Below are 72,089 nucleotides of genomic sequence, written 5' to 3' on the forward strand. Positions count from 1 at the left end.
CATGACGTCTGGTGCCAATGGTTAAAAACTATCTTAGATCCTCCAGAGACTGTGGAGCTACCTGACGAAGAACCAGCCGGTGATGATGGCGATGGTGATGGTGATGGTGATGGTTATGAGTAGGTAGTATGGATAGTCTTTGTGCCTTGTAATTTTCTTTCTAGATGTTAGATGTAGCTTACCGCGCAGTTGCGCTTTTTTGGATCGAACTGTTGATGTTTTGCTACTTTATGTAATCATTGCGCTGCTGCACCTATTATAATGTTATCTTTATGCCTGTTTTCTTATGTCAAGTTACAATTATTGCATTGTTGTCAGAAACTTTGGTTAAGTTAACGCGAATAAATGTAAGTGTGGCTCGCATATGAGTGTTATTGCCCGGTCTCGCGCTATGAACGCGGAGGACCTTGGAGGCATAACTCAAGAGCTCATAATTTACTGAAGTGTTTTCGTGCTAATCAAAAGTTTAACATGCATTTGTAACGTAGAAGTCGTAATAAAAAAGACAAGGCATAAACTATGCTTTCATTAGCTGAGAAACAGGCGCTTAGGCCAACTTACATCATGGAAAGAAAATAAAGGGCGTATAGCCGACATAGGAAATTAAAAAAAAGGCGTGTGGCCAACATAAGCGGATAAAGGCGCAAGGCCGAGAGTAGTCACATATAACACTTGCGCAATTGTTGCGCGTTCCATGTGCGCGGGATGATGCCCCCTTTCCTAGCACTTCATGCACCAAGTATGGGTCTTCCCACTTGGGTGCTAGCTTCCCGGGGCGTTCAACATTGGAGGCTTCATGATCTCTGAAGACGTATTCTCCTGGAGTGAAGGTGTGACAACTCGAATTTCCAATATTTCTATTTCGCATTTATTGCACGTTCATGTATTGTTTAGCTGTTTATTTTGCACAATTGATTGCTATGAAATTGTATACGGTTTGATGCGATGAATCGTATTGTGTGTTTGTGCATGGTTGTTTGTTAATTGTGTAAGACTTGGTAAATATATGAACTTGGTGGTGAATCTATGAAATTGTCATGAGATGGTGTGCATGTGTAAAATATGATACTTAGGGAGGTAGAGGGTAATTAGTGAAATCTTAGAGATACTTAACCCTAATCTCTTTCCCTAATCATTCACTAATCATCACAAGAATCAAAACACGTACCCTCACATTCTCTAATCCTCTCTACAACCATCTTCTCATCACTCTTGGATTCACAAGTCTCTTGCAACAAGTTTAATCTTCCCATCCATTCAGAATCAATCAAGGTAATTGTTTAATCATTGTTTGATGTTAAATGTTGATTGATTGTTTGATTGTCCTTAATTCATGAAGTTTGTAATTCTTGAAAACCCTAGTTCATCATATGATAGTTCTGTGTTTTTCAATGGATGTTGATCATTGTGTAATCATTGCTTGATGGTTAGGATACTTGATTTGTAGAATGTTTGATACAGAAATTGGATTGTATGAAATTAGGGTTTTGAAACCAAGAACGTAACTGTTGAATATACGAAGCGTAACTGTTACGACCAAATTGAACGTATGTTTGATGTATTGTCTGAGTTTTGTTATGGTGATCATGTCCGACTTTTTAATGTTATTGTTTGTCTGAGTTTAAACATGTGAAGAAGGTCCGAGTTCTTATGTGAATTACTTGGTCCGACTTTAGATAAATGAAGCCTTTGGATCCGAGTTTCAAGCTTAAACCTATGTCCGACCTTTAACATCATGCAAAGGTCCGAGTTTTATCGACATATATGTAGGTCCGATCTTTATGAAACATACATAATGTCCGAGTTTGGTTTCATGGGTAACTTGTCCGATTTTTAAAAACAAAACATAGGGGGGGTCCGAGTTTAGTGAGGGTGGTCCGAGTTTTGGGCTTCAAGCCCATGGTCCGACTTTTAACTCCCCCTACCCCCTTGTCCGAAGTTTTAAACAATTGAAAGGGTCCGAGTTCTTTATTACTTGCCACTGTCCGAGTTTCATGCCTTAAAACCCCTCACACTTTGTCCGAGTTTTGTAATGAAAGCACTAAGGAGTCCGAGTTCTTTTGCATGCTTCATGATGTCCGACCTTTTATAGTTGTAAGGGGGAATGTGTTAGTCCGAACTATATATACAGATGACACAAGGACCGAGTTTGTAATGTAGTGTTTGTTGAGTTCTATGCTTTGAATACCTTGTCCAAGTTGCTTATAAGAGTTGATGGGGTTCAACTGTTATATCTGTTAAGCCAGATAACCCCGTGAATCATGTATGTCGACTGCGTTACGTATAAAAAGTATATGAATCCCTGTTAAGCCAAGCTGATTAACCCTGTTAACTGTTAAGTGTTAACTGTGTTCTGTTCTGCATGATATGATACCATATGTTGCTGTAATTGCTGTATATTACTGTATTTGCGTGCAAACCATGTCAGATCAGTATGTAACCAATTATCACACACAGTCGATTGAACACCAAGACTTGTAAACCCTAATTGATTTCAAACACTTACATCGAATCATGTGCAATATATCCTAGGTCGTGTGTAACGGACTTAGACGATTAACAAACCCTAGAAGCAATAACATACCGAGCAAACCAAGGTGAGTTCACACAGCCAAGGCATGGGGTTCCCAGGGTGGGAATGGGATTTGATTATTTACTGGTACTTATCTATAATGGAATGTAGTGATATGATCCTCGGGTGAGGAAGGTGATTGGTTAAGATACTGCTAGACTAGTGATACTAATTGAACTGATCTTCGCATACACGCCAGGGTTGGCCGCGATATTATGACTGATCTTCGCACACATGCCTAGAAAGGCTGCGAACTATACGCTAAACTTCGCACAGGTGCCGGGTGGCCGCGATACAAATATACCTAGTCTAGAATACTTGAGAACTTTCCTTAAACTTCGCATACATGCCTAGAGGGCCGCGATACGAACTGATATGATACAATACTTAATGAACGAACACAAGGCTTACTATACTGTTACAATTACTGAACTATAAACTGTGAACTCGCTCAACTAGTTGTTGATCCTCTGTTACATGCCTTGCAGGTCGTTAGATACATGGAGCTTGCACAGGGAGGAGCAGGTCGTTGTGGAGCATGGATCGTGAAATGCTTAATTAAACACTTATGACTTTTCATACATTATTATTTATGTTGGGTTTACTTACATGCTTCCGCTACTTAAACAATGTTTGGTTTTGAACATCAATCATGTCGTGATGAATTACATTATCTACTTTTATTATTAAATGCTGTGTTCGATATGATTGGTGGCTTGATCCTGGACAGTCACGCTCCCAAGCGGTGATACTCCGCGTGTGGATTTTGGGGGTGTGACAAATTGGTATCAGAGCCATTGGCTATAGAGAACTTGGTTTTAATATGGGGAAAAAACGTTTTTATTAAAACCAGACTATAACCAGAACAGTGCTCTCAACGATCCACAACGACGCTTCGCTCCACGTGCAAGACTCAACCCCCTAGGTAATAAGGTTTATGTTTATTGCCTACATGCTAGAATTGCATAGAACTTTGCTCGTAGTATGCTTACATTACTTTGCTCACTACTTGTTATTGCTTGAGAACACCTATGTGCTTACACTCTTCTGTCATCGCACTATTCGTGAACCTTTCTCACTTATGTTGCCTTTGATGTGAAGATCAATGGCCGGACGAATTAACATGACACAAGCTCAGTTGACGGCTTTCGTTAATGAGCAAGTTGCTGCGGCACTTGCAGCTGCTCAAGCAGGTCAACACGCTCAGCAGCCCGTCTGCACTTTCAAGAACTTCATGGACTGTCGTCCGAGCTCATTCAGTGGCACCGAGGGGGCAGTGGGACTCCTCCATTGGTTTGAGAAGCTAGAATCTGTGTTCGAAATGTGTGAATGCCCTGAGGCTCGCAGGGTCAAGTACGCCACTGGTACTTTGGATGGAATCGCGTTAACTTGGTGGAACGCGCAAGTACAGATCCTAGGGTTGGCAGCTGCTAACGCCACCCCTTGGAATGATTTCAAGGAGCTGATAAAAAGGGAATACTGCACTCGGGAAGACATCCACAAGCTGGAGGATGAGTTTTATCATTTGAAAATGGTTGGGTCAGAGATTGAAGCTTATACTAAGAGGTCGAACGAGCTGGCCGTTCTGTGTCCAACCATGGTGGACCCTCCAGTCAAGCGCATTGTGTTGTATCTCAAGGGGTTAGCGCCAGAGATCCAGAGCCATGTGACATCGGCTAATCTTGATAATATCCAGGCTATTCAGCGCCTTGCTCATCGTATTATAGATCAGGCAGTGGATCAGAACAGGCTGCCAAAACGTATCAATGCTACCACTACTGCTGTCACTACTTCTGCTACTCCCAGTGACAACAAACGAAAATGGGAGGGGGATTCCAGCAAGGGATCAGTTTCTGTTCAGTCTCAGCAGCGCAAGACAAATGACTACCAGAATCCGAGTCAGCAATCATCTGGCAGTCAGGGGCAGGGTGGATATCGGGGAATTCACCCACTGTGTAATAAGTGCAACAGACACCACAACGGGCGGTGTCGTAAGGAGCGTTGTCAGAGATGTCTCAAGTTAGGGCATGAAGCCAAAGACTGCAGGAGTTCGCGACCTGCAAATCAGAATCAGCAACACCCACCACCAGCTCCACAGAACCAGCATCACCAGCAGCAGCAGCGGGGCAACAGGGGATGTTTTCAGTGTGGGGCTGAAGGTCATTTCAAGCGTGATTGTCCCCAGTTAAACCAGAACCGCAACAATAACAACAATCAAGGAAATGGAAACAACAACAACAATGGTGGGAACAACAACGGCAATGAAGCAAGGGGTCGTGCGTTTGTGTTGGGGCAGGGTGATGCCAGAAATGATCCCAACGTCGTTATGGGTAAGTTTCTCCTCGACGATATTTATGTTACTGTTTTGTTTGATTCGGGTGCGGATACGAGTTATATGTCTTTGAAAATGAGTAAATTGTTAAAACGTACACCAACACCCCTAAACACCAAACATGCCGTAGAACTAGCAAATGGTAAGAGTGTAGAAGCCACACATGTAGTCAAGGGTTGTAACATCGTTCTAGCGGGTCAGGCCTTCTCGATTGATCTTATTCCGATAGTTCTGGGTAGTTTCGACATCGTCATCGGCATGGATTGGTTATCCAAGCAGCAAGCGGAGATCCTATGCAAGGAGAAGATCATTCGTATTCCTCGTACGGGAAAGGAACCTCTCGAAGTTCAAGGCGACAAGAGTGGTGCAGTGGTTGGCATCATCTCTTTCCTGAAGGCTCAGAAATGTTTACGAAAGGGTCATACGGCTATTTTGGCACTTGTTACAGATGCATCGGCGAAAGAGAAAAGGATTGAGGATATTCCAGTTGTACGCGAATTTCCTCAAGTGTTTCCTGAAGATTTACCTGGTCTACCACCTCATCGTCAAGTTGAATTCCAATTCGAGCTAGCCCCAGGAGCAGCACCTATAGCTCGCGCACCGTATCGATTAGCTCCAACTGAACTAGAGGAACTGTCAAAGCAACTACAACAGCTCTTGGATAAGGGCTTTATTCGTCCAAGCTCTTCGCCTTGGGGAGCTCCAGTACTATTCGTGAAAAAGAAGGATGGCACTTTCAGGATGTGCATTGATTACCGCGAACTGAACAAGGTCACAGTGAAGAACCGCTATCCTCTTCCTCGTATTGACGACTTATTCGACCAGTTGCAAGGGTCGAGTTACTATTCCAAGATTGATTTAAGGTCAGGGTATCATCAGCTGAGAGTCCGGGATGAGGACGTCTCCAAGACAGCATTCAGAACTCGCTACGGTCACTACGAGTTTCTAGTCATGCCATTTGGGCTTACGAACGCGCCTGCAGTATTCATGGATCTAATGAACAGGGTGTGCAAACCCTATCTTGACAAGTTCGTCATTGTCTTCATCGACGACATTCTGATCTACTCCAAGAGTCAGGAGGAGCACGAGCAGCACTTACGTCTTATCTTGGAACTTCTTCGAAAGGAACAACTGTACGCCAAGTTTTCAAAATGCGACTTCTGGCTTCGTGAAGTCCACTTCTTAGGCCATGTGGTGAAAAGGGATGGGATTCATGTCGATCTATCCAAGGTAGACTCGATCAGGAACTGGCCTGCACTGCGTACACCAACGGAAATACGCCAATTCTTGGGTTTGGCGGGTTATTACAGACGATTCATCAAAGACTTCTCCAAGATCGCACAGCCGCTTACTATGTTGACACAGAAAGGTGTCACCTACCGTTGGGGAGATTCCCAGGAAACCGCTTTCCAGTACCTAAAGGATAGGCTTTGCAGCGCACCTATTCTCTCATTGCCAGAAGGCACGGATGATTTTGTGGTCTATTGTGACGCATCGATACAGGGGCTTGGTTGTGTGTTGATGCAGCGGGATAAAGTTATTGCCTACGCCTCTCGTCAACTCAAGGTTCATGAACGGAACTACACGACGCACGATTTAGAGCTGGGAGCTGTTGTTTTCGTGCTTAAGATATGGCGACACTACCTGTACGGTACCAAGTGCACTATTTACACCGATCACAGGAGTCTCGAGCATATCTTCAAGCAGAAGGAATTGAACATGCGTCAACGACGATGGGTCGAACTGCTTAACGATTACGAATGCGCTATTAAGTATCATCCAGGCAAAGCCAATGTTGTGGCTGACGCTCTCAGTCGAAAGGACACGCTACCTAGACGCGTACGAGCCTTGCAGCTCACTATCCAGTCCAGTCTTCCTGCACAGATACGTGATGCTCAGGTGGAAGCATTAAAACCAGAAAACGTTAAGGCTGAAGCCTTGCGCGGCTCAAGGCAACGAATGGAACAAAAGGAAGACGGCGCATACTATGTAACGGGGCGTATTTGGGTCCCACTTTATGGCGGTTTACGAAAGCTGGTTATGGACGAAGCTCACAAGTCTCGCTACTCGGTACATCCAGGGTCGGATAAAATGTACCACGACATCAGAACTACATACTGGTGGCCTAGCATGAAAGCCCACATTGCAACCTACGTCGGCAAATGTTTGACATGTGCAAAAGTCAAAGTGGAGTATCAGAAACCAGCGGGCCTACTGCAGCAACCCAAGATACCGCAATGGAAATGGGAAGAAATTTCCATGGATTTTGTTACAGGCCTACCTAGATCCCAGCGTGGGAATGATACCATATGGGTGATCGTGGATCGACTCACCAAGTCTGCACACTTCCTGGCTATTAAGGAAACGGACAAGTTCTCCACCCTCGCAGACGTTTATCTTAAAGAAGTTGTTTCGAGGCACGGGGTGCCCACCTCCATCATTTCGGATCGGGATGCACGATTCACATCAGAGCTATGGCAAGCGATGCACAAATCTTTTGGCTCACGATTAGACATGAGCACATCATATCATCCTCAGACGGATGGGCAGTCTGAGCGAACGATCCAGACTCTTGAAGACATGCTTCGGGCGTGTGTTATTGATTTCGGCAACGGCTAGGAAAAGCATCTCCCTTTGGTGGAGTTTTCATATAATAACAGTTATCACACCAGCATACAAGCCGCTCCATTCGAGGCATTGTACGGACGTAAATGCCGGTCACCTCTCTGTTGGGCAGAGGTGGGGGATAGTCAGATCACGAGTCCAGAGATTGTAGTGGACGCCACGGAAAAGATTGCACAGATACGACAACGCATAGCGGCAGCACGCGACCGTCAGAAAGCCTACGCGGATAAGCGTAGAAAACCATTGGAATTTCAGGTCGGGGACCGGGTTTTACTAAAAGTCTCACCCTGGAAGGGAGTAGTTCGTTTTGGCAAACGGGGCAAACTAAATCCGCGGTATGTCGGACCATTCGAGATCATTGAGAAAATAGGCAAAGTGGCCTACAAGCTAAACCTACCAGCTGAACTCGGTGCAGTTCACAATGTATTTCACGTGTCGAATCTGAAGAAGTGCCTGTCAGATGAGACCCTCATAGTTCCTTTTAAGGAACTCACTATCGACGAGCGGTTGCAGTTCGTCGAGGAGCCAGTTGAAATCACGGACCGGGATGTTAAGGTCCTCAAAAACAAGAGAATCCCTCTTGTTCGAGTTCGTTGGAACTCCCGACGTGGCCCAGAGTACACCTGGGAACGCGAAGACCAAATGAAAGAAAAGTACCCCCAGTTATTCAGAACCAATGCATCCACTACTGAGACAGAAGCTACTACTGCGGAATTTCGGGACGAAATTCCAAATCAACGGGGGGATGATGTGACACCCTAGGAAAACCAGTAAACGATACAACTTACCTAGCTTCCTCAGTAACCGCATGCTAAATTTCGGGACGAAATTTCTTTCAAGTTGGGGATAATGTGACAACTCGAATTTCCAAGATTTCTATTTCGCATTTATTGCACGTTCATGTATTGTTTAGCTGTTTATTTTGCACAATTGATTGCTATGAAATTGTATACGTTTTGATGCGATGAATCGTATTGTGTGTTTGTGCATGGTTGTTTGTTAATTGTGTAAGACTTGGTAAATATATGAACTTGGTGGTGAATCTATGAAATTGTCATGAGATGGTGTGCATGTGTAAAATATGATACTTAGGGAGGTAGAGGGTAATTAGTGAAATCTTAGAGATACTTAACCCTAATCTCTTTCCCTAATCATTCACTAATCATCACAAGAATCAAAACACGTACCCTCACATTCTCTAATCCTCTCTACAACCATCTTCTCATCACTCTTGGATTCACAAGTCTCTTGCAACAAGTTTAATCTTTCCATCCATTCAGAATCAATCAAGGTAATTGTTTAATCATTGTTTGATGTTAAATGTTGATTGATTGTTTGATTGTCCTTAATTCATGAAGTTTGTAATTCTTGAAAACCCTAGTTCATCATATGATAGTTCTGTGTTTTTCAATGGATGTTGATCATTGTGTAATCATTGCTTGATGGTTAGGATACTTGATTTGTAGAATGTTTGATACATAAATTGGATTGTATGAAATTAGGGTTTTGAAACCAAGAACGTAACTGTTGAATATACGAAGCGTAACTGTTACGATCACATTGAACGTATGTTTGATGTATTGTCTGAGTTTTGTTATGGTGATCATGTCCGACTTTTTAATGTAATTGTTTGTCTGAGTTTAAACATGTGAAGAAGGTCCGAGTTCTTATGTGAATTACTTGGTCCGACTTTAGATAAATGAAGCCTTTGGATCCGAGTTTCAAGCTTAAACCTATGTCCGACCTTTAACATCATGCAAAGGTCCGAGTTTTATCGACATATATGTAGGTCCGATCTTTATGAAACATACATAATGTCCGAGTTTGGTTTCATGGGTAACTTGTCCGATTTTTAAAAACAAAACATAGGGGGGGTCCGAGTTTAGTGAGGGTGGTCCGAGTTTTGGGCTTCAAGCCCATGGTCCGACTTTTAACTCCCCCTACCCCCTTGTCCGAAGTTTTAAACAATTGAAAGGGTCCGAGTTCTTTATTACTTGCCACTGTCCGAGTTTCATGCCTTAAAACCCCTCACACTTTGTCCGAGTTTTGTAATGAAAGCACTAAGGAGTCCGAGTTCTTTTGCATGCTTCATGATGTCCGACCTTTTATAGTTGTAAGGGGGAATGTGTTAGTCCGAACTATATATACAGATGACACAAGGACCGAGTTTGTAATGTAGTGTTTGTTGAGTTCTATGCTTTGAATACCTTGTCCAAGTTGCTTATAAGAGTTGATGGGGTTCAACTGTTATATCTGTTAAGCCAGATAACCCCGTGAATCATGTATGTCGACTGCGTTACGTATAAAAAGTATATGAATCCCTGTTAAGCCAAGCTGATTAACCCTGTTAACTGTTAAGTGTTAACTGTGTTCTGTTCTGCATGATATGATACCATATGTTGCTGTAATTGCTGTATATTACTGTATTTGCGTGCAAACCATGTCAGATCAGTATGTAACCAATTATCACACACAGTCGATTGAACACCAAGACTTGTAAACCCTAATTGATTTCAAACACTTACATCGAATCATGTGCAATATATCCTAGGTCGTGTGTAACGGACTTAGACGATTAACAAACCCTAGAAGCAATAACATACCGAGCAAACCAAGGTGAGTTCACACAGCCAAGGCATGGGGTTCCCAGGGTGGGAATGGGATTTGATTATTTACTGGTACTTATCTATAATGGAATGTAGTGATATGATCCTCGGGTGAGGAAGGTGATTGGTTAAGATACTGCTAGACTAGTGATACTAATTGAACTGATCTTCGCATACACGCCAGGGTTGGCCGCGATATTATGACTGATCTTCGCACACATGCCTAGAAAGGCTGCGAACTATACGCTAAACTTCGCACAGGTGCCGGGTGGCCGCGATACAAATATACCTAGTCTAGAATACTTGAGAACTTTCCTTAAACTTCGCATACATGCCTAGAGGGCCGCGATACGAACTGATATGATACAATACTTAATGAACGAACACAAGGCTTACTATACTGTTACAATTACTGAACTATAAACTGTGAACTCGCTCAACTAGTTGTTGATCCTCTGTTACATGCCTTGCAGGTCGTTAGATACATGGAGCTTGCACAGGGAGGAGCAGGTCATTGTGGAGCATGGATCGTGAAATGCTTAATTAAACACTTATGACTTTTCATACATTATTATTTATGTTGGGTTTACTTACATGCTTCCGCTACTTAAACAATGTTTGGTTTTGAACATCAATCATGTCGTGATGAATTACATTATCTACTTTTATTATTAAATGCTGTGTTCGATATGATTGGTGGCTTGATCCTGGACAGTCACGCTCCCAAGCGGTGATACTCCGCGTGTGGATTTTGGGGGTGTGACAGAAGGTACAAATGCGCGCTCTTGCATTGTAGTACCTCTCCAACTGTGTCTTGTACTTGGCTTCTTTGATTCGCGCTATTGCGCGCCTCTCTTCGAGTAGGTCCAAGTCAAGACGGCGCTCTGTCTCGTTATCGATTTTGTTGACTACTGTCAAGCGCGGCGAGGGCAGGCCAATTTCAGCTGGGATAACCGCCTCTGAGCCGTAAACCAGGCTAAAGGGGGTTTCGCCAGTGCTCGTTTTCGACATGGTTCGCTGAGCCCACATGATGCTCGGGAGCTCATCTACCCAGCCTCTTCTTTTAGTGCCCAGTCGGGCCTTTATCCCTTCAACGATACTTTTGTTAACACTTTCTACTTGGCCGTTGCCCTGAGGATGCGCAACAGAAGAGAAAGTGTGTTCAATATTCATCTCTTTTATCCATTCTTGAAGGTCTTCAGAAGTAAAATTGGTGCCGTTATCGGTTACAATCTTGAGTGGTGGCCAAACCTGCAAATGATGTGTTCCCAGATGAATTTGCGCACCATCATTGAAGTAGTTGAAGCAAGTGCTTTGGCCTCCACCCATTTGGTGAAATAATCAACGACAACAATTATAAACTTCACAGCTCCAGGAGCGTCAGGGAAAGGTCCCACCATATTGATCCCCCACTGCTGGAAAGGCCAGACAGTGGACACAGGGATGAGATCATTTTTTGGGCGCAGGGTTTTTGGGGCGTGCCTTTGACAGGAGTCGCATTTGCGCAATTCCTTTAGAGCGTCAACGTGCATCCCTGGCCAATAGTATCCAGCGTTCATTATCTTTGCGACAACCATGCGCGGGCCCGCATGGATTCCGCAGATGCCTTCATGGATCTCCCTGATCAGGTAACTTGCATCTTGGGGGTCCACACAGCGCAGAAGTGGCCCCAAGAAGGATCTTCGGTACAAGATTCCACCGTTCATCTCATAGAACAGCGCCTTGTTCTGTATCTTCCTCGCTTCTGCTTTGTTTTCAGGGAGAACTCCTTCTTGAAGATATGTATAATAGGAGTCATCCATGATGGTGGCCCTATCTCAATTACATTCACTTGTCGCGGTAAAACAGATGGGTTTTTTAACACTTCGATCCTGACATCTTTGGCGAGGTGTTGGAAGGCTGTTGAAGCGAGCTTGCTTAACGCGTCCGCTGGCTTGTTCTCAGATCGATTGATATGAACGACTTTGTATGATTTGAATTGCTGGAGCAACTCCTGCGCCTGTTCTAAGTACAGAGCCATAACTTCGCCCTTCGCATCATATGACCCGTTGATTTGACTTGCGATCAGCAGAGAGTCAACATGAGCTTGTAAGTTTTGTGCTCCCATCTTGATGGCCAGGCGCAGGCCTGCCAAGAACGCTTCATATTCAGCCTCGTTGTTGGTATTCTTGAAATCCAACTTGATGGCGTATGTAAACTCATGCTTCTCAGGACTAACAAGGCGCAATCCAGCTCTTGCGCCTTCTTCATTTGAGGCCCCATCAGTGTATAGCAACCATAATTCATCAGACGTGTCTTTGATGGTAATGTCAACAACTTCACAATCTTTGATCTTATCCTCTGGGACTTCTGTGATGAAATCCGCTAGAACTTGACCTTTAATGGCTGGGCACGACCTGTACAGAATGTTGTGGCCCCCCAGCTCGATTGCCCACTTTGCAAGGTGACCTGACGTTTCTGGCTTTTGCAAAATTGTGCTGATATGGAAGTTAGTGAGTATCGTGATTACATGCCATGTGAAATATCTGCGCAGCCTCCTGGAGGCGTGTAGCAGCGCAAGCACTAACTTTTCCATTGTTGAATATCTTGTTTCTGGATCTGTAAGCACCCTACTGACATAGTAAATTGGAGTCTGAACTCCGTCTCTCTCCACCAATAATACCAACCCAACTGCCTTGTCCGAAGAAGACAAGTACAAAATGAGTGGTTCTTTTTCAAACAGCGCGGTCAGGGTAGGGAGCTTGATCAAACACTCTTTCATTTGTTGGAAGGCAGCTTCTGCTTCTAGTGTCCATTTGAATTCTTGCTTTTTTCACGCAGTTGCGCAAAGTGCTAATGAAAGGATATGATTTTGCAACGTGGTTTGATAGAAATCGGTTAAGCGCGGCTAGGCGACCGGCCAACCTTTGCATTTCTTTGATCGTGCGCGGTGATGGCATCCGCTCTATTGCTTGAACCTTTTCTGGATTAACTTTAAAGCCGCCATTTGTAACCACGAAGCCCAAGAATTTGCCTTCCTCCATGCCAAATGAACATTTTGCTGGGTTCAGCTTCATGTTCACGCTTCTCAGAGAGTTGAATGTCTTCTCTATGTCCTTTAACATTTGGTCCTCCTCGGGTCTCTTGATCACAAGATCATCAATGTAAACCTCGATGTGTTTCCCGATATCTTCAGCAAATATCGTATCCATTAATCGCTGGTAGGTTGCGCCAGCATTCTTGAGCCCAAAGGGCATTTTTGTATAACAGAAAATTCCGATGTCAGTGCGGAATGATGTCTTGTCTTCATCTTCCAGCGCCATCTGGACTTGATGATACCCTTTGTAGCAATCCAAAAAACACTTCCACCTGTATGGTGCGAGAGAGTCTATCTTCTTGTCGATCTCAGGCAGCGAATAACAATCCTTGGGACATGCCTTATTGAGATCAGTGTAAACCACACACATGCGCCATCCTCCATTAGACTTCTCGACCATGACAGGGTTCGCGACCCAGCTTTGATAGCGCACCTCCCTCAAGATTCCTGCTTTTAGCAGCTCACAAACTTGCTCGTTCATCGCTTTAGTCTTATCCGCCCCTAGGCTGCGCCTTCTTTGTACTTTTGGCTCGACAGAGGGATAAGTGTTTAGACAATGTTCAGTGACGTCGCGCAGGACACCGGTCATGTCGGCCGGGGTCTAGGCGAAAATGTCCATGTTCCTGAACGATAACTGCTTGAGGTGCGTCCTTATGTTTGGTGAGATTGCGTGGCCTATCGTCACCGTTTGTTCTGGGTACTTGCGATTCAATACCCATTTTTCTGGTTCAGTTGTTGAAATTTTTGGCGCTTTGACTGGTCGCGCATCCTCAGCTGCCATCACCTCCTTCTTTGCATAGATAATCGCCACCCCCGTCTCTGTTGGGAAGCCAATGGCTGAGTGGGGTGTGGAGGTTACCATGTTCAATTCTCCTTGGGTTTCTCTCCGAATTAAAACATCATGTCTGGATTTGACTGGCATTACCATGAAGTTGACGTGTGTAGTTCTTGAATGTTTTTCGTCAGATAACGTGACGGGAAAACTGATCTGGCCTAGTGGGAAGACCATCTCATTGCAGAATCGTGAAAGAGGATAATTGACAGGCTCAAGGCGCGCTTTATCTTCATCATCGTACTGATTGAAGCATTGTTCATAGATAATGTCAGCCGTGCTTCCCGGATCAATGAAGATGTATTCTGTTTCGTAATGACCTATGATTCCGGTAATGACAACAGGGCGCGTGGCGCGTGGACCCCCACGCACTACCGGGAAGATGACTTGTCGTTCCTGCCAAGCTGGTTCGAATGGGCGCTTGCCCTTGTCTCTCGCGCTGTATCTTGGTTCATTGACCATGTGCGTCTCTAGGCGTCTAACTTTCTTCTTGTTTCCATCATCGTTCCTCTGAATCTGGCGCGTCTCCTTGCGCACATTTTTGACCAGATGGCTTAGCTTTCCGCTTTTCAGCGCTTTTTCAATTTCCTGCCTTAGACTGATACAGTCATCTGTCAGATGACCTGTATCCTTGTGAAAATCGTAGTACAGGTTTGGGTCTTGCCCCTTCTTGTTTGTCATAGGATTTGGTGCCTTGAAGTCATGGTTCTCTGTCATGAGCACCTCTTTTGGTGTCTTAATGAGTGGAGTCCAGTGCTTTTCTCGATTCTCGTTCCTGACTGCTTTTCGATACCCAATGCGATCGATCATGTCTCGCGCGTCTTCTCTAAAGCAAGGCCTTTCATCATAACCGCTGGACTGGTTGGCTTTCCATCCAGGGTTCTTGTTTTTGTTGCGCATGTTGTTATCGCGCGAGCTTCCCTTGGAAAAACGATCTTCAATGTAAGAATTCTTGGTACCAGCCAATGATTCTTCAGTTTGCGCTACTTTCTTCGCGGCTTCCATGAGTTTGTCCCATTCCTTGGGCATACCGTCTTTGCCCGTGATAGTTCTGATGAGGCTATCACAAGGAATGGCTTTCTTAAAGTGAGCGCGCATCAATCGTTCATTAACACCACCAATCTCTAAACACTCCTTGTTGAAGCGAGTGATGAAATCTTCTAGCCCCTCGTTGTCTCTGCGCCAGATGTCTGTACCTCAGCTATGTCGCGCTGGTAACGTCTTTGCTGGCTGAATAATTTACGAATTGAGTTCTGAAGTCAACCCATGACGTGATCTTCCCTGGTGGAAGGCTGTCGAACCAGGCTCGTGTGACAACCCTCAAAAATATCAGGTATCCGTACAATTAATTAATATCTAATTCGTGCTTAATGACTGTGCTTAATTACAACTGTTAAATTAAACTGCTTACTGATTTATGTTACATACATATATGTGCACCACTTTACATACAGTCACTCCATTTATTTCATACAGACTCTTAGTGACAAACCTGATGCACAAAGCACAGTTAGCACAGTGAGCGGATAACTCAGACACATGCTGACAATGCCAGCACATGGACAGACACTATATTGAGGCCGGTATGAGCCAGAGACAGGATACTACACTAGTATGGAGTGTAGGGAAGTGAGGACCATAAAACTATGTCACTAGGTGATAGATTAGGTGCCGGGAAGTGCCTAAAACCCACTTTAACTGCAAAATTCTGCACTTGTAATTAAATTCAGCATTTAAATATGCTAGTCACTTGCAAAAATATGGTAAAATGGTCCTGTATGCTTTCCTAAGTGTCGGGAACTAAAAGGGTCACTAAAAGTTACATAAAGGACACTTTACGTTATCACTTAGCACTTTAACGGGACGGTATATAACCGGACAGCCGGACATTACCCGGAACACAAAAATATTATTAAAAACATTGTTACCCTTTTCCTGAGCTAGTTATGGTCCTTGAGCACTATAACACCTTACATAATACCCGGTACCCGCTAAACACTAGATATAACATTAAACCCCCACTAATTAAATTATTTACCCACAAAGTTACATCTAACCCCCCGCCCATATGAAAATGGCGGCATAACATGCTTTCCCCCTCTCAACTTACGATTTCCCATGTGCTAAAAAGGATCCATCAAGTCCCATGCAAAGACCTTGGGATTGTGAGAAGATTTTGAGTGTACTACAATTACACTTAGCCCCCCTTAACTATACACCATCTACCCATGTAACTTACATCTAAGCCCCCATTTCTTGGCTGAATTTTCGGCTCCTTTGGCCTACACACAAGATTCCTTAAATTTTTACCTTCCCCATGCAATCCTTTGATATATGTTGAGATGATGTTGTAGTGTACTTCTTGTACACATAAACCAAAGGGTAAAAGAATTTGGTTTATAAATATAACCAACATTATCCTCATCTCCTACACATCATTAAAACAAAAACCTTCTCTCCCTCTCCACTAAAAATCTCGGCCGAACCCCCTTGCCACCACCATCAAATTTTTGATTTTTGTTCAAGTGTTCCAAGACCATCCCGAGGTGCACCAAGGTGAATCACGAAGTGTGGAGCTCACGGATTGTCAAGGACCTCTCCCGTTTGCCTTTAACCACTCATTTTTCGTCTAGTTTCTTCCCTAGCTTCAAAGCTAGTAGTAAGTCCATTTGATCCTCATTTACTTCTCATTTAGGGTGGTTAATAGCTATGTCATGATAAAATATATATATATATATATATATATATATATATATATATATATATATATATATACAAGAACACTAAAAATCATAAAGATAAGTCTTGAACATAAGTTAACTTGATGATGAAACTCTTGATGAAATGAAAGTTGATTTGCCATGTTGCTTATTACCAGATGACTTTTTGATGCGTATTAGTAAGATGATGTTGAACATCATAGTTAAACTTGTTAAAATAAGATTAAAAACTTATGTTAACAAGTTAGGAGGTGATTAATGTTTTACATAAAAGAATCACCTCCATGTTTCAACATAAACTTGGTAACAAAGTGAGTTCTTGAAAAATAAACAAACTAAGTGAGTAGATGGTCGTATGGACCCGAGATTTACAAATGATTTTTCTAGAGAAACCAAGTTAAAAGACGGGTTTTTAGAAAAGTCATGATTTCTACACTACTTTTGGAAGAAGTAAGTATATGTATACTTGTAAGACATGAAAAAGTTGTAAATGGATATTTTTATAAAATAAGCTCACAAGTTGTGAACCTCTAAAAATCCCGAGAGCGAAATTTTTACAAAAATAAACACACTTTGAAGGGTAACTAAACCCACTAAACACACCACTAAATTACTACGTGTTTTTATGAAACACCAAGTTAATGTTATCATGAAAAATGCATTATTTTTGGCACTTGACTAGTGTAATATTGTTTAATAATTTGTAGTTGATTGGTTGAATGATTTCCGAAAAGAAAATGATATGCTAATAAGCATGGACACCTCCGTTTACAAAGGAAACTCTGGCGAAATTTTCTAAAATTCCAAACACTTAGAAAATATTTTTTTTTTGACAAACATTACAAGTATATTTTATAACATGTGTTTCAAATATAAACTTCGCCATATTTTTGTTAACAAAGATATAAAGTAACGGAGGTCGATTTTATGAATAAAAACGGATAAAAATATATTTAGAGTATATATTTTACACTAACACACTTGTGTGAGTATTTGCATACTTTGTGAACTAGTTATATTATTTTTAGGGTAAAATAATATAACTTGACAAATACCATGAAAAATACATATATTTTGGGAATAGGATATTTTTGGACACATAAGCTAAATATATTTTTCCTAAGTGGGACTTAAATTATATTTCTCGGAATCTCGACAATACATGTATAAATACCCCCATCATTGAGAAGGAAATACGAAATAATGTTTAACGATTATTCCATAATAAAATATAATTTAAAGTTAAAATAATTATTTTAACTAATAATTATAACTTGGAATAATATTCGGAACCTTAAAGGTCGCAACTCAAAAATATTAAACCCTAAAGCCAAGGCATGGCCCGTTCGTCTAATAGACATTAGTACGTGTAGGTCGTCGCGTAGCAGACCGAGTTTGGGTTGACGATTCTATTCAGGAGACGCAGTACTGTGAGTTCATGTTCCCCCCTTTTCTTTTAACTGTTTTCAGTTTTATACTTCGGGGGTGAAATACATGTCACAATTATTACAGACGCTTTTATAAACGGTATGGTTAGCTTAAGGAGGGTTTAGACGCTTAGATCATGTGAAAGGTGAGTACAACACTTAAGGACATTAATCCTCGTTGTTAGGACCGAGGGACATGAGTGATAGATCTATTTGGGTGTAGCGAGCCCACACCCATGAGGCCGGGGCGGCCCATAGTGGTGACAGTGTCTTACAGCCGGAGGCCCGGTACAAATTTGCTAGGTTTGAGTACTTCCTGCACCGTTCACACATACCAGTGGCCTTGCAACCCATTGGTGATCTCTTTTATTTTTCCTTAATTGCTACATACCAGGGTTTTTCATACATACAGACACATTTCAAAGGTTTATACAGACTCGCTTACACATGAACTCGCTCAACTTTTGTTGATTTTTCAAACTACATGTATTTCAGGAAATTAATGGATCTGGCAAAGTGTGCAAAGTGTCAAGCTGCGTAAGGAATAAATATCATCCAGGTTTAGGAGGTGTAACCTTTGCCTGGACGGGTTACACGTCTTTAAACCGTGTTTTTATTTAAGTCTTTTGTTGTGACATGTGAACACGCTTAAATTATGTCATGGTTGTAACTTATTTTACGTGTCATCATTTTCAAACAATGTCGTTATGGTATTTTCAACTTAAATGAATGGATGAACATCTTATGTTTTTATCATATAGCATTGTTATGATTGTTGCTATCGTATTAAGAAGTCACACCGAAATAAACCCACGTTTCCGCAAAAGCTAGGATGTGACAGCTTGGTATCAGAGCCTCGATCATAGCGAACTAGGATTCTTTCTTGAGTCTAGACTATGATCATTAGGGCTCTCACGAAAACGTTTTCAAAACATTTTAACATTGCATTTAATAAACGTCCAGATCCAGGGCAGAAAACATTTTTACAAATAAAAGGCGCAAATACACGTTTTCAAAATTTATATTTCAGTCTTAGAGACTGAGGGAGTTCAGTCTTAGAGACTGAGGGGTTCAATCTTAGAGATTGGGGAGGTTTAGTCTTAGAGACCGGGAGGTTGGTCTTAGAGACCAGGGAGTTAGTCTGAGAGGCTAGGAAGTTCAGTCTGAGAGGCTGGGAGGGATAGTCTGGGGAAGACTAGGATGATTACTTGTTTGTTTTATTGTGACTTACATGTTTATTTGTTTCATGTTGATATATGTGCATATATGTGGTCGTGTTATAGACACCATGCCATCATCTTCAGATACAGGAGTATCGGACACAGTGGACCCTATGGCGGTTGTGTCAGACGACGAGATACCATAAGAGGGAGACGTATACACATCAGACACCACTAGCACTGACGACGATGATTTTCAGCCGTTCGCGCTGCCGGACATCGGAGTTGAGCCTGCTGATGGCATTCCTGCTGGGGATTTACCTCTTGCGGTGATCCCTGCTCCCGTTCCGCTTGCTGCTTTCCCCGTGGTAGATATGCCACTCGATGTCCTATCTGACGACGACGTTGATCTGTTCGAGGAGGATCTTCCTGAGGACGACTATGAGGGCGAGGCCCCGATCGATGTCGATGTTGTTCTTCCTATTGTTGAGGCCCCTGTAGAGGAGGCTCCTGTTGGTTCACCTGTCCCGGACTCATTGGAGTCTGTGACATCTGCGTCTCTGCACGACCAGGGAGTGCAGCGTCACTCTCCTGATGCTGACCCCGGCATCGCTATGTCAGCTGCTCCTGTTCCGTTACACGAGTTTGAGTTTGACCACGAGATCGATGACGATTTTAACCTGATTTTTCCCCCTGATTTTGAACCTGATCATGATATCGAGTTTATTCACATGGACCAGCCTTTCGAGGCGCCCGTAGCTCCCATTGATCCATTATTTGACATTCCTGCTGATTTTGATATGGATCTTGTTGACCCCGAGCCTGTCATGGCCCCAAAGCCTGTTGTTGCTCCTGATCCTACACTAGAGCATGACCTTGGTCATGATGATGCACCGGCCATTGCACCTCTTGTTGATGATATACCCATTGCTGACCTACCCGTTGTTGCTCCACCAGTGGTGGATGATCCTGTTGTTGATGCACCATTACCTGATCCCGTGCCGGCACTGGTTGACCGTGCACCTTTCGCCGCACACATAGATCCTCGCTACGCTGACACCCATAAAGGGTGGATCGAGGATGATGACGATTACCCACCGTTTGTGCTACCTGTCACCCCTCCCGTAGCACCCATTTTTGCACCCACTAATATTCCATTGTTTCACCCACACACCACAGACGCCCATCGCACTGATCTTCCCATCACATTCCTTCAGGACATACTGCCACCTCGTCCTGGAGAGGGGTCATCGAGGCAGCCACCTGTTTCTGTTCCACCTGTACTGTCATCATCTTTTCCGTTCCTGTCACAGTTTCCTCATGTTGCACCACCTACTGCACCATCTTTCAAAACATCGAGCGAGCCATTTTTGTGGACTACGCCCCCAATTATGCCAGTATCAGATCCGTACCACCCGTACCATGTTGGGTACACTACGGAGGATGTTCTTACATCCCTGTTGATGCAGCAGGATGCATTGACACGTCGTATTCAGGAGTTGGAGCGGACACCACGTCCGCCATGTCATTGTCAAACCCCCTTTGCAGCACCACACACTCCCCGTCCGGTTCCCCCGATTCAGACGTTCGTTTCATGACATCTGAGCAGCAGATTGCATATTTGCTGCGCGTCTGTCGTGCCTTAGAGGAGGATTGGTTGCTCATGCATCGCTTGCTTTTCTCTCATTTTCCTCCTCCTCCTCCGCCATCAGCATAGGCATTTTGGTTTGATGTAGGTAGACTTTTGGTGAGAAGACCGCGATTGTGCCGACTATACAGCATCTTGAAGACCGCATTTTGATGTCATGACTTTTGATATTTAGTTTTTGGTTGTTGTAGATGACTAGATAGTTCAGACAAGGGCGATGTGGCCCTTAGTCACTTTTGATGTACAATGCAGTTATAAAACTTGTAAACATTGTATTGTGGTCTTGATTTTATGATAGCTCAATCACAGTATTCTCATTATATGCATTGTTGGATTATTTGTTTTATTTTTATAACATGAGATGTTATGTGCTTGATGAATGTTATTACGTACGCATACTATTTACTCACTACGACCTGACCAATATGATCGCCTTTTAGAAGATGCCTCCACGACGGGATACCCGCATGCCTACTACTGAGGCGGAGCTCCAAGGGATAATTGCCGCAGCTATAGCGCAGTACGCGGCCTCCCAAAATGACACAAGTACCTCCAACAACAACAACAACAACCCCCCCTCCAAATGGTAATGATAAGTCACTGGAGACACATTACACTATATTTGGACTTTTCATGTGCAATTGCTAATAATTCTTGTAAATGACATTGCTTGTACAGGGTGTACTTTCAAGCAATTCTTAGATTGCAAGCCGCTAAACTTTGATGGCACTGGAGGTGCCGTGGCTTTTACCCGTTGGACTGAAAAGACTGAAACGACAATAAGAATGAGCAAATGTGCGCCGGGACAACAAGTTACATACATCTCTAGGCTTTTTACTGATGGTGCCCTATCATGGTGGAATCTCCAAGTTCAAACCTTAGGAGAGGCTGCAGCATACGCCATGACTTGGACCGAACTGAAAGAGCTGATGCGCAAGAAGTATTGCTCCAAAGCTGAAATCCAGAAACTGGAAACAGAATTTTGGAACTTAAAGATGGAAGGCCCAAAAATCGCTGAGTATGTTCAAAGGTTTCATGATCTGTCCCATGTGGTGCCATACATGGTCACGCCCGAATTCAAACGCGTGGAGCGTTTCATCTGGGGATTAGCACCTCAGATTATGAACATGGTTACAACGTCGAAACCGGCAACCATTACTGAAGCCATCGATCTGAGCATATCACTGACTGAAGAAGCCATCAGGCTAAACAAGTTTTCTAATGGTGATCAGAAAAAGAAAGAGACTTATGTAGAGTCGTCTGGTGAAAACAAACGGAAATATTCCAACTTCAAGCAAGGAACCAGCAGTGTGAGCAAGAAGGGTGAATCAAACACACCGGCCAGGGCCAAAACCGGTGTCGAAAGCAAAGGGAAGGGTTACATGGGCGCTTTGCCCAAATGTGACATATGCCTGTACCATCACTCGGGTCAATGCAGGTTGAGGAAATGTGAATCTTGTGGTAAGGAGGGCCATTCGAAGAATACTTGCTGGGTTGGCACAGGTGTTGGTCGTGGAAACAATGGTCATAGGGGTTTTGGTAACAACAATCGCGGTGGGAACGGAAATGGGAACCGCAATGGTGGAAATGGTAATCGGGGAATGTTGGAAACCAAACTGGGAATCAGGGAGCAAACAATGCTCAAGGTGGTAATGGTAACCTTCTAGGACCAGGATGTTTCAACTGTAGAGAAGTCGGGTACTTTAAAAAGGAATGCCCAAAGCTCAACCAAGCTCGTGGAAGGGTATTCAACATTGGAGCTAGGGAGGCACGCCAGGGCCCGAATGTTGTCACTGGTACGTTCCCTATAAATCAACACTTTGCATCTGTTCTGTTTGATACTGGTGCCGACTATAGCTTTGTATCGATAGAATTTAAGAATATGCTTGGATTAAATACTAGTAAGTTAGATGTTCCGTAATCGATCGAACTGGCTAATAGTAAGCTAGTTGAAACGAATGAAGTCATCAGAGGATGCGTGATCGAATTGGGAGAACACGAGTTCACTTTGGATCTACTGCCAGTCAAGTTGGGAAGCTTCGACGTGGTAGTAGGGATGGATTGTCTGTCTAGCAATAAAGCCGAGGTGGTTTGTCACAAAAGACCATTCGCATCCCAATGGCCGATGGAGAGACGATTGTGGTTCATGGAGAAAAGCGCGATACACCATTGAGGATTATTAGCTGCTTGAAAGCTCGAAAATGTTTGAAGAAAGGATGTGTTGCCTTCCTGGCACACATCGTGGATAAAAACGCCATTGTTCCAAAGTTAGAAGATATTCCAGTCGTGAAGGAGTATCCTGAAGTCTTTCCAGAAGACTTGCCAGGATTACCGCCGCAGAGACAAGTCGAGTTCCACATTGACTTAGTTCCAGGCGCTGCGCCTGTGGCTAAGGCTCCCTATCGACTTGCGCCTTCGGAGATGCAGGAGTTGTCAACACAACTTCAAGAGTTGTTGGACAAAGGATTTATCAGACCAAGCTTCTCGCCTTGGGGAGCTCCGGTTTTGTTTGTCAAGAAGAAGGATGGTAGTTTTCGCATGTGTATCGACTACCGGGAGTTAAATAAGCTGACTATCAAGAATAGGTATCCTTTGCCAAGGATCGATGACCTATTCGATCAACTTCAAGGTTCAAGTTTCTACTCAAAGATCGATCTACATTCAGGTTACCATCAACTGAGGATACAAGAGGAAAGTATTCCCAAGACTGATTTTAGAACTTGATATGGACATTACGAGTTCCTGGTTATGCCGTTTGGGCTAACAAACGCACCAGCAGTTTTCATGGACTTGATGAACAGAGTCTGCAAGCCGTACCTCGACAAGTTAGTAATCGTATTCATTGATGATATTTTGATCTACTCGAAGACTAAGGATGAACATGAACAGCATTTAAGAGCTATTTTGGAGCTACTTAAAAAGGAGAAGTTGTATGCCAAGTTCTCGAAGTGCGAGTTCTGGTTACGCGAAGTCCAATTTCTTGGACATGTGGTTAATGGAAATGGAATCCATGTGGATCCCACAAAGATCGAAGCAATCAAGAATCGGGAGACTCCTAAGACGCCAACTGAGATTCGACAATTCTTAGGTTTGGCTGGTTATTATCGAAGGTTCATTGAGGATTTCTCGAAAATCGCTCAACCTTTGACTTCCCTTACCCAAAAGGACAAGAAGTTTGATTGGGGAGACAAACAAGAGGAAGCATTTCAGTTGTTAAAGAACAAGCTTTGTGACGTGCCAACTTTATCTCTACCCGAAGGCACTGACGACTTTGTGGTTTATTGTGATGCTTCACGCCAGGGCTTAGGTTGCGTGCTAATGCAGCAACAGAAGGTTATAGCATATGCTTCTCGCCAATTGAAAGTCCATGAGAAAAATTACACCATGCATGATTTGGAATTGGGCGCAGTGGTATTTGCTTTGAAGATCTGGCGACATTATTTATACGGTACGCGATGCACGATCTACACTGATCACAAGAGCCTACAGCACATTTTTGATCAAAAAGAACTTAACATGAGACAGAGACGCTGGGATGAACTACTGAACAACTACGATTGTGAAATCAAGTATCATCCAGGGAAGGCGAATGTGGTTGCTGATGCCCTAAGTCAGAAGGAAAGAATTAAGCCCATAAGGGTTAGGGCTTTGGAAATGATTGTCCAGACGGATCTCTCATTGCGCATTCATGCCGCGCAGAGGGAAGCTCTTAAAGAAAGGAATATTGAGTATGAATATCTCTGTGGGATGGAGAAGCAATTGGTACCAAACGAGGAAGGAACTTTATGCTTCATGAAACGAATTTGGGTTCCTTTGTTTGGTGGATTGAGAAAGGTTATTTTCGATGAGGCTCACAAGTCACGGTACTTGATTCATCCAGGGGCGGATAAGATGTGCCAATATCATAAGGATTTCTATTGGTGGCCAAGGATGAAAGGCGATGTTGCGGTATACGTTGGTAAATGTTTAACTTGCGCCAAGGTAAAAGCCGAATACTAGAAACCTTCAGGCCTCTTGCAACAACCTGAAATACCAAATGGAAATGGGAACAGATTTCTATGGATTTCATAACGAAATTGCCAAGAATGCCCAAGGGCCACGATACAATTTGGGTGATAGTAGACCGTTTAACGAAATCTGCACACTTTTTGCCCATCAAGGAAAAAGACAACACGAGTAAACTTGCCGAGATATATATGAGAGAGATTGTTGCACGGCATGGAGTGCCTCTCTCAATCATCTCTGATAGAGATGGAAGATTCGTGTCAAGGATTTGGCAATCCTTTCAAGAAGCGTTCGGCTCTCAGTTAAATCTAAGTACAGCTTTTCACCCGCAAACAGATGGACAGAGTGAACGAACGATTCAAACATTAGAAGACATGCTGCGAGCTTGTGTTATGGACTTAGGTGGAAGTTGGGATACTCACCTACCAGTGGTCGAATTTTCCTTCAATAACATCTATCATACAAGTATACAAGTCGCACCGTTCGAAGCTCTCTATGGACGCAAGTGTCAATCGTCGATTTGTTGGGCTGACGCAGGTGATAGACAACTAGTTGGTCCGGAATTGGTCCAGGAAACGACAGACAAGATTGCACAGATCCGAGAGCGCATTAACGTGGATCGCGATCGACAAAAGAGTTATGCGGACATAAGAAGGAAACCTCTGGAATTTGAGGTGGGAGATATGGTTTTATTGAAGGTTTCACCCTGGAAGGGTGTGGCACGCTTTGGGAAGCGTGGGAAGTTAGATCCCAGATACATTGGCCCATTTAGAATCCTGCAAAGGATTGGGCTTGTAGCATACAAGTTGGACCTACCTGCTGAACTTAATGGCGTTCACGATACATTTCATGTATCCAATTTGAAAAAGAGTCCAACTCAGGAAACCGTATTCATTCCTACCGACGAAGTTCATGTTGACGACACACTCCACTTTCTCGAAAAACCCATCGAGGTTACTGATTGGAAGGTTAACAAGACACGCCGGAGTAGTGTCAAACTCGTCAAGGTACGATGGAATGCACGACATGGGCCAGAATTCACGTGGGAGCGTGAGGATCGTATGAAGGAAAAGTACCCACATTTATTCCCCAAGACCCCCGCATCTAGTAGCAGAACTAAAATTTCGGGATGAAATTTCCCTAACAGGGGGAGAATGTGACAACCCTAAAAAATATCAGGTATCCGTACAATTAATTAATATTTAATTCGTGCTTAACGACTGTGCTTGATTACAACTGTTAAATTAAACTGCTTACTGATTTATGTTACATACATACATGTGCATCACTTTACATACAGTCACTCCATTTATTTCATACAGACTCTTAGTGACAAACCTGATGCACAAAGCACAGTTAGCACAGTGAGCGGATAACTCAGACACATGCTGACAATGCCAGCACATGGACAGACACTATATTGAGGCCAGTATGAGCCAGAGACAGGATACTACACTAGTATGGAGTGTAGGGAAGTGAGGACCATAAAACTATGTTACTAGGTGATAGATTAGGTGTCGGGAAGTGCCTAAAACCCACTTTAACTGCAAAATTCTGCACTTGTAATTAAAATTCAGCATTTAAATATGCTAGTCACTTGCAAAAATATGGTAAAATGGTCCTGTATGCTTTCCTAAGTGTCGGGAACTAAAAGGGTCACTAAAAGTTACATAAAGGACACTTTACGTTATCACTTAGCACTTTAACGGGACGGTATATAACTGGACAACCGGACATTACCCGGAACACAAAAATATTATTAAAAACATTGTTACACTTTTTCTGAGCTAGTTATGGTCCCTGAGCACTATAACACCTTACATAGTACCCGGTACCCGCTAAACACTAGATATAACATTAAAGCCCCACTAATTAAATTATTTACCCGCAAAGTTACATCTACCCCCCCCCCCATATGAAAATGGCGGCAGAACATGCTTTCCCCCTCTCAACTTACGATTTCCCATGTGCTAAAAAGGATCCATCAAGTCCCATGCAAAGACCTTGGGATTGTGAGAAGATTTTGAGTGTACTACAATTACACTTAGCCCCCCTTAACTATACACCATCTACCCATGTAACTTACATCTAAGCCCCCATTTCTTGGCTGAATTTTCGGCTCCTTTGGCCTACTCACATGATTCCTTAAATTTTTACCTTCCCCATGCAATCCTTTGAGATATGTTGAGATGATGTTGTAGTGTACTTCTTGTACACATAAACCAAAGAGTAAAAGAATTTGGTTTATAAATATAACCAACATTATCCTCATCTCCTACACATCATTAAAACAAAAACCTTCTCTCCCTCTCCACTAAAAATCTCGGCCGATCCCCCTTGCCACCACCATCAAATTTTTGATTTTTGTTCAAGGGTTCCAAGACCATCCCGAGGTGCACCAAGGTGAATCACGAAGTGTGGAGCTCACGGATTGTCAAGGACCTCTCCCGTTTGCCTTTAACCACTCATTTTTCGTCTAGTTTCTTCCCTAGCTTCAAAGCTAGTAGTAAGTCCATTTGATCCTCATTTACTTCTCATTTAGGGTGGTTAATAGCTATGTCATGATAAAAAGTATATATATATATATATACAAGAACACTAAAAATCATAAAGATAAGTCTTGAACATAAGTTAACTTGATGATGAAACTCTTGATGAAATGAAAGTTGATTTGCCATGTTGCTTATTACCAGATGACTTTTTGATGCTTACTAGTAAGATGATGTTGAACATCATAGTTAAACTTGTTAAAATAAGATTAAAAACTTATGTTAACAAGTTAGGAGGTGATTAATGTTTTACATAAAAGAATCACCTCCATGTTTCAACATAAACTTGGTAACAAAGTGAGTTCTTGAAAAATAAACAAACTAAGTGAGTAGATGGTCGTATAGACCCGAGATTTACAAATGATTTTTCTAAACCAACCAACTTAAAAGACGGGTTTTTAGAAAAGTCATGATTTCTACACTACTTTTGGAAGAAGTAAGTATATGTATACTTGTAAGACATGAAAAAGTTGTAAACGGATATTTTTATAAAATAAGCTCACAAGTTGTGAACCTCTAAAAATCCCAAGAGCGAAATTTTTACAAAAATAAACACACTTTGAAGGGTAACTAAACCCACTAAACACACCACTAAATTACTACGCGTTTTTATGAAACACCAAATTTATGTTATCATGAAAAATGCATTATTTTTGGCACTTGACTAGTGTAATATTGTTTAATAATTTGTAGTTGATTGGTTGAATGATTTCCGAAAAGAAAATGATATGCTAATAAGCATGGACACCTCCGTTTACAAAGGAAACTCTGGCGAAATTTTCTAAAATTTCAAACACTTAGAAAATATATATTTTTTTTGACAAGCATTACAAGTATATTTTATAACTTGTGTTTCGAATATAAACTTCGCCATATTTTTGTTAACAAAGATATAAAGTAACGGAGGTCGATTTTATGAATAAAAACGGATAAAAATATATTTAGAGTATATATTTTACACTAACACACTTGTGTGAGTATTTGCATACTTTGTGAACTAGTTATATTATTTTAGGGTAAAATAATATAACTTGACAAATAGCATGAAAAATACATATATTTTGGGAATAGGATATTTTTGGACACATAAGCTAAATATATTTTTCCTAAGTGGGACTTAAAATATATTTCTCGGAATCTCGACAATACATGTATAAACCCATCATTGAGAAGGAAATACGAAATAATGTTTAACGATTATTCCATAATAAAATATAATTTAAAGTTAAAATAATTATTTTAACTAATAATTATAACTTGGAATAATATTCGGAACCTTAAAGATCGCAACTAAAAAATATTAAACCCTAAAGCCAAGGCATGGCCCGTTCGTCTAATAGACATTAGTACGTGTAGGTCGTCGCGTAGCAGACCGAGTTTGGGTTGACGATTCTATTCAGGAGACGCAGTACTGTGAGTTCATGTTCCCCCCCTTTTCTTTTAACTGTTTTCAGTTTTATACTTCGGGGGTGAAATACATGTCACAATTATTACAGACGCTTTTATAAACGGTATGGTTAGCTTAAGGAGGGTTTAGACGCTTAGATCATGTGAAAGGTGAGTACAACACTTAAGGACATTAATCCTCGTTGTTAGGACCGAGGGACATGAGTGATAGATCTATTTGGGTGTAGCGAGCCCACACCCATGAGGCCGGGGCGGCCCATAGTGGTGACAGTGTCTTACAGCCGGAGGCCCGGTACAAATTTGCTAGGTTTGAGTACTTCCTGCACCGTTCACACATACCAGTGGCCTTGCAACCCATTGGTGATCTCTTTTATTTTTCCTTAATTGCTACATACCAGGGTTTTTCATACATACAGACACATTTCAAAGGTTTATACAGACTCGCTTACACATGAACTCGCTCAACTTTTGTTGATTTTTCAAACTACATGTATTTCAGGAAATTAATGGATCTGGCAAAGTGTGCAAAGTGTCAAGCTGCGTAAGGAATAACGATGTCATCCAGGTTTAGGAGGTGTAACCTTTGCCTGGACGGGTTACACGTCTTTAAACCGTGTTTTTATTTAAGTCTTTTGTTGTGACATGTGAACACGCTTAAATTATGACATGGTTGTAACTTATTTTATGTGTCATCATTTTCAAACAATGTCGTTATGGTATTTTCAACTTAAATGAATGGATGAACATCTTATGTTTTTATCATATAGCATTGTTATGATTGTTGCTATGGTATTAAGAAGTCACACCGAAATAAACCCACGCTTCCGCAAAAGCCAGGGTGTGACAGCGCGAGTAGCCCCTGTGAGAGTCCGGATAAACAGATGGCACCACATCGGCATGTTCCATCCTTCCATGCAACCAACACTAGTGAATACTCGGACATGATCATTAGGATCAGTTAAACCATTGAACTTTCCCACCGTTGGTGGCAATTTCTCTTTTGATAGCGGGGCTAGAGCAATCTTTGGAATGAACTTCGAATGTTCTGCAGCTTCAGCTGGTCTATAGGCGAGGCTGAAGTCTCGCTCTGCTTCTTCGTTGTATGCGATGCGCTCTCTTGGCTTGTAGTATTCATGATTCCTCTGCAAACGGTTGAAGACTGAGGACCCTTCGTCATCTTGCCAAGTTGGATCGTTTGGATCTGTGTCATCCCATTCGTTGTTCATGTTGCACGGCCCGAGCCGGTTATGAACTGGACCCCTTTGAACGTTTGACGGATGGTCATAATAACTGCCTGTTTCCCCATGTGTATCGCACGTGTCATGCACGCTTGGTCTTCTCAGGGGAGGAGGTCTGTTGGCTCTTCGTTGGATATTCTGCTGCAGGGGTGTCTGGCGCGCCCCCTGACTTGGACCCGGAGGTGTAACCAAGGATGGTTCAGCTTGCAGAATTGCTTGTTGTGCGCTCAAAGACTGTTACGCAACATTGATGGTAGCAATTTGTTTGGCGTACCAAGAGGCTAAAGTTTCGCCTTCTGGTAGCCCTAGTAGCGCCGAAATATTCGGATTTGGAGCTGGGTTTGAAGGACCAACAACATTGCTTCCTGGGGTTCCCGTTTGAGTGATGCGAGTGATGCTCGCGCGGGGTCCCCCAGTGTTGGTTATTTCGATTTCGCCTATCTCCTCTACAGGTTGGACTTGGACATTATGATTGTCCTCACCCGGTCCTGCGTTAGAGTTCGTGCCAAAACTGAAATCAGGAATGATTCCTTGACCAGCCATGATCAAGAAAACCGAAAAAACCCAGAAAAAACTCAGAAAAAAGAAGATGAAAGTGATTGCAAAAATCGGTGGGCGCCAATGAAGAAACACGGAACTAATTTTGGAGTTAATTAGTTTGGTTTATGTTCCTTTCATAGTGGTTAATCTTCTTAAACATTCCTGAGCTCCTTAATGATCTGATCTTCCTGCAAAACAAAACACCGTTAGCTCGTTAAGAGGGGAATATGGGGGTTTCCCTCTTAACCAGACTCCGGCGGGAGAATAAGTAACCGTTTTGAGGAGATAATTGTGTGTTAAGAGTGAGAGTAGAGAGAATAGAATGAACTAACCTGTGCATGAAGGTCCCTATTTATAGCCGGAGAGGTGTAAGAAGAGATCGGCTGATGGGCATTGGGCCGGAAGGCGACAACAGAGAATATCCTTCTTGTCTCACTGGTATCGACCGTTAGTGCCTGCTAGAAGATCTCCGATGCTGGCGCACCATGATTGGAGCCACATGTCCCTGTTGTCAACCTTGTTGTCCCTCTGCCATCAGCAGGTAAGTGGAGATCGTGGAGCAGGTGTAGCCGCCCCCTGATTGGTGTCACATAGGCGTCCTTATGTACTTATTGTCTCCTGCACGTCAGACGATCGTGGAGCACGATAGAGTACAGCCTGGAGGACGCTGATTGGCTCTTTTCTTCTGCCACTTGTACATTGTGTACCTTCTGAAGTGGCCTTGCACTCTAGCCCTGCGCGACCCTTGCTGAGCACGTAACTAGCCCGCGCAGGGTTATAGGTGGCTGAAGGCTCTTATTCAGAATGTTTAAGTGTAAAACTGATGTTTACTCTTGTTTGTACCTCGCGCGGGGTCAGTCTCTGTTTGAGTAACCCGAGCGAGCTTAAGACTGATCAACTTGCTGATTAAGGAATATGGTCCCGCGCGCGACCTGAAAGAAGGTCTGCGCGGCTTTTTGGGACCATACCCCTTCAGACTCTCATTGGTCCACTGCTCTGCCACTCGTACCTTTTTACTTGTCCTAGAATGACCTGCGCTTTTGTCCTCCGCGCAGCCCATGGGGGAGTCCCAAGTAGCCGACACAAGGTCCAGGAAGTGATGGCCTTTATTTAGGAAGTTAAGTGTGAAATCTGGTCTTGCATTTGCTTAGACCTCGCGCGCGACTTAGGTTTCACCTGGTTAGCCGGCGCGGGGTTGGGAAAGATGCCAGATTATCATAATAGGAGTATGGTCCCACGCGCGACCTGATTGGTCGGCGCAGGTTTTTGAGACCATACCCCTTCAAATCCTCCCAATTCAGTACTCCTTCCATGCACGAGGCAAGTTATTTTACTTGTAATTGTAATTATAAAGTAAAAATGATGAAAAATGTAATTATAGGTAAAAATAGGGCTGGCAATTTTACACGATACACGAATACACGACACGAACCTACAACAGGTATCGTGTATGACCTTAACAGGTATCGTGTACTAAACAGGTAGACACGAAACAACCTGTTAATTTTCGTGTCGTGTTCGTGTATAGCGTTTCGTGTTTTCGTGTCTTATCGTGTCTGTTCGTGTATAGCGTTAATACATGTTAACACTTAACATCGAGTGGGTAAGATACCTGTTTACCTGTTAGATACCCGTTAATACATGTTAATACCTGTTAGATAGTTAGATACCCGTTAATACATGTTAATACTTGTTTACCTGTTAGATACTCGTTAATACATGATTATTCTAGTGTTCGTTAACAGGTATTAACATGTAATTTTCGTGTTTTCGTGTCGTGTTCGTGTTTGAAAAAAAGGACACGATAAGTTATCGTGTCATGTTTGTGTATGGAATTTCGTGTTTCGTGTCTTATCGTGTTGTGTCTTATCGTGTATGGGTATACACGATATGCCAGCCCTAGGTAAAAATATGAAAGGGATGTAAACTTCGACCTTTTTTACATTAAAGGAAAAATTAGAATAATGAGTTTTGTTACCAAGTATTTAAGGCAAAAAAAAAAAAAGAAAAAAGAAAATTGTAGATTTGATAATTTGAAACATAAATCGTTGGGCCTTGGCAACGGAAGGAAAGGAACAATTTCAGAGGGAAGATATTCCGAAAGGGGAATCTATTCTTCACTTCACTTGATCCACACGAATACTCTCTCTTGCAATCAAAAACCCTAACTTCTATCTTCATCATTCACAATCATTACTATAAGGTAAAAAACCCTCTCTCCCTCTCTCTGTATAATCTATCAACACTGATTGAATGGTTCTTCGTTTTGTTGTTTTTGATGCATTTGTTGTGTTAAGTAGTGATGATTGCAAGTTGATTCAAGTTTTGGATCATCAGTTTTATTAGGGCATGTTCTTGTTTCCCCCTGAAAGTTGAAGTATTTTGAAAACTGAAGTTGCTATGATCACTTTAGGATGCACATTTTAGAAAACCCCTACAAAGTTAGTTTTTTCGATTTAGAAATTAAGTTAGTTTTTTTTATGCAAGTGCATTTGGGTGTTTCTGATTTCGAAATGAAGTGCTTCTTGTACAAGAGATGAGGGAAAACCTAATATGAGGGGTGTTCAGTATTCGATTCGGATTCGAAAAATTCGAAATTCGACTCACTTCGAATTCGAGTATCAAGCTTGAATTCGGTTTTAAAATATTCTAGTTCGATTCGAAATCTAATACGAATTTATGATTTTCAATTCTATTTTATTCGAAATTCGAATTAAAATTTTACATATATATTTTTTTATGTTTATATATACATGAATATTATATAAACACATGCATATGGAGAAAAACTTTCGTAATTTGGGTCTAACTCTAAAAACCCTTATAATTAGTTTGTAGTAGTTTTAAAAATAAAATGTAAAACAATTTATTATTTAGGGTGAATTTGAACTAAATCGAATTTATTCGAATTCGAGTTTCTAATACAAATGAATCGAATCGAATTAAATTTCGAATTGTGCATAAAATTCGAATCAAATAAATCATTTCCTTAATGGAATTCGGATCGAATATGAATTAAAGTGAAAATTCATTATTTGATTCGTTGAACACCAGTTATATCTATCCCACGAGATAGAGAGACTGCTCTCATTGTAATCCCGACTCAAAAGCTCTTTTTTGCAGTATAAAATATAACATACGGTATAGTAGTATAAGGGAAAGGAAAGAAGAGCACAAAAGAAGGTTTACCGTTCACGAATCACGAACCACCTAGAAAGTAACCAGCACTGACGCCTAGGAAGAAAGGCAAACCAAAGGGTAGCTAAAACAAATCTATACGCCCCCTAGATATACCTAACCTTTATTTGACGTCTCGTATCACCCAGTGTTGCAGAAGTCGGTCTAGGCGGCCGATTAATCGGCGCCTAGGCGCTAATAGGCTGTTCATCGCCTAAATTTGAGCAAATCAGCCAATAAATCGGTCCTAGTCGGTCAAAAGTCAGTCAAGTCGGACTAATCGGACCAAGGTTTTTTGCTCAATATCGGTCCTAGTCGGTCAAAATCGGTCCTAGTCGATCAAAAGTCGGTTAATTTTTGAATCTCTAAGTACTTGATTTGTTATTTTTAAGTTTAATTGCTTATGTTTGAACCATACTATTTGAAACTTTAAGTATTTATGTGAATTTTGAAGTATTATTTTTATATTATTGTGTATATATATATAAATTTGAAAAATTACATATAAAAATTCCCATTCCGATTAATCCCTAGGCGGTACCTCACCGCCCACCTAGCGCCTAGCGCCTAGCGCCTGCTACAACATTGGTATCACCATGGTTATGTGGTACATGATGAAGTTTTGATATTTGAAATCTAGTGGTGACCTATTCTAACCTACATTTGATCATGTGCCCTCGTTGTTGACTTGTCAAATTCTTATGTCATCGGAGGTTAGTAAATCATAAGACCTTAAAATGTGTTTATTGTTGTTTCAGGTTTACTGTTATGCTTGTGTGGTTTATATGGCTTACCCTGGTGTCCTGAACTCGTTATACGCGGCTGCTGTTTGGATTGCTTCATACGCGCTTGTTGCAGTAATTGGGTTGTTTCAGATCTCCACTTTTATTGGTTCTTCCATTTTTAATCGGTAAACCACTCTAAAGAGGAGAGAGAAAGATCGAGAAATGGTGAAAGAGATGATTCTTGATGTTATAGGTGGGTCGGAAGGGTTGAGCAATGGGCGAAATGGGCAAGTTTTATAATAAAAAATGATTTAGGATTTCTTATACATTAAAAGAACACTTGGGTATGCTGGTAACTTTCAACTTGTTTGACCCGTTTGACCAATTTAACACCCACCCTCTCAGTATTTTTCTGGTTGTTAACTAACTTAGTTTTTCTGTTTGTTGTCTTCTTAAACGTTATGCAGTTTGCGGCACAAATTGACGGCTGCATTCAGTGTGGTAAAGAGAACAAAAACATGGTGAAGACCAAAGATTATGACGTTTGAGTGTTTTTTTTCTTTTGGTATGACTTGTGTATGTCTGCGTCCTATGTTAACTATTTACTCTTTTAACAATCTTTCGAGTGTTTATTAATTGATATCGTTCATGTACCTTAAACAACGCTTATAGGCACAAACATGCAAATGTCGCCTCTTGAACTGAAAGAGAGCTAGTAACATAAACAGCTTTTCTTCAAGACCTTTATTCTCATAGCTGCTAGCCCTCTTAACCAAACTCCGCATCACACTCACACAATGACTTTTTTGGCGTGCGTACGTTTTCAGTTCTACGTTTTGACGTAAAACTTTTATGGAACGACAAGGCAACGCGCGGGGCAATTTACTAGTTAAATACATGTATAAAACATGTCAAATACACCTAACAAGCTAAGAATTAGCATAAAAGCATATATCAAACGATATTTAGACTCATTTCCTCCTTCGAATGAGGATCAGCTACAGATGAAATACAGTCGTCGATATCAGGAAGACGAGTTTTTGGAAGAAGATGATCCGGGTCAGGTTGTTTGCGGGCTTGCAGCTGTGATTTTATGGAGATGGGTTAAAGTTTGGGTAGGACAAGTTTTCTTGTCTAACCTGTCTCCCTTCTTTAAAACCTAGTCTGATTCATCCTTCCAACTTTCTCACTTATAGTTCTACCAATTTATTTCATTTATAAAGCCCACACGCTTGTAATTTAAAGTTCAAAACAACCCAACCTTGAGCGTTTGGGCAAAGATTGCCAAGCCTAATTCTGCAACTTTTTTTTGAACGACCAACAAAAACTTGATCACTCGGGTAAGCCCAATAACAAAAGGCCACCTACGCCCGCGAACACAGACAGCGGTGGTGACCTAGCCCGGAGGAAACCTTTCGCTCGAAAGCCCACTGTGGTAAAACTCTCAACCTAAAGCAATTTTGCTCTAGGCGAGACTTTAATCCATGACCTCTAAACATTGGAAGGTCATCGGCCTAATTTTGTATTTAATGATGGGTGACTTCCCGATAAATTCTCCACTCAACAAATGTGTGAATTCTGTGGGCAACATTGACAATATAGACTTATATGAGGAATCTGATGTTAGAAATGGTATCAGGGTCAGTCATCGGGATAGTGGGACAAAAATTATCTAGGATACAGAGTCCCTATATTGTTTAAGATTGTGGGGCAAATCTAATCAAGGACGATGAGTCCAATAGATTGGGGTGATTGTAACTCTCTAGGAACATCACATGTTGGTCGTAGATAGGAGAAATGTTGTGTTCACAAAACAAAATCGCTTAAATATCATCACCGCATTTTTGACGCATTGTTTGTGAATCATAGCATTTTTGACACATTGGCTATGAATGATAGGAAAACTCCATACATAAGTGCGCTTAGGTGTAAGCAATCCCAAGATGGGTCACTCCTACAAACTAAGTAACAATTCTGGCAACTAAAAACAAATTTGTGAGCAAGTGAGTGTAACGAACAATATTTGTTGATATGTGGGGTCAGATGTTGCATACAATATTGAAACTTGGAACTGACTATATAAACGAACTGTCTGGTTATCGTTATATAATGTTTTTTTCCACTTTTTGAAATACGGTTATGCATTATAAATACCATTAACCATTTTTTATCATTTACAAAACTTAATACAAAGTGACGATTTTGTAAGAAAGCCTGCTCAAACTGTCATACTGAACTGTTTTGAAACGATCAGTTTGATTTGTTGTTTTCAAATCATAGTGATTTGTTGAGATATTTTGTCAAAACCAAGTCATGAACAAGGCCATCTTCTTTGTTTTATATGTTAGTTTTTTAAGTTAAAAGGAGGCAGTGTATATTTAAAGAACAATACAAACTGTTTTCAAACTTAAATTTGAGTATGGTTGGATCAGGTTTTGAAAAAACAAAATTGTTTATAGGTCTTTGTTGACTTAAGCATGCAGCCAGAACAATAAACACTGAAAAACAAAATAAAAAGCAAATATTGATCGCTCTTTTGTCTCCAAATATTCCAAACATTTCAAGCAAAAATGAAGTCACCATAACTGTCTTCTTTCCAAACAATTCAACATCAAACATCTTTAAATTCTTACTCGTCATCGCCGTCTTCATCATCGTCGTCCCCTCCAGCAGCAGCATTCAAAGCATTCAACCTCTCGATAAGTTTCTGCTTTCTTTCATCATACGTCAGCTTCTTCAGGTTATACCTAAAACAACACAAAATAAAATATATAATTAAAATGTTCAATTACTTATATGAATAATAAAACGTAAAGATAGTTTGGTACCTCTTGTGCTCCTTAGGAGGTTGCTTCTCGGATTTCTTTGGAGTAGGATCGGCTCGAATGGCAGCATGCACCTTTTTGTAAAGTTCTTCAATGTTATCAGCCTCAACCCCAGCTTTAATGTACTCAGAGAAGTGAGTCTGATACTTTTCTGGCTCGTCTTCCATTAACGTCTGCATGCATTGCATTTCCGTATATAATAAATTATTATTTGTTCAAATAAAAAGTTGACTATAGTCAAATGTTAGATAGTGTAAGGCTCACCCTCATGTAGGAAGCAACATGCCCTCCATAAATGTAGTTGCGGTGTACTTCAGCATCAAGTTGCTTACCATCCTTGTTAAATCCAGCAAACCGCTTTTCACTGTGGGGGATGTCAAGGCCGCCATCCAAAGCACCCTAGATAAAAATAATAATTATTATATAAAATGACTAAGAAAGTTTTTTTGCATTATAAACAACTTGAGCGACATCCGGCCTAATTTTTCCATTATGTTCTAAATTTATATTTTTTTACATGTTTAACCCAATAGAGAAACACATAAATAAATAGAAATGTAACAACGTAGACAGATTCAAAGTAGTCAATGGCGAATAGCGACAAATAGTGATATAATACCTTTATGCTACATAGCGAATAGCGACAAATTGCAGGCGCTATTTTATAAATAGCGATACCCTAGATTTTTTTTTACTTTATATGTATTATATTATAACAAAATACCCTGGTATATATGCTATTTTACATTTATATTTAACAAAAACCTGAAATCCAGCTATTTTATAGCTATATTTAATTGCTATTTATATTAAAAAACAAAAATAAATAAAGTGTTGCTACAACCCTAATAGTGACACTAGACCTATACGTTACGTAGCGCGCTATAGTGAATGCTACCATTGACAACTATGGACAGATTATTGAGTAGCAATTACCAAAAGGCGGTCAAGGACTCAAACCGCAGTTTAAGCTTTAAATATACAATTTATGCACCTTGAGAGCACCAAAAACACGATTGCCAGTGGTTGTTCTGATAAGACCAACATCCAAAAGAGCCCTGAAAGGCCTCCTGCTCTCTGCAGGTTCCACAGAGTAATCTTCTCCAGTTGCCTGTAAAATCATATTATAATATCTCAATTAACATAAATCCACATGATTATGAGATCATAAATGAGTTACATACCTCAACATTTCCCTGGTACTCATCGTCCATCTCAAGCTTTTTCAAAACCCGGCGAGCCAAAAGAAGCCCGGTACAGTAGGCTACATTTGAAAATAGTTTAACAGCAGTTTTTATAAATAAATATATAAAATCATAAACATAGTTTCAGAAGCATATGTACCTGCAGCATAATTTGTGAGCCCAACTTTGAGACCATAGTTAGGCAACTCATGCGCATATGCTGATGCTAGAACCATATCGCCAGCAATGCTTGCAGACACAATTTGTGCAACTATATCCTTGTTGCTCTAATGTCATCATTAAGGAACTAAATTTTCTAAAAAAGTTAGAAGCAAAAGCAGCCCAACTCTAGTAAAAGCTATGCAGTTAATATCGGTCCACTAGTAAAATATCGGTGTCAAATATCCGTCAGAATATCAGAACCGATATTACCAGCAATATTGACCGATATTTGACTGATATAACCGATCTATCACTGAATTATTAGTGTTAAATTGCTATATATATAAATTCTGCATTATATTAAAATTACTAATATCCCACCGATATAATATATATCAAATATCGGTCAAGACCGATATCCGATATTTTACCGCATTAACTGCATAGGTAAAATGTAGCAAATTGAGATTTTATAATTTAAAAATACAACCAACAGATTTAGTTTCTAAAACCAAAACTACGAGACGAGTAAAAAGTAGACAGTAGATTAATGATTAAAAAAGGGGGTAAATGGCAAGGATACAAATCGCACGACATAACGATACTTTGGTGTATTATACTTATTTTTGTCTTGGTTAATCAGGCGAATCCTAGCACGATAATCAGTCTTACCCTCTGCATTAAAAAATAAAAAAACAAAAAAAAAGTTATAATGTATTAATGCAACTCAATAAACATTCAAAATGACTTTGAAAAAATAACAAAGATATCCATACGTCGTCTTCTTTTGAACTTGACTTGAAACCGTTTGAAGTAGGACCTTGACTTCTGGGCTTTCACAAAAGCCTTAAAAATAAACAATCAGCAACACAATTAGCAAAAATACATCAAAATTACACATCCCCAAAGTCCAAAACCAGTGTAACTTATATGTACTTTAACGGATCATACACGATACAACACAATGTCATCCAGCTGACCATTGTTTTTCAAGCAAGGGCAAAAGAACAACGGGTCACGACATAACACATGTCGATGCAGTTACAACATAACACACGGTCCAAAACATTTTATCACTGTTTCCTACTATTTACCAGCAGCCAAAAAAAAAAAAAAAAAAAAAAAAACTACAAACTTAATCTTCAAACTTGCTAACTCTAGCAAAATTTTCATTTCTCAATCAACAATTTACATAAAAAAATCAAACTAGATTCGAACAAAAATAAAGTCAACAGAAACTAATTCCGGGCACAAGAATTGCAACTTTTTTTTTAATTTGCTGGGCTAATGTTCATATCATATCATAAATAATAATTACAAAATCATAAATAATTACAGAATTACAGAACTATAAATAATAACAGAATTATACATAATTACATAATTATAAATAATACAAAACTATAAATAATTTCCAAATTACATAATTAGGGTTTAATGATACAATTCACAGTACAACAAAGCATGAATCATCAACATAATTCGTTATGAATCAAATTGCATATTCAAAAACCAAACAAACATAAATTAGAGTTTAATAAACTAATACTTGATATCAATCACAACAAAGCAACTCAAAATGTAGCTTTATTGTTATAAGAATTTGAGATGTTTTAACATGTAATTATTCTAAAGATAACAATGGCGTTTTTAGTTCAATTTGTGTGGATTTATTTGATAAAATGGAATTGAGAAGAGTGATAAAAGGAGGTTGGAGATCGTTACCATATGTGTGTGATTGTTGATATGCTCAGACGAAGAGAATTCAGAGGCAGTGAAACAATGATTTTTGAAGGTGTTCAAATACCAAAACCCTAAGGTGGTGTATAGATCGACGGCTACGATTGGTTTTGTTGTTTGTTTTAGGGTTTTTAGGGAGTTTCATGTGTAGTCCTTAAAGTGTTATAACATGTCATATACTGTCCAAAACTTTTAGAGTAAATTAATTTTTTAGTCTTTGTGTTTTAGTGGTTACAACCACTTAAGTCCAAAATCAAAAAGTTTAACGCCTTAAGTTCCTAGCCATTTATTTTGTAACGTTTTGAGTCCAATTTTGGTCATTTTATAACGGTTTGAGTCCAATTTTGTTAAAAAAAAAATTGGACTCGAAAGGTTAAATTTTGGACTCAAATGGTTATAAAAAAGTGTCTAGAGACTCAGGGTGTTAAACATTTTGATTTTGAACTCAAATGGTTAAAACCACTAAAACAAAAGGACTCGAAAAGTAATTTACACAAACTTTTATGTGTGTTATATGTTAATTATTAGACGATCTTTGTAGACTCTAGTGGCATGGCACAACTCTCTCCCCTCAATTTCAAATGATTGGTTGTAGTATAATTTTACACCCCGGTGCTTCTCCTCTTCACGCACGTTTTACTACTCACGCCTAAGCCCTTGACGTCCCTCTTTGACACCTCTGCGATATTGTTAAGCGCACTTCCATGTTGAGGTGTATGTGGGTGTTAACGCATAACACTTACCCTTGTAATTGAATGATTTTTTTACTCAATCTTTGTGTCGTTCTACGTACATGGTCTAGTAGTATCTCGGTTTGGCATATATGTCATATGTACAACCCAGTTGAAACTTAAGTATTTGATGACGGGGGTAGCCCAAGACCAAATAAAATGACCAAGTATGTAAACGCCCAAAAGGTTAAAAGGTTCAATGGTTGAAAAAGCTGAGAAGATGGAGTAAAGTAATACGGGAACAGTAAACAAGTCACATCCCCAAACAGTCTCACCAACCACAGCCGTAGAAGCAATGCAGGTCCACAGAGCACATGCTATTATCCAGGGGTCAAAAGGCTTCAACCCCCGAAAGGGTAAGCCCCTCGCTGCAAGCTAGTTCACTAGTCAAATGAATACTTCTTTGGAAGATGTCTTCTCCTATATAAGTGACACTTCATTTATCAAGAGGGGACATTCCTGGTCAGATTTGCTTCCTCAAACTCTGGTCCTTCACATCGTACACTTGCTTCACGCTAGTGTCTCTCACTCACATTCAAATTACACTTATTCTTTTTGTTCCTCAATCCTTTTCTGAACAACACTTCAGAATTGGATCTTCAAACAAGAAAAACAAACTAGTGAACCTCCTTCCACGTCTTGCAAACGTGGGGGACCCCACGACCTGCGTTAAGCAAGGTTAAACCCTTTAACACTTCTGCTTAACCACCCTTGCTACTATCTTTGGTCTATTATTTGTTGCTTCAACAAGTTGGCGCCCACCGTAGGGCTACGCCGCTATTTCTCCTCAAAAAGACCTAGTAGTGTAGCTCTTCTCTCTTAAAGTTGCCATGTCCGAAAGTGGATCCCCGGGTGAAGTGAACCAGGTACCAAACACTTCAACTCCGGGTAGCAGCCAAGCTCATGTGGCTATTCCCACCTCTTTTTCAACTCCGGGGAGCACACCCGAGTTTCTCACATTTAACACTCCAACTCCTTCTAGATCCGGAGTTCCTTCCCCTAACGTTGGTGTCACTGACACCCCCACACGTATTGAACTTACCCCCGAGGGAGTTGCCAATAATTTTCTTGAGTTGAGGACTCTCCTCAACCAGTATATGAACAAAGAAAAGGACAAGGGAGTGAGGATTCGTCTAGACTATGATGAACCTGAACCAACACTGTCTCCCGGACCTCCCATTCCACCTTTTACAACCAGGAATGAAGCTTGGCCCAGTAATCCTCCAAACCCTGTTCCATATTTGTCTACTATGGCAAACCCTACAACATATCCCCTCTTTTCATCTCAGCCAGTTACGAGTGGTGCCCCTCTGGGCCATGAGCTGACTTTGGATCAGCTCCTAGATTCACCAGTACCAAGCTTTCCAGCTTCTACAGCCAATTCGTGGGAACAAGCCCTGTTTGTGCTTCCATTAGCACGAAGTGCGGTAATGAGCACCCCTCTTGGAGTCAGCTACCCAGCCACCTCCGGAAGCCTCCAAGGCTTTAACCCATGACCCAGTTGATGACCCAGATGATGACCAACTTCCCATGGCAACACTTCATCAATCAAGTGTTAGCCACTCAAGGAAACAACAATGGTAACAATAATATGGGCACAAGGGTCGAAGAAGACTTGGCCAAACCCTATAAGCCAAGTAACCTTTCATGCTTCTCACAGCAAATAGCCGATTATGATTTTCAAACGAAGATCAAGATGCCATCCCACATCAGGACGTATGATGGGTCTGAGGACCCAGAGGATCATCTTCAGATCTTTACCGGTGCAGCAAGGATAGAGAAATGGTCAAACGCTGAATGTTGTCTAATGTTCATGCAAACCCTTATCGGATCTGCCAGGATCTGGTTCAACAATTTACCTGCTCGAAGCATTTGAAGCTTTGATGACCTTAGCAAGGGTTTTTTGGCCAACTTCTCCCAGCAGAGACGGTATGTCAAAGATGCAACAGTCATTTTTCAAATAAAACAACGTGACAATGAAAGTCTTCATGAGTTTATTGAACGATACAAAAAGGAAGGTCTAACCTATGTAGGGGCAGATGAAAAAATGAGGGTAGCCGGTTTCATGAACGCTATCACCTCGAAATACCTCACAAGAGATTTCAACAAGTCCCTGCCCAAGACCTTGGAAGAAGCCCTCGAAAGGGCAGAATCCCACATCCGGGGAGAGGAAGCAGTCGACATCAAAGAGCAAAGGAAAAGAGGGTATAGCTGGCAAAGTAATAGCCCGGTTAGAAAAAGAGGGAATTACAACTCCTACGACAGACGACAAAAGGGTTCAGACCATCGAAGATCTGAAGGCTGGAACCCTCCAACCAGGGAGAAAGGCATGAGCTTCACACCCCTCACAAAGACTCCTCAAGAAATCCTTGCAACAGAAGAAGTTAAGCAGAACTTTAGGCCCCTAGGCCTCTCCCCAAAAGCAGAAAAAATGAGAACTCCACACAGTTCTGCGAGTTTCATGAAGAAAAGGGTCACCACACCAACGATTGCTTCCAGCTCAAGAAAAGAATTGAAGAGGCTGTTAAGTCAGGAGAACTCGCCCATTTGGTAAAAGGGGTTCGAGACAAAATGGCTGAAGGAAATGGAAAGGAAGTCAATATGGTGAACTCTGATGAAAAGGTTCCTCATAAAAGGCAGCGGTTGGAAGCTTGGGAGCTTCAATGTGTTTGCTTTCCCCCAATAGAAAAAGGCCCTCTTTCAAGCACTCTCGTCGTGGAAGCTACCATTGGAACATTGGAAACACATAGGGCATACATAGACACTGGGGCAGCCACTGAAATCATGTTCGAAAAGTTCTTCAACTGCTTGAGTAATGAAGAACGTCCAGGCTTCAACCCTCTGAAACCTCCATAAAAGGCATTGCTGATATACCCCTTAAGCCTTTAGGGCAACTGACGCTGGATGTTTGTTTCAGTGAAGGTCAGAAGAAAAGAATCCGGCCACTCACCTTTGTGGTTATCAACATACCTTCAAACTATGATGTGATCATAGGAAGACCGGGGCAATGTGCCTTCTTCATGGCCGTATCTGTTGGTCATGGCACGGTAAAATTCCCAACCGAAAGGGGGATAGCAACCCTTCAACCCTCTCAAGAGGCCTACATGGTTGAAGGCGAAAGTCACAGAAGCGAAGAAGACAAGCAAAGGCTTATCATAAATCCTAAGTACCCTGAACAAAGAATAAGGGCCAACCCAAGCCTTTCACAAGAAACTCTCTCTTATTTGGAAAAGTTGCTGACACATTACAGCGATGTCTTCGCTTGGTGTCCGGAAGATATGACAGGAATCCCCCGAAGTATTGCTGAACATGAGTTAAGAATACCACCCGATGTCAAACATGTGGTCCAAAAGAAAAGAAGCTTAGCACCAGAAAGAAGCCTGGCTGCTTGTCAGGAGGTTGAGAAGCTCGTATCTGCTGACATTCTGCGAGAAGTCAAGTACCAATCATGGGTTGCAAACCCGGTTATGGTCAAGAAACCAGACAACTCTTGGAGAATGTGCATAGACTTCAAAGATCTCAACAAAGCTTGTCCTAAGGACTGCTATCCACTACCAGAAATTGACCTCAAGGTCGACTCGCTCACCGGTTACCCTTTCAAATGCTTTCTCGATGCTTACAAAGGGTATCATCAAATACTCATGAAAGAGGAAGACGAAGAAAAGACGACGTTCCACACTGATAAAGGAATCTTCTGTTACAAGAAGATGCCCTTCGGACTAAAGAACGCCGGAGCAACCTACCAACGCTTGGTGGACAAGGCTTTTGCAAGTCAAATTGGCAAAAACATGGAAGCCTATGTCGACCACTTGGTGATCAAAAGCAAGACGGAGTATCAAATGCTTAATGACATCCAAGAAACTTTCAAAAATCTCAGAAAGGTTAACATGAAACTTAACCCTAAAAAATGCTCATTTGGATTCAAAGAAGGAAAATTCCTGGGTCACATTGTCGGAAAATAAAGCATTAAGGCCAACCCAAACAAAGTAAAAGCTGTCCTCGAAGCTAAGCCACCAAAAACCAAAAAGGAGGTTGAAAGCTTAAATGGGAAACTGGCTGCCTTGAAGCGTTTCACTTCCAAGCTGGCTGAAAGGTCCCTGCCCTTCTACAAGACACTCAAAAATTGTTCTGATAAGAAGGATTTCAAGTGGACTGATGAGGCTGAGGAAGCCTTCAACCAGATGAAGCAACACCTTGCTTCCTTGCCAGACATCGCAGCTCCAGAAACAGGAGAATTAATTTCAGTCTACCTATCAATTGCTGAAGAAGCTATAAGTGTCGTCCTCACAATCGAACGAAACACGGCTCAGGTACCTGTTTACTTCTTCAGCAAAACTTTAAAATTGGTTGAGACCAAATATCCTCCCCTTGAAAAACTTGCCTTAGCCTTAGTTCAAACAGCTAGAAGGCTTAGGAGGTATTTCCAAGCACATACCATACAAGTGGTCACTGACCAACCTGTTAAAAATGTGCTTGAAAAACCCGAAAATTCGGGAAGATTGGCAAAATGGGCAGTGGAGCTAGGTGAACACAACATCACCTATGTCCCACGAAAAGCTATTAAAGCCCAAGTCTTGGCTGACTTCCTTGTGGAAGTCCCAAACCAAACAATCGACGAAGTAAACACTACCACCACTGAACCCTTCAACCCTGAAGCCTGGAAGCTGTTCACCGACAGAGCTTCAAGCGTTGAAGGGTCAGGGGCTGGGTTAGTTTTAATCAACCCAGAAGGTTTGGAATTCACTTATGCTCTTCGTTTTGATTTTCAGACCACCAATAATGAGGCTGAATACGAGGCACTGATCGCCGGCTTAAGGCTGGCTAAAGAAATGAAAGTTCAAAAGCTTGAAGTGTTCACAGACTCATTACTAGTCTCGAGCCAAGTCAATGATAGCTATGTTGCCAAAGAACCCAATATGAGAAGATATAAGGAAAAAACCAAAGAGCTGATGAATACCTTCCAAGCATGCAGTATTAAACAAATTCCCAGATCCCAAAACAAAAAGGCTGATGCCTTAAGTAAGCTAGCATCTCTCACCTTTGCCCACCTCACCAAGAAGGTGTTGGTAGAAGTGTTGAAGGCTCCATCGATTGACGAATTGGAGGTCCAAGACGTAGTCACCGAGGAAGATCCAAACTGGATGACTCCCATCAAAAAATTCCTTCAAAATGGTGAACTACCCAATGATCAAGTAGAAGCTGAAAGGGTTAAAATCAAAGCAAGACAATATGTGTTGCAAGGAGAAACCCTCTACAAAAAGAGTTACCTTGCCCCCTTGCTAAGATATGTTGGTCCCGAGCAAAGTAAGTATTTAATCAAAGAAATTCACGAAGGCGTGGAGCCCATTTTGGAGCAAGGTCGGTGGTTGCAAAACTCATGAACCTCGGATATTTTTGGCCCTCGATGCATCGTGACACCACCGAGCAATTGAAGAAATGTGATGCCTGTCAGATTCATGCACCGATCCCAAAAAGTCCCAAGCATGATCTTGTCCCAATAACCTCGGCATGGCCATTCCATAAGTGGGGAATGGACATTGTTGGACCATTCCCTCCAAGCAAAGGAGGAGTGAAATTCTTGCTAGTGGCAATAGACTATTTCACCAAATGGCCCGAGGTTAAACCCCTTGCAAAGATCACAGGCAAACAGGTCATTGACTTCGTTTGGGAAAACATCATCTGACGCTATGGATTGCCGGGAGTGATTGTCACCGACAATGGGAAGCAATTCGCTGAAAAGCCTTTCAGCCTTTGGTGTAAAGAGTACAGGATCAACCAGATCTTCAGCTCAGTGGCTTACCCGCAATCAAATGGCCAGGTTGAAAGGCCAAATCGAAGCATAGTGGAAGGCATCAAGACAAGATTAGGAAGATATGAAAGCAATTGGCTCGAAGAATTGCCTAGTGTTCTATGGGCAATTAGAACAACCGAAAAAACAAGCCACAAGAAAACACCTTATAGCTTGGTATTTGGATCCGAGGCCGTAATCCCTGCTGAAATAGGAGTTGTAACCCAACGAATCGTCAACATGGATCCCGAAACGAACCAAAAAGAGACCATGTTGAATTTACAACTCCTAGAGGAAGCCTGAGATCAAGCTGCAATCCAAGAAGCCAAATATAAGCAGAAAATGGAAGCCTACTACAACAAGAAGGTTAAGAATGAACAATTCAAGCCAGGGGACCTAGTCCTCAGAAACAATGAAGCTAGCAAAAAGGAAAATCAAGGAAAGCTGGGCCCAAAATGGGAAGGTCCATACACCATCCTCGAAGTACACAAGGGTGGATCCTACAAGCTAGCAGATTCAGAAGGCAAAAGGCTTCCAAGGCATTGGAACGGCAAAACCCTGAGAAGATTCCATGTTTAGACAGGAAAGTTTGGTTTGTATCAAAATGTACCTCGAACCTTTTGTAAAAAGCAAGTACGGCTTGAATGAATGAAGTTGTTTTATCAAACTTGTCTTTCTATCCTAAGGTCAGGTTGAGAACCTAGCAAAAAACTTCATGGCAAGGGCCATGTAAGGGGATGAGCTCCCAGGCCACATCGCTCAATAGGTTCAAGGGTTGAATGAACCTATATAAGGGGTGAGTTCCTAAATCAATACAACTCCATGAGACCTATCAAGCCAAAACAAAATTGTCTCATAGACAGGTCTGAACAATCTACACCAATCGTTCCTTAAGCCTTAGAAATATAACCAACAAACAGGCTTACGAAGTCGAATAAATCACAAAGAAATAATAAAGAGGATAGGTGCTATGTCTTCTTGTTAAAAAACACCAAGGCTAAGTGTCTGCAGCACTGAACCCTTTAAGGTGTAAAAAACATAAAGGCAACGCAAATTCAACAAAGACAAAGTTAAAAGAGAATGAAAATTATCCAAGGAAAAATACAAGCAAAAAGAAAATCCTTCAGCAAAATATACAAACCAAATCAAGAGCTATCAAGGCTTCAAGCTACCCACGTGACAGCTTGAAACACTGAAGGCTTCAACCCACCTATGATTAGCCAAAAGGCTTGAAGGGTTAAAGCCAACCAAACAAACTCAGCAAAACAGGCATAAACATAAAAACACAACACAAGTAACATAATTAACCATCATACCATAGCAAAGAAATTCATGAAAGACTTTCAAATAAAAGTTAAGGCAAGTCTTAGTAACTTGCAAGTTTAACTACTGTCCAAATGGCCATACAGGCCCAACACACCACCAACAGGAACCTTAAGGGTTCCTGGAAACCTAATATTGTTCAAAGTAACATTACAAATCATAAGTTGTTTTGCTAAGAAAGCTACGAATAAACATCAAACAGCAGAAGTGTTGGGATTGAACCCTATCAGAGGAACAGATAATTAAAGCCAAAACTGGATCAGAGCAGTGGATCCAGAATAAGCAGATGTCTTAATACAAATCTCTCCCCTTGAAAGTGATTACAACATATGCTGACCTCCTATCTGCTGATCTTGCTAAATGCTGACCTACAACTGCTGCTCAAGTAAAGACCTGATGAAAGACTAAAGCCCTGCTGATTCAATCTACTGCTTTGAGCCAAGCACTGCTGATCCGGACAAGTGCTGCTGGGTTCACAACAGTGGAAGGTAGCAACAGCTGATCTATTGTCTGTTTGTAATGAAATGTAATAGCAGTAGTTAACATAGCAGTGTTTGTATAGATCAGAGGTTAGAGTTTGTTAGGAGGTTAGATGTCACTTTCATGGTGACGTCAGCTAAGATGCTCAGTAGTTTGCAAGTGCCTATAAATAGACCAGTACTTTGTACTGTTCTATTAGCTCTTTTGCACAATCGTCTTCTTTGCACGAACAAACAACTGAGCTCTGGCTGAGGGGGAGTTTGCATTCATTCATCAATCATTGTAATCGTTATTGAAATAAATTCAATCTTCCGATTCATTGTGTAAAGATGTTTGATCAAAGTATTACTCTCGTTTGATTGTATGCAAAGTTTGTTTACATCTTAATTCCGCTGCACACTCATCTATTTTCACTTTAATTACAAACACAAAATACAATCAGAAATAAACTCAGATCCAACAATTGGTTTGCATGGGAATCTAAGGGTTGGGCTGGATAAATCGAAAATCAAGTGCTACAAGTGTAATAGGTTGGGACACTTTGCTAGGGAATGTAGGAGTCAAACTACTGGTCCCATAATCACTCATCCTAGCTCAAATCCTAGATCTCAAAATCAAGGCACTGTGCACTATGCCCAATATGCCCCGGCAGCTCAAGTGAACACTGCTCACTATGCTGCTGCCCCTGTGCCAGTGCACTATGTCCAAACCACTGTTCCACAGATCCAATATGTTTAAACCCCTGTCCCTCAGGCACAAGTGCAACCTGCACCTCAAACCACTGCTCCAGCAGCAGTACAACCAGATCAACAAAGTTTTTTCACTCAAGGGTTTGTTGATTGGAGCAGTATGCCTGAAGACCTTAGTGATGAAAATTTTGCACTCTATGCTTCCAATGTTTCTTCTCATGATGAATTTTGTTTGATGGCATTAGAGTCAATACAGGAGGGTGTTGAATATGAAGAGGAACAGCTGGGTTCTGAAACAGTGGATGAGGTGACTGAAGCAGTGGTTACTGCTGTGGCTGATGAAGTACTGTTGGGAGAAAGTTCAGGTACCCTGATTGAAGCACTGACAGACCCATGGTCAGAAGAGAACAAGGAAGAAAAGAGAGAAGAAAAAGCAGGTGAGAAAGAAGAAAGAGCTGAAGATGAAGAAAATCCTCAATGTGATTGTGCAATGATGGCTGCTGCCAAGGTAACACCTCAAGTTCTTGAAAAACTGTGTTCTGACAATTGCATTATTGCTTTTGCTAACATCAAAGAGGTGAACGAAAACCTTCGGGATAAAATCTTAACTGATGAAGTCAAATTTGAAAGATCTCTAAAAGAACTTAAAAACAAATTGACTGAAAAGGACAAAGAGATTAGCAGCTTGAAATAAGAGCAGAGCATAACCAAAACCCAACTCCAAACTTTGGTAGAAAAATACCAAGTTTGCAAAAAGGAGTTAGAGTCCACCCAGATCACATGTGAGAGATGGGTGGAATCATGCAAAGGGTATGAGGTTATGCTTGAAAAACAGATAAAAAGCAATGTGAAATTTGGGGTTGGCTATAGAAAACATGATGATGAAAACACTGCTTTTGGAAAATCTGTTCAAACCACTGATGTAACCACTGAGTTCATCCCCACAAACAAGAATGGCCAAGAAGTGAAAATCACTGACAAACTTGGTAACAAAATCACACTTGACAGACCAATGGGATCCTCTACTTTTGAGGAGCTTGAAAATCATCAGTTTAAACCAAAATGGTCTGATGAGTGTGATATTCTTGAAAATTTCAAGCCAGTGGACTTTACATCAACTGATGGTGTTAAAGCTCCAAAAGCTAAAGTCATACCTCTCAAGGACATCCCAGCAGTGGTTAAAACCTCTGTTGCAAAGGAGTCTGAAAAGAGAAAGAAGAAAGAATAAATTGATAACTTGTTTTGTGAATTCTGTGAGAAAAGGAATCATCTAACAAAAGACTGTTTCCACTTAAAAGCTTATGATATAAACAGAACAAGTGTCATAGTTCCAGCTGAAAGTTGCATTGTCTATGGTAAAACAAACCACAAAACTCAAGCATGTGTGTATCTCAAAAACTTTGATGTGAAAAAGAATGAGTACCTTGCTAAAACATCCTTGAGTCCATCATCATCATCATCATCTGTCAAATTCACCAAGAAACAACCACTGTTTGTACCAGTTCAAACAGCTGTCACAAAATAGTTGAACCAAACATCTGTCAAAAGAGATGTTCAGGTTACTGATGCACCCCCTGCCAATCAGTTCAGAAAAGGCAAGGAAAAACAGTCTTACCAAAGGATTCCACACGTTTATGAGGCCTACAAAAGGCCCTCTAAACCTAAAGTGAATAAGCATCCTTTTGGTTATCAGCAGGTGATTGGTCAAGACCCTCAACAGTGGTTAGCAAGAAACAGTACTAAAACTGTCCAAACCCCTGACCTAACCACTGTCCATCACTCTGCATCCATACCAGACACTGCTGAATCCCCATCCAAAGCCTTGTTGGCTTTGGAGCCCTTAATGAACTAATCCTTTTACTTCATGTGCAGGGAGCTTCTGCATGCTTTGATAGTCTTTGGTATGTAGATAGTGGAGGCTCCAGGCACATGACAGGATGTAAAGCCCTCCTCAAAGACTTTAAAATCCATGGAGGGGGTGATATATCCTTTGGGAATAATAGTAAAGGGAAAGTTCTAGGGTCTGGCACAGTGCAATCTGGAAATGTAAAATTTGAAAATGTAAATCTAATAGACAATCTAAAATTCAACCTTCTGAGTGTATCACAAATGAGTGACAAAGGGTTTGGGTCATTCTTCACAAAAGATTGTTGTAGGATTGTTGGACTAGAACTGGTCAAAAAGATTGAAGCAATAATCAAAACTGGTCACACTAAACTTGTTGCTCAAAGAAGTGGCAATGTTTATGTTGTTGATATGTCAAAAGAGTGTCCCAGAGCTGATGCCTGTCTGTTCTCAGCTGCCTCTAACAAAGAGACAGAACTTTGGCACAGAAGGCTGGGGCACACAAATCTTAAGACAATCAGTGAAATTTCAAAAAATGGTTTGGTGAGAGGCCTGCCACAAAAATTGTTTTCATGTCCAGAACATTGCATTTCCTGTTTAAAAGGAAAACAGCATAAAAGTTCTTTCAAGTCCATTGAAGAGTCCAAAACAACCCAGTGTTTGCAAATGCTACATATAGATTTGTTTGGCCCAGTTCAAGTCATGAGCCTAAAAAAGAAAAGATATTGTTTGGTTATTGTTGAAACAAGCACCAAGGGCCTGGTATGAAACTCTTTCCAACTTCCTACTCTCAAATGGTTTCAAAAGAGGTACCATTGATAAAACACTGTTTCTTAAATGGAGAGGGAAGGATTTAATGATTATCCAAATTTATGTGGATGACATTATTTTTGGAAGCACATGTAACAAAATGTGTGAAGAGTTTAGAGAACTATGACAGCTGAGTTTGAAATGAGTGCAACGGGTGAGCTGCAATGCTTTCTTGGTCTCCAAGTACAGCAAATGCAAAATGGAACTTTCATTAATCAAAGCAAATATGCTAAAGAACTTTTGACCAAATTTGATATGAATGATTGTAAACCATGCAGCACACCCATGGCAACAAATAAGCGTCATGTCTGATGAAAAGGATGAGCTGATTGACCAAACACTCTATAGAAGCATGATTGGGTCTTTATTGTACCTAACTGCATCTAGACCAGACATCATGTTTGCAACATGTGTCTGTGCAAGAAGTCAATCAGCTCCCAGAAAATCAAATCTCATTGCTGTAAAAAGGATCTTCAGATACATAAAAGGTGCTCCCACACTTGGTATCTGGTATCCAGCTAATGGGAATATCAAGCTTTCAGGTTTTTCAGACAGTGACTTTGCTGGATGACATACCACAAGGAAGTCCACTTCAGGAGGGTGCCAGTTTCTAGGTGATTGCTTAGTTTCTTGGCAAAGCAAAAAGCAAGCAGCAGTTTCAACATCCACTGCTGAGGTTGAATACATTGCTGCTGCAAGCTGTACAGCCCAACTCCTGTGGCTTCAAAATCAGTTACTAGATTTTGGTATCACTGCCTTAAAAACACCACTCATGTTGGACAGCCAGGCAGCAGAAAATATCATCAAAAATCCAGTTTCTCACTCTACCACCAAACACATCGATACCAGACATCACTTTGTGAGGGATTGCTATGAAAAGGGTTTGATTTCTCTGCATCATGTCCCAACTAAAGACCAGCTGGCAGATGTGCTCACAAAAGCACTTGATACAGCCACTTTTGAAAGCTTGGTCTCTAGGATTGGGATGCTGAACATGGAATAACAAGCAACATCTTGTTTTTCTTTGAATAAAAGCAACAAAGTGTTTTCAGAAAATCAAAAATCCATCCTTAAAAATAGCTAAAAATGAAATTTTCATTAAAATCCTTAAAAGTCTGCCATAACCACTGATTGTTCAAAAGTCTGCTCTACTTCAAAAGTCTGTCCACTGCTGAAAGTCAACCCATGTTCTCTCCTTCCTTTGATAAACTCTGTTGTTCAAAAGTAGTGTCTTATCCACTGATATACTATCCACTGATAGTGAAAATCATCCACTGCTTCCTTATCACTGCCTTCATCTCTCACTTTCATCTAAGTATTGTCCTTCACTTTCACCAGGGGTTGTCACGTGGGCAGTACATAGTGCTCAGACCTTTTGTAACGGCTGCCACGTCAGCATTCACTTTCTTCTCTATAAAATCCCCCACTCACCACCAAAACAGGGTTTTACTGTCGAATTGAATTCTTCAAAAATTCTCTTCTCAAAACAGTTTTTCATCTCATCCTTCACAAATTTCTTCGATAATTCTCTTCAAAAATGACAAAATCGAAGTCATCTGCAAAACCCACCTCCAAATCAACATCGAAAACAGCCTCTCAAAAGGCAATCTCCACTGAAATCCCATATAAATCATCTCACAATCTCCTGGGTCTTCTCACAAAACCAGGAACCACCGATGTTTTCGATTCCACCATTAACATCATGGAAAAATCAAAGTACAAAACTTTGTTCACTGCCAATGCACCAATCTATTTGGATACCCAAAGGGAGTTCTGGAAAAATGCAACCCTTGAAAAACAAGGCGACACTGCAACCACCATACACTCTTCTATAAAGGGAAAAGCTATCCAAATCACGCCACAATCCATTTCAGAGGTCTTTCAACTCGATGATCAAAAAGGTAAAACTTCTTTCACTAAAAATGAGTTACAAACTGACTTCATTGAAAGAGAGTATGAAGCCACAATGATGAAGAAACCTACCTTACAAAAAGGTTATTTTCCTTCTGCAACCAGATTTTTATTTCATACCCTCCTACTATGTGTTTCAAACAAGACCACTTCTTTCAATGAGATCCCTTTAAAGATTCAAAATCTGGGGTATGCAATTCTTCAAGAAGAAAATTTTAACTACTCTCGGGAAATCTTTAAAGATTTGGTTATTAATGTTGAAACAAAGTCATTCTTACTGTTTCCAAGGTTTCTAAGTTACTATTTTGAAAAGAAATTCAGTAAGGATGATTTAGCTGTAATAAATCAAGGTGAGTCTACTCAAATAAACTGCTTAACAACTGAAACTTTTTCAAGGATGTTAGCACCTTGCAAAACACAAGCAGAGGTGCCTGAGCAGAATTTAGCAGCTACCACTGCTCCTCAGGTATCTGCTGCTGAGCCCACTGCTTTAGGTGATCAAAGCAGCAGACCAACTGTTTTGAAACCCACACCTACAAATCCCAAAAAGCCAAACAAAAAGAAAAATCAAAAACCCCCCAAACCAATCAAAACGGCAACTCTGGAGGATGAGATACCAGAGCTACTGCCTGTGACAACACAAATGTCACAAGAAACCACTGCTGCTACTTCCTCACAGCAGTTGGCACAAATATCTCAACCCATAACCACAACTCCTCCTGTTTCTTCACAAAAAGAACAGGTTGTACACAAAGGGCCACCACATTATGATGCTCTGGAAGCACTCGTTTCCATCATCCACAGCCCAATGCCCGGGGCAAATCCTCTTTCTACACCCAACTTCACATCCACAATTCCACCAAAAACACAACTTTTGTTGGATGCAATCGATTTGAACCAGGCGTCACTCAGTCCTTCTCAATCACCTGTTAATGAGAATATACCTCAACAACTGACTGAGCCTGATGTATCATTCCTTGCTAACCCACCAACACAACCTGAGGAGGTTACACCCCTTGAGTTACAAGTAACTCTTGGTGGTAATCCAAGTGAAGCAGCCACTACAACTGTTGAACCCACTGGTTTACAGTTGGACAGTGGTTACATCAATAAGAGTTCCTTGGAGGCAATTCCTTTTATAGCACCTCTGCCAACCACCAGTGGATTTATTTATCCTACTGGCAACATCAAAAGGTTGTTAAGTGTTGAAGGAAGAAGACCCCGGTACCAAGAAAAAGGGGCATCAGTGGTTAATGTTTGGAGTAAACTCCCTACCTCTACCACTGATACAACCACTGTTCGTGGGAAATCAGATGATCCCATTAAATTGGGTGATGATTTAAAATATCAGGATTTGACGGAACGAATTGAAAAGTTGGATACATCTGTTGCAGATCTTAAAAACATGCTACAGCAGGTGTTGAAAACTCAAAAGATGCAATCCACTGCTGTTCCACCTCAAGCACCTGCTCCACAACAGGCACCTGCTACAAATGAGCTCTGGAATCTATTTCAACCTTTTCTCCATCATCAAGCACAACTAGCAGATCAGCAACATGAAAAACATGTTCAACAGCTGAGAAATGCAATGGAGTCAAGGTTCAAGAACACTCAGGCTGATCTAAAGGCTCTCAAAACTCAGATCCTGCATACCACTGGCACTGCTCCTCCAACTGTGCTCTTCATTGATCAACTTCCCCCAGATAATGCCAAAAAGGGGGAGAAAATTTAGGAGTGGAAAAAGAAGGGAATAGAGGATGGTCTCTACCTTGCACCAGAAAATGCAAACAGGACCAAACAGATCCCTCTGCCAGATGGAAGCAAGAAAATTGATGTGACCACAAATGCACTGGCAGAAGCAGTTGCAAGTGTAAAAAGAGATAGAGAGGCCAAAAGGAAAGCCAGGGTGGATTATCCGGATCAGGGTACTTCAGGGTCAAAAGATGATGAAAATCTTGTTGATTGAAAGAAGAAGCCTACAAAAATAGTAAGGCTACCCAAATCCATTCTAACCAGACGTTCAAAGTCTGTTTCAAAACCACCACCTAAAACAGCTGTTGTAACTTCTGTTGTACCCACTACTGTTGGTACTTCAGTGGTTTCAACATCTGCTCCCACCTCAACACACACCACTTCAACACACACTACATCCACTGCTTTACCACCATCACCACCAAAAACAAAATTTCCTCCTACCAAAAGGCAGAAGACAGCAGTTGTTACAACATCTGCTGTAAAGACAACAGTGGTTGGAACACCAGTTGTTTCAACAACTGTTTGTCTATCACAAATCACTGCCACTACAACCACCACCACTGTTTCATCCAAAACATCATCAGCCCCTCCTCAAACAAAGAGGAGAAGGCTAATTCTCAAAGATGATGACACTTCACCCCCTCAAACATCTTCAAAACCTTTAGCTCTTGTCACAATACCAAAACCAGTTGCTCTCTCTTCAGTTCAAATGCACAAGCCCTTACCTCCTGCAGGTGTTCAATTTCCTCTTGAACTAGAAGCTGTTAGAGAAGAAATAAAATCTTTTTACTATGAGGATGACCCTGCCAAAAGGAGGTTGCCATCAATAAAAGGATATCCCTGGCCTAAAAATGTTGATGAATATTTGAAGATCAAGGCCAAGCAAGCAGAGGATATCTCAAAGAGAAACACACAAGGGAAATCTGACAAAGAAATTTCTAGATACTATCAATATCTGCTCACACAAGTCAGCTCCCTAGAACGATTTGCAAAAAATGTCAGTCAACAAATTTCAGAGAGAGCAGCTGAAACTTTGAAGAAAGACTACATTGAAAGCATCATGGTTCACAAGAAGTACAAAGGAGAGAGATACATGTACAAAGAGTGGACTATTCCTGAGCTTGAAAATGAAGCTGCAAGAATTCAAGATATGATAAAAAGGAAAGTCGCTCACACTCCTCCTGACTGGGCAAAGTTTAGAAAGAATGTACCTGACAAACAGGTAGAACTGAAAAGAATGAGAGAAGAACTGGTTGCTGCTGAATATGGAAACAAAAGACAAGTTGCTAGATGGAAAGAAGATGTGGTCAGGACCACCTACAAAAGGGTGGAGGAATTAAGAAAGAAAGATCCAAAAGTTCCTCAAAAGCCTGACTATCCTGAAGCAGAGGTTTCAAAAAGACCATCAAAGCTGCAAATCAGGAGAGCCACTGCTCCAACTGGTACTGCCATCTATAAAAGAAGGATACACAAATAGTTGGGAGCTGAAACCATCCAAGAGTTGATAAAAGGAGATGACCTTGTAAAAGAAGGCATAAAGAAAATGATCATAGAAACTCTTGGGTTGGGTCAATCTGCAAATGCTGGTCAACCAGTGATGAATAGGCCAGCCTCACCAAATACCTCTGCAAATAAACATCTCCCAAGAAACCCACCAGGCTCAAAAATACAAAAGTGGGAAACTGACAAACAGACCTGCGTATTGACTTTGCTCAAGTCTGGTGGAGAAGTGGAGAAAATATCAAGGAAACAAGCTCTTGGCCTGAGTCTTGAAGATTTGCAGGATCTCCTTGATCTTCCACTTAGCAGGGATGATGAAGACACAGATGCCCTTAACTTTGAACTACAGTTTAAAGGACAGATAAGGGAACTGTTGATGAGGCAATAAAGGTCCACAATAATGAAGAGTTTTGGCATTATCTGTTCCAGGGGGAGATTGTTAGGATTGAACCCTATCAGAGGAACAGATAATTAAAGCCAAAACTGGATCAGAGCAGTGGATCCAGAATAAGCAGATGTCTTCATACAAATCTCTCCCCTTGAAAGTGATTACAACATATGCTGATCCAGTTTGTATGACTCAAGGCATCTTCACAAACAGCAGCATCTTTAAAACTGTCGTCAATTTTAACTAACCAACCCGGCACATAAACCGCATCCGAATCCAACCCTTCAACATCCATGCTTGAAGAACACTGAATAGGAGTAGCAGCAACCTTCTTGGCCGAAGCCTTTTTGCCATGAACAACTAACTTCTTCTCTTTTTCAGAACCCGCTTCAACACCTTGATCCCCAGACTCTTCGACATCATCATTCAACTCCACCGGTTCAGTAGAGGTGGATTGAGGAGCACCTTTCAAACGACAAGTAGATCGCCGGGTCGAAGTCTTGGGGACAAGAGGCTTAGAAAAACCCTTCACATTCGAAACACTAACATACCCAGTACCTTCAAACCTTTGCTCAGCACCCTTAACCACAACATTCTCATCAGGGATAACAGGAACATCCCCAAAAACCACATCCGAAGTGTCATCACTTTTAATGAAATCCAAGGCAGACATAACTGCAAGCAACAAACAGATAGAACATGAGACACAAATTAAGAAAAATACAAGAAAGGTGAAAAAGAAAATGCATACCCATGCCATCTCTCATCAGAACCGGATCCCGATTAGCTTTTTCCCATAACTTACTAACCCCTAACAAGACTAGCAAATGCTCAGGAAAGGGACGAACCCTTGAATGGCATTCACGGATGGCTTTCAGAAAAGTATCATTCAATTCAGATTCAAGGGGTTCCGGTTCATTGAGAACAGCATCCGGGTGCCTCCACACCATTTTAAATGGAACAATAGTATCAGAAACCCAGAAAAAACGATTCTTCCAAGTCCCAAGTGTTGTAACCATAGATGAAATAAGGCCGGAATCAACCTTGGATGCTTCAAAGGTAAACCAATCGCCATTTTTGGCCAAACGGAAAAAACGGCGAAAAAGCAATAATGAAGGATCATATCCGAGGGCACGGCACAAAACCTCAAAATGTAAAACCCTAGCCATGCCCTTCGGATGAATTTGATCGAAGGAGACTCGGTAATACTCCAACAAGTTCAATACAAACAAGGAAAACGGATAACGAAGGTTTGAAAACTCGAAATGACGACAATAAAGAGCGACAAAACCAACCGGACATTTGTCAATCGAAACATCACACGCAGGGGCAGTAGGTTTAAATTTAGTCCCAATACCATATTCCATACAAAACAACTCTACTTCTTCTTGGGTTAATCGAGAAAAGGATTTTGCTAAACCCTTAAGAGCACCCATTTTTTGCAAAGAAAATATGAAGAATGCAACAAAAAAAAGGAGAACCGGAACTAACCTTGAGAAAAAGGAAATGAGTTGCAGAGAAACTTGATGGAATAACGAAGAAAGCACATAAGAAAATGTAAAGGTAATAATCTAATATAGGGGCAATAATGTAAAACAATACACTCTGCAAAACCGCCACCCTACGAACTGTCATACATCAATCAAATCAGTTGTCAGAAATTCAAAATTCAAACATTAACCGTCGACAACCTTCCAAGCCTTCAAGCATCGAACCTTAAAACCCTCAGGCTATAAAACAAATGCATAAAAGTCAGACGCCTTTGAGCTACTCCCAAAAACCTCTGACTTGGGGGGCTGATGACGGGGGTAGCCCAAGACCAAATAAAATGACCAAGTATGTAAACGCCCAAAAGGTTAAAAGGTTCAATGGTTGAAAATGCTGAGAAGATGGAGTAAAGTAATACGGGAACAGTAAACAAGTCACATCCCCAAACAGTCTCACCAACCACAATCGTAAAAGCAATGCAGGTCCACAGAGCACATGCTATTATCCACGGGTCAAAAGGCTTCAACCCCCGAAAGGGTAAGCCCCTCGCTGCAAGCTAGTTCACTAGTCAAATGAATACTTCTTTGGGAGATGTCTTCTCCTATATAAGTGACACTTCATTTATCAAGAGGGGACATTCCTGATCAGATTTGCTTCCTCAAACTCTGGTCCTTCACATCGTACACTTGCTTCACGCTAGTGTCTCTCACTCACATTCAAATTACACTTATTCTTTTTGTTCCTCAATCCTTTTCTGAACAACACTTCAGAATTGGATCTTCAAACAAGAAAAACAAACTAGTGAACCTCCTTCCACGTCTTGCAAACGTGGGGGGACCCCACGACCTGCGTTAGGCAAGGTTAAACCCTTTAACCCTTCTGCCTAACCACCCTTGCTACTATCTTTGGTCTATTATTTGTTGCTTCAACAGTATTAATAATCGTTTATTAAAAAGAGTTATTACGTTACAAAAGGTTGGAATTGTCCTTCATAAGACAATATGATGTCTTCTAAAGCATTTCACCGGTTATGCTTAGGGCTGCAAACGAACCAAACGTTCGGCGAACAGTTCGTGAACCGTTCGGCGGGAAGTTCGTTTGTGATCGTTCATTTATTAAACAAACAAACACGAACAATAAATTTCATTCGTTTAGTTAAACGAACAAACAAGAATAGAGGCCGTGTTCGTTCGTTTATGTTCGTGAACATTCGGTAACGTGTTCGTTTGTGTTCGATAGTTCATTAGTGTTTTTAGTTTTTATATTGATTTAAATACTTCAAAATTCCGACAAATTAAATATCTAATAAGTGTCAGTGTATTATATATTTTGTTCATGAAATTGTTTGTGTTCGTTTGTTTCCATTTGTGTTCATGAACATTAGTGTGTGTTCAGTTGTGTTCGTCAACATTCGTTTTTGTTCGTTGCCTAAAATTAACAAACAAACACGAACAAGTTCATTTCCTTAACAAACGAACATGAACATAAAATCTCGTTCGATAAGTGTTCGTGAACGGTTCGCGAACACATATATATTTCTTAACAAACGAACACGAACAAGGTCTTGTTCGTGTTCGTTTGGTTCGTTTGCAGCCCTAGTTATGCTTCTTTTTAAATCCTTCCAAATTGAAGAGATTTGGAAGAAAACGATTTATAATACATAAAATCTTAAGTTTTCTTTTCATTTCTTTCGAACTCAGGAATACGATAGTAAATTAAATCTTTTCGTTTCACCCCTTTCTTTTCTCTCCTTAATTTATTTTCTCTTATTTTCTTTCGTTTATTAAACTCAGGAACACAACGATATCAGTGTCATGTGCCATGATGTAAATGGAATGTATCCAGGTCGCAACAGAATACATGCTCTTTTTATTTAGCATTTAACTTGCTTATTTAAAAAAAATGAAAAATGACAAGGAATCATTCGCAACGTTTAACTTGCTTATTTTTTAAACCAAAAAAAAAAAAATGAAAAATGACAAGAAATCATTTGCAACATGTCACTAACAAAAATAAACCCTTGTTGTATCCTCATTAGAAAACATTGTTAAGTAGGTTTTTTCACGAAACAAATACAACAATCATTCGTATATTATCATCAGTCCTATAGCACAAATCCGACTTCACAAGGTTCATTAAGAAAATAAAGTTAATATTCACACACTCCCTCCCTCTATATTTCTCTATATATACATAGATATATACCATTACACTATTGTTAGCCAATTATTATATTTATGTGTTATGTTCTTGAAGCTGTCCTTTTACATATTGGTTCTACGACCAAATCGATCCTTTTACTTGAAAATGCATGAATTTGGGTTAGTATCTCAAGTAGTACAGGGTAAATGGGTTGAAAGTTTGGGCAATGCTTTTGACATCCTAAATTGAACATTTGAAAGAAACCAAACATCCTTTTAACAAAATAGCTTTCATAACTATATAATCTGTAAATGAATGATAAAAAGGTTTATCAGAATCTTAAAGTGTTTGATCAATTGATTTAAAGATGATTGGCTGATTATTAGCCAAGCATCTTGGTTCTAAATCATATTTTATCTTCTTAAAACACAATTTAACATTGTTATATATTTCTTTGTAGCGCTTTCCGCTGATTTTTTTAGGATGGCGAAATTGGAAAATGAGATGGAGTTAAATGTCAACATTAATACATATTTGGGTGGAACGCTTGAGGGTTACAAGAGGTAAGGACGGGAGTTGTATATGAAAGAAAGTAGTTTGTAGTTTGTCAAATGCCTAGGATTATGTATACGGATTATTTTTACACTTCCGATATATGTAATATATAATTTCTTTTGTATTTTTTATTTATACACTTTGACTTATGTAAATTTAATAGTGCAGCCCGTGTAGCACGGGTTATAACCTAGTAGATATATATATAGTGAGAGATAGAGTGAAAAAAGATGTGAGAAAAAGATATTGGGGTGTGAAAATAGTAAGAGCCTTAAGAAAAAACCTTGATAATTGTCGATACAACCACTAAAGCCAATAATACCTTCAATAATTAAATTAAATTAAAAGATCAACAAATATAAAAATAAGTTAACTTGTTTCGAGTATCATTAAATCTTTCAAGTTCTTTCACCTTATCATCAGTGTAGTAATAAAGCAAGTTTGGTTTTTCTCCTAATAGTCGAAATCATTTTGATGTATGTTATCATCTTAAAATACACTCAAATCTCAAATACATATACAACACAAAAAAAGTACTAGCGTCATAGCACATATCCGTAGATCCGCCCATATAAAGAAGAAGACGCACATACCAATAAAAAAAAAAAAAACTAGTGTCATGGCACGGATCTGTAGATCCGTCCAACTAAAGAAGATATGAATACAGAGACGCATGATTTTGAAGCATGTATACATAAAATTCCTAGTTACATATATCTTGCAAATTGGATACCAGAAACACTTGAAAGACAACATTAAATTCCCGTAAAAAAGAGCTTGACTGGATACCAAAAACACTTGAAAGACAACATTAAATTCCCATAAAAAAGAGCTTGAAATCTCTTGGTTCATTCTTATTCTCCTTTACGGGCAATATCTATCATTACAATATTACTACGCATGCAGATATAAGAAAACGAAAAAACAATTTCACACAACGAGCATCTCCAAATACAGAGAATACCTTATCTATACGCACAACTAGCAGAGTTTCCGTTTGCAATCCATAACTTCATAGACACTTCTCAGTTGTTTGATTCATTTCTTCCGTTTGTTTGTTCATGGCCGTTAATTGTTTCCCCATACACCATCCCAGCCACCAGCAGGCGCAGGCGCGCCTTTGGGCCCCTCGATGTGAGTTTGAGGCCCATTAGGTCCAGGCGGCTGAATCTTGTTAGGCACTCTTTTAACACCCAAGATTCGCAATACAAATCTAGCTAACTCTCCGTATAATAACCCTGACCGATCAAACAACTGCAAATAGCATTATTAACCAAAGGCAGTTAAGTTAAGTTAGTACATTAACTGACTCGATTTATTCAAATCTTTAGATTCTTATTGTTAAAACATGGATATACCTGAAGAAGGGCCGACATGAACATGTGAAACGCCTGTGCGTTTTGGTCTATCAGCATAGCTACTCGGCCAAAAAACGTTACAAATCCTTGCATCTGTACACATGCAGAAACAAGTTGCATAAATCACATGTAAATTCATGTATCCGTGTATCATAATAGTATTATTCAACTTACCACACGCATCAAAGAGATCCAAAATCCCGGAGGCTGCGAAGGAGGACCAAATGGATTATTGGGATCCTCGTCACCATACGGACCACCAGGCCCGCCCATGCCCATACCCATACCCATACCCATACCCATGCCCATGCCCATGCCCATGCCATAACTACTACCATACGTTCCTCCACCATACATCCCCCCACCATACATGCCGCCACCACTTCCATAAAGGCCACCACCATAACCTCTATTATACATGCTGCTTCCACCATATAAACCACTATTATAGGATCCCATTCCACCGTATGAGCCATAACCTCCTGCCCCATAACCAGAATTGTAGCCCAAAGTGGAACCGTAACCCGTACCTGAGACATACAATAAATAAACGATTGCCTTAAACATAAAATAATTAAGAATGGGAACTGGCTATTAAAAGAAAAAAAAGAAAACCCCACTGCCATGACCAACAAAAAAGCGTTCCTAAATGTAAGTATATGGCAAATTGCATAAAAGGTAACCAGATGGTCACATTCCTATTTCAAATAACCAACTTTTTTTACCGGAGGAAAAACCACCAAAGTTTCATAATTTAAATATAAGGCTGTCTTCCAAGTTAGCTGGTTTCCAAATGCCACATCGGCGTTTAAGTTACAGGGACCACTTTATATCAATTTTTTAAAAGTCGGTTATACTTAGGGGTGTAAACAAGCCCAGAGGCTCGAGAGCTACTCGTGATCGGCTCAGTTAAAAGCTCGAACGAGTCAAGCCTTAACGAGCCCGAGCCCGAGCTCGAGCCTGAAATACAAAGCTCGTGTAGGCTCGCGAGCCCAAACGAGCCTAAACAAAATTTTAGTTTTTTATATATATAATATAATAGTGATGATGATAACATTGGTGAGCCGAGCTCGAGCCGAGCTTTGGCTCGCTTAATCGCTGTTGAAACGAGCTCGAGCCGAGCTTCTAGCTCATTTGAGGTTGTTCTCGAAATAGCTCGAGCTGAGCTCGAGCTTTGGGTTTTACTCGCGAGCTGAGCTCGAGCTCAGAGAAGTAGGCTCGAACCGAGCCGCTTCATAAAAACATAACGAGCCGAGCTCGAGCCTAGTCGGGCTCGGGCTCGGCTCGGCTCGACTCGTTTACACCCCTAAATCAAATAATTTAGAAGCTTTGATAGTTTTATGCCCTAGTAAAATTGATCATCCAAATTACCAACTTGACCAAGCTTGGTAACTCTCTTATGCTATTGGCCCTTAAAAGATTAAAAAAAAAAAAGAATAGTAGCTACCTCCATATGTCTGATTTTGCTCCCACGGTCTAGAGGGAACAGGTCTCCCAAGTGTATTTCTGTTAATTGCTGAAGTTGTATCATTTGTGGTAACAATTTCACCAGGGTTTGCTGTACCAGAAGCATCAACTACGTCACTAGTGCTGCCTGCAGATGGTGGTTTAAAAGGAGCTGGACCAGACGAAGTCCCGCCAGCTCGTTCCCATGGTTTAGGAGGTGGACCACTGCCTGAAGAAAAATATATCAAGATGAATATATGATTATGAAACTACTATGAAATATAAAGGTCTAAATTAATTGATCTATATGTGTAGCACTTATTAACTAACGGCTTAGCTTAGGTCAGTAAAATACTATAGTCCTTTATCACTGAGTCATGTTTTGATATGAAGGACTACATAGAGAGAGGTCAGTATCGAGTAAGCGGTAAATGAGATTTGAAGGTAATGAACGGGTAAAGCAATCCATGTTGCAGAAATTTCGAAGTTCTTGAAATGACTTCGAGTGGGAAGATTAATGCATATTTTGCAAAGGTGCTGACCATTGCAAATCAGATGAGAACAAATGGGTTGGGGACATGTCAGACGTCAAGATCGTGAAAAAGATTTTTAGAACCCTCACTGAGAAGTATTTGTTCATTGTCGTTTCCATTGAAGAATCCACAGACATCGAGCCGATGACAAGTGACAAGTACTCTTGTAGTTGAAGAGCAAAAGATCAAAAAACTTATGAATCAAACGAAAGATAGAGGTAAGAGCAAGCTACATGACCAAAGATGCCTGATATAACATCTTACAAAGAAAAGATCTTCGAAAGCTACATAATTGAATGCGCGTCGTCACAATTGTAAACCAAAACATACATTGATCAAAGAATACAGTCGTGCGTATGAAGAGAAAAATTCTTCATTTTGCAAACCGAGACTAGCAAAACTCAAACAAACATGATACCTTTTCTGTCCCTAAATCCCTAATAAAGCATATTCTTGAGTCTCCAAGGTACCATTAATAATTCGTTAATCTCTTCTGTTTATTTAAAATAATACTAAACAAAACCTCACAGGTCAATTCAGTTTCATAAACATACTCAACAACCCAATTCATCAACAAACTGAAACTTCAAAATTTTCATAAATTCAGGTGAACCCTTAAAACTAAACAACAAAAAGCATATAAAACACCACCTGTATTCATCCAATAACTTCCCAAACATACTAATTAATCAATACAAACAACTAAATTCCACATGCACAACATAATTTCAAACAAAAATTTAACAAATATACAAAAAAAGTAGTTATACCCCTTCCCCCAATCCCTAATCCCAAATCAATTGCATAAACAATTAAAATTTAAAACCCTAGCAAATTCAAAACACGAGAAAGTAAAATAGATAAAGCAGCCTATATTCAAATATCATATCTCAAGGATTCAGCAAAGAAAGATAATAATCAGATTGAACAACAGATCCCAAATCAATCAAAGAATTCAAAACGATTAGAACCCTAGCAAAAAGCACAAACTTTTTGATCGATTAGAAAAAACAATAAAGACGATGGAGGTGAAGATGACCTGAATTATTGGCTGCCATGGGAGGGAGGGAGGGAGAGATGAATCCACCACCGGGTAGAGATAACGAGAACGATAAGAGGGAAGGTGTGAAAATAACAATGGAAAAGACCAAAATCTTTTTGTATATACGGTGGTGGGTTTTATCCGTTTTTGAGATGATTCCTGTGAATTTCGGATTCTTTGCACTTTCCTCCTTTTACTATTCTACCCTTTGGTGATTGCCTCGTGGGTCTTGTACTTGTGTAGTCAAAGAAAGGTCGATTATTTGGTAGTTGGTCTTTGGTCAAACTAATAACATAACTACTAGTCTACTAATTTCACTCACCATAACTAGTAATTTTACTCGCCAAGGGAGAGAGTCTCGTCCACCGGTAGGGATGGCAAAAAAGCCCAAGCCCGACGGGTATACCTAGAACCCGAAACATACAGACTGAGTATACCTGAAGCCCAATGGGTATGGACTGGGTACGGGCCTAAAAAAAGAAAAAAATGGGTACGGGTACTGGACAACGGGTATGGGATTTAGTGATACATGCCCAATACCCGGCCCATTTATCCGAATAATACCCGAAAGTATCATATTATAGATTTCCATATACATAAACTTAGTACATGTACTTATTACCTTCTCTATAGTCATATGTGGATATGTATTTGACAAGTGTTTAGTGAAAAAATAACTTATTATTGAGCATGTATATTGGATATGGAAGCTATCACCCTTTATTATGTGGATGTTTATGCAATTAGGTGGTCGTGATACAATTACTTAATTAAGTAATCGTTTTGATTTAGTTTGGTATATGTGTTCTGAATATGATATGCAAGCTATTAATTGACTATAGTCAATTAAATAGTAAATTATATAAAAATCAAAGTAAAAATTGTGCATTTGTCCAAACGGGTATTTTTATGAAATTAATGTGACAACTGCCAAATTTGCATGCATCCGTACAATTAATTAGACAATAATTAATGATTAATGATTGTGCTGATTTACAATTTATGACTTGAATTGCTTTCTGATTATTGCCATATACATACATGTGCATCATATATTGCAAATGACATAACATTACTACATGCAAACTATACTGAGTCTATTGGTGCACGAAACAAAGATAGCACAGTTATCAGACAAATCAGAAAAATGCTGACAGAGTTCAGTAGATAGACAAACATTGTATTGAGACACAGAATGAGCCAGAAATCAACTTTTACACTAGTATAGTGTGTAGGAAAGTAAGGATCACAAAACTGCCTTCCTAGCGATGTTTAAGTGTCGGAAAGTGCCTAAAACTTGCATAAACTGCAGGATTCCGCAGAAAATCAGCAAATTCAGCATTTAAACACATTTATATCAGGCAGAAATATGCTTAAATGGTCCTGAAAACTTTCCTAAGTGTCGGGAATTGAAACTGTCATAAAAAGCAACATAAAGCACACTAAACTGCGAAGTTTAGCACTTTAACGAACAGTAACGAACCGAACAACCGGACATTACCCGAAACACCAATTTTTCACTAGAAACATTGTTTTAACATTAACAAGCTAGTTATGATCCCCAAACATCATAACACACACTACATAAATATCTAGTAACTAAACCCTAACTGATACTTAGATTTTAACCTAATAACTAACTAAATGGTTGGAACCTACACCTATACCCCCCCCCACCTATTTGGCGGATCCATGTGGGCCCCATTGTTGATTTTATATGCTTATTTAATTAGATCATGTTTCCCATTTAAGGACACATTACACATTAGACCAAAATGGATGGAAGATTATAAGAATACCCATAAGGATCATAATCATCATATTCATCACATTTCACCAACACTTCCCTTCCTTCTCCTCCCTCCATGTTTACAGCCACACCTCACCACTACCCTACCTCCATTTTCAACATTCTTCCATACATTCCAAGGTGATCTAGAGGTGTAAGAAGCTAAGTTAGGAAGCTTGGAGCTTTCGGAAGTTGTTATTTATGAACATAAACATGAAACATGAACATAAGCTTAAAATTATAAGAAATCATGAAGAAATCATGTTAATTATGTGTTGTTATACTTAATGATTGTTGTTTGCTTGTGTAAATGATGTAGATCATCATATGATCTTGCTAGATCATGATTAAAAACATGATTTAGCAAAATGAGAGGATGATTAAGTTAAGAAATCAATAGATCATCCTTATGTAAATCATGAACTTGAAGTATAAATTGGTTTCTTGTAAAATGATGATCAAGTAAGTTGTGATACTTGTAGATCTAGAAATTTCATGGATGATTTCTAGAGAAACCGAGTTAAAAATATAAGTTTTGTTAAAAACTTGGTTCTTACATAAACAAACACTATTTTTGGTAGTTAAACAAGTGTAGAAACACTTGTGTAACAAGAAGATTACATAAAGAAACATTTTTGTAAAACATGATTACAAGTTGTAAATATCTAAATTCTTAAAGAATGATGTTTTTAAACAAACAACCACACTTTAAAGGGTAACTAAACTCACTAAACACACTACCAAGTTACTACAAATTTTCACAAACTTTCAAGTTCATGAAGTGGTAGATTAAGCATGATTTTGGCAAAAATTGGTAAGAGTAAGTTGTTAGAGTTGATTGTGAATTGATTGTGATGATTTTTACAAAAGAAAATGATATGCTTGAAAGCATGAAAACCTCCATTTTTAGGGGGAACTATGGCGAAATTTTCTAAAAATACTAACACTTAGAAAAATATTTTAATCAAATATTTACAAGTGTATTTTTAACCATGAGTTTTCCATATAAACTTTGCCAAAAATTTTGTTACAAAAATATAAGTCTTGGAGGTTGGTTTTTATAAATAAAAGTGGCTAGATATATATTTAGAATATATATACACTGAGGATACACATGTGTGATTATTTGTATACTTTGTGTATTAGTTATATTATTTTAGGACTTGAAATAATATAACTCACAAAATACCAAGAATTACAATCCAAATTATTGCCAAAATCTCAAGGAATAAATATACAAGTTACACACAAAATATTGGCGAAAACCGAACAAGAAATGTAACTGACAAAATATTCCGGAAATATTATCCATGTGTATATTTTGATAAACAATATTTTGGACACAAGGAAATGAAAATATGATTTTACAAATTATTACAAAGTTGTATCATATTTTTGACAAGGAGAAAATATATTATTTTGGGAAGTAAAAATATATTTTCTTGAAATTTTTAGAAGATATATAATTTCTGGGAAAGATATATATTTTCTTGAGTACACTCGAAATACTTTATTTTTGGATGAAGATAAGTTTATATATATATTTTCTAAGTGAGACTTGAAAATATATTATTTTTGGAAATGTATATGAATTTTTGTTAGAAATAATATTCCGGAGAATTAATATGAAATTAAGTATTGGAATACTTAATGAATACAATGAAAATACACATTTTCATACGTATAAATACACACCGGAATACGACACCTTTACATGGCAAGAAAATATACAAGAATAGAAATACAAATATACCCATCCCTGGGAAGGATATTGAGAAGTATTAAATTAAAATATATTATTTTAACTATTATTCCAAAATTTAATAAATATAATTTTAAGTTAAAATATTAATTATTTTAACAAATAATTATATACTTGGAATATCAATGAAGACACTTTGAAACGTAGCTCAAAGACACTAATCAATACCAAGTCAAGGCACGACCCGCTCGTCTAACGGACCGTAGTACGCATGTAGGTAGTCGTGCGTTCTAGAGGAAGCTTTGAGTTACATCGGATAAAAGGAACGCAAAACAGTGAGTTCATGTCCCCCTTTTCTCTTAACTGTTTTCAGTTTTATAACTTCGGGGGTGAAGTACATGTTTCAAATGATTACAAAATGCTTAGAAACAAATACAATTGGTATGGTTAGCTTTGGAAAGTACAATAGATCATGTGAATGGGTAAGCGCACTCTTAAGACCATTAATCCTCGTATTAGGACCGAGGGACAGGAGTGATAGATCTATTTGGGTGTAGCGAGCCCCATCCATGAGTCCGCCGAGTGGCCATGTGGTGACTATGTCTTACAGCCGGAGGCCCGGTACAAAGTCTGCTAGGTTTGAGTCTTCCTGCACCATGTTACGTATATTAATGTATTAGCTACACATTAATTGATCTGTTTCCTTGTTGCTTTCATACCGGGTTTTCAAGTACATGCAAACATACTTACAAATGCTTCAAAGGTTTATTCACAAACACACACATGAACTCGCTCAACTTTTGTTGATGTTTTCAAACTACATGTATTTTAGGAAATTAAGTATGGATCTGGCGGTGTTGGAGTTTCAAGTCATGATTGAGAATAAAAGATGTCATCCGTGTCTTAGGGTTTGGTTAGTGTGTCTTATCCTGGACGGGACACATCTTGCAAAACCTACTTTTAACTAAAGTCTTTTGATGAGTCCTTATGGAACTCCAAACAATTTGTATGGTTTGTAACTCGGATTCTACGTCTATGTTTCAAGACAATGATGATGTAATGTTTTAAAATTTAATCAATGGATGAACATCTTGAATTTATCATATAGTTGTTTGTTATGGTTGAATGCAATGATATTAAGCAAGTCACACCAAATCACGCTTCCGCAAAAGTCAGGGTGTGACAGTTTGGTATCAGAGCTTCGATTGTAGCGAACTAGGATTCCTTCTCGAGTCTAGACTACAATCATTAGGGCTCTCACGAAAATATTTCTACAACATGTTTTCATTGCATACACGAAACGCCCAGATCCAGGAAAAATAAACATTTTTACAAACAAAAGACACGAAACACATTTCAAAGTTTACGTTTATGACTCAGCCTGAGAGGCTGGGGAGTTCAGTCTGGGAGACTGGGAAGTTTAGTCTGAGAGATTAGGGAGTTCGGTCTGGGAGGCTGGAAAGTTTAGTCTGGGAGACTAGGTGGCTTAGTCTGAGAGACTAGGAAGGATAGAAAGTTTCATGAAGAATAATGTGAATACATGATTACATGATGAATTGTCCTTGTTTGCAATATACTAAGTGTTAGTGCTTACTATGAATACACATGCTATGATTATTATGTACCGGTACACATGTCACCTTCTTCCGAGAGTGAGGTATTAGACATTGACGACCCCACGGCCACCGCCACAGATAATGAGATTGCACCTACGCCTGAGATATTTGCGTCAGACACTAAGAGTGATCCTGATATGTTGACCGAGGACGAGGATGACTTCCAACCGTCTGCGCTACCAGACTTTGGTGATCATTTACCCTTGCTGATGGTTTCCCTGACGAGAATCCTTCTGTCATTCTTGTTTCAGTCCATGACCACCTTATCATTGGTTACCCCGATGGCGAGCACATCGTGGCTCCGATCCTCGATGTCATACCTCTTGTGGTCATGCTTTCCGAGGCTTGGCTATTCGATGATTTGTATGATGATGACGATTTGTTTGTTGATGATCCTCCTGTTGACGCCCAGGGTGATGGAGAGATAGCTGAGAATGTTATTGCTATGCTACCTCCTGAGATTCCTGCCAGGGAAGTATCCTCTGCTTCCATTTTACACTCGATTTCAGACTCCCTTGAGTCTGTGACATCTGCAGCCTTACAAACGGCCGGATTGCAGCTTTCTACTACTGACTCAGACGACGACACCGCTATGACTGTTGCACTATCACCTGCTCGAGATCCTATGCTTTTACACGACCCAGAGCC

The 72,089-nt window shown here is 40.3% G+C and overlaps 2 protein-coding genes and 1 long non-coding RNA gene across 3 annotated transcripts; 1 reads left to right on the forward strand and 2 right to left on the reverse strand.

Moving 5' to 3' along the window:
- Positions 1–32,785: 32,785 nt before the first annotated feature.
- On the forward strand, positions 32,786–35,378 carry LOC118488334. The gene is made up of 3 exons (XR_004884226.1): positions 32,786–32,940; positions 34,673–34,892; positions 35,107–35,378. It is a non-coding gene; the product is annotated as an uncharacterized LOC118488334 (long non-coding RNA).
- Positions 35,379–37,138: 1,760 nt separating this feature from the next.
- Positions 37,139–40,690, reverse strand: LOC110868207 (60S ribosomal protein L5). Its single transcript, XM_022117321.1, has 9 exons — positions 40,536–40,690; positions 39,587–39,656; positions 39,394–39,485; positions 38,809–38,935; positions 38,649–38,728; positions 38,459–38,575; positions 37,729–37,863; positions 37,468–37,637; positions 37,139–37,386 (listed from the first exon to the last, which is right to left on the reverse strand). The coding sequence occupies exons 1-9, from the start codon at positions 40,536–40,538 to the stop codon at positions 37,269–37,271; spliced, it is 912 nt and encodes a 303-aa protein (XP_021973013.1). The 5' UTR covers positions 40,539–40,690; the 3' UTR covers positions 37,139–37,268.
- A 22,058-nt stretch (positions 40,691–62,748) lies between these two features.
- LOC110868201 (peroxisomal membrane protein 13) lies at positions 62,749–66,493 on the reverse strand. Its single transcript, XM_022117307.2, has 5 exons — positions 66,332–66,493; positions 64,761–64,988; positions 63,488–63,843; positions 63,314–63,406; positions 62,749–63,209 (listed from the first exon to the last, which is right to left on the reverse strand). Exons 1-5 carry the CDS (start codon positions 66,348–66,350, stop codon positions 63,024–63,026), a joined length of 882 nt encoding a protein of 293 aa, XP_021972999.1. The 5' UTR covers positions 66,351–66,493; the 3' UTR covers positions 62,749–63,023.
- Positions 66,494–72,089: the final 5,596 nt, after the last annotated feature.

The sequence above is a fragment of the Helianthus annuus genome, chromosome 16 (assembly GCF_002127325.2).
Source record: "Helianthus annuus cultivar XRQ/B chromosome 16, HanXRQr2.0-SUNRISE, whole genome shotgun sequence".
Classification (NCBI taxonomy): Eukaryota; Viridiplantae; Streptophyta; class Magnoliopsida; order Asterales; family Asteraceae; genus Helianthus; species Helianthus annuus.

What these genes read in the sequence shown, in the direction of transcription:
- LOC110868207 (XM_022117321.1), bottom strand. An exon ending in GTGTTTTTGGTGCTCTCAAG is followed by an intron (nt 37,864 to 38,458) that starts GTGCATAAATTG and finishes ATTTTTATCTAG; the next exon opens with GGTGCTTTGGATGGCGGCCT. An exon ending in ATGTTGCTTCCTACATGAGG is followed by an intron (nt 37,638 to 37,728) that starts GTGAGCCTTACA and finishes CAATGCATGCAG; the next exon opens with ACGTTAATGGAAGACGAGCC.
- LOC110868201 (XM_022117307.2), bottom strand. An exon ending in GGATCTCTTTGATGCGTGTG is followed by an intron (nt 63,407 to 63,487) that starts GTAAGTTGAATA and finishes GCATGTGTACAG; the next exon opens with ATGCAAGGATTTGTAACGTT. An exon ending in TCATGTCGGCCCTTCTTCAG is followed by an intron (nt 63,210 to 63,313) that starts GTATATCCATGT and finishes TGCTATTTGCAG; the next exon opens with TTGTTTGATCGGTCAGGGTT.